The 72,089-nt window shown below is 40.2% G+C and overlaps 1 pseudogene; it reads right to left on the bottom strand.

Moving 5' to 3' along the window:
* Positions 1–30,819: 30,819 nt before the first annotated feature.
* LOC115812292 (uncharacterized) lies at positions 30,820–68,649 on the bottom strand (annotated as a pseudogene).
* Positions 68,650–72,089: the final 3,440 nt, after the last annotated feature.

Genomic DNA, 72,089 nt, shown 5'->3' with positions numbered 1-72,089 from the left:
ACAGTGACAGCGTCTGTAGACATTTCTCTTCCTTAGTGGAGATCAGACTTACACAAAAAAAAACTTTTGAATGAACGACACATGCTGCAACACCCGCTTTTAAAGCCTTGTTTAGGGGGGATTCCCCATAACATTTTATGACGCAACAATTAACGTTACATACAGTAGATTCAATAGGCTTCAGATGACTTATTCATCTGGTCCTAATCGACTTATTTACGTATCCTTGATTATCAGATTTTAATATTATTTTCAGAGTACCCTCTTATGTATTTGAAAATATTAAAAAAAAAACCCCTCCATCTTAGACATCTTCACTGAATGAAGACCTTGAATATGATACTTGAAAAGGACAGTAGTTCTGTTCGTTGCTATAGTTACTAGCATGGGCATCAGTTTGTTTTGAAAAGTTCTGGGGACAACGACGGGTTCGACATGTTCACACCTTTTTTAAGTGGGTCATGAATTTGTCGATGAATTTAAACAGCATCAATTTAAGGATCACTTTTGAAAGCTGTTTGAGCTTTATGTGTGTAACGATGCTGTAATGTTAACCTGCTTAGGGCCCTGTGAAATCCATTTTAGTTTTTCTCAAATTCTGTTTTATTTTTTTCCCAAATTGCGTTTTTCAGATTTATTTTGATCTGTTTCCGGGTTTTTTATCCAGTGATGATATTATTGCTTCAACTGAAACCTGGAGTAAATTGCCCGCTGTTTATTCTTATCTTGTTCTTGAGATGGACTCTAGATTTTTAATGGTCATGGTGGGTATCTTTACGTGTCCAGTCAGTTGTGTGTTGACAAAACTTACAGAATAGCTGTTGGCCATACTCATAGTAGTCGTTGGGGTATTGTTCGGCCCGGTATTTTGTAGTTAACGGTGTGCCTCTTAACTTTTTCAACACGGTTGGCTTACCAGAGGCAATTCATTCTAACATGATCTTTGTCCATCCAGGCTAGCAGGCGAACTCACGTGCTGAACGTGAAAACATGGTTACTAGGCAACATCCTTGCACTTAGGCCAGATTTAGCTATGGCAGAGTCCTACCCATCAAAAAGTCTCTGGCTATACCTAGAGGGTATTTTACACTATCTGGACAATCGCAAAATGTGAAAAAAAAGCAAATTCTGCGCGGTTCCGCGTTGACAAGCTGAATACCGTTTTCAAGACTAGATTCCGTGATTCCGTCGCGTTTTCCGCATCACGGAAATCATAGGACCCTACATAATACATGGGAGGGTAAACACATTTTCGTCGTTTATTCTTGTGTTTTGAAAGTCAAAGTCATGTAAAACAATAAAAAAGTTTATGAAACCCACATAACCGACATGTCAAAGTTAGCATGAAACTTTTTGTATGAAACCCACATAACCGACATATGTCTGTTAAGCACCTATGCATGTTTTCCCAAATACTGAGACCGGGTTTGGACCTACGGATGTCGCTACTCCAAGCCATGTTGCAGCACACTAGAAACAAGTTATGCTGAATTCTGTCGACAATGTAACTGTACGTTCACACTGAGCGCGGCGAGAGCGTCAAAGTGACCGGAAGTCATTCATTTTCAATGAGAGCCAGCAGCTGTGTCCGAAATGGCATACTACATACTACTCGCATACTAATTATGACGTAAAAGTAGTAAGTAGTATGTGTGGCACACCCCCCATTAATAGTAATTTTGTATTCCCATTTGTATTTTTTTTGTATCCCCACCAGGATTTTGTAGACCTTCTCTTTGTTGTTGCATTCTGATATTTTAGTTATTGCCTCTGTTTCATGCTGTGTTCAACTGTTTAAAATACGGACAGTTTGGGTATAAGGGATTGTGAGTAAAGTGAATGAGAAATGTTTCGGTTCTTGAACACATACCCGTTGCTTAGGGTTACACATACCCGTTGCTTAGGGTTACGGACAAGCGCACATGCGCTATACTTACCTGCTGGAGTAGTAGAATCCGTTGGAAAAAACTGTCGAGTGAGTAGAGTGCGGACCGGTGAGAGGAGATTGTTGGAAGAATATCGATTTATTGGACGTTACGGAATAAACGGAAAAACTTACCAAAAAACCAACACTTGTCCCGAGCATCATTTAGTCAAGTGTGTAACAAAAATTGGCGCCCAACGTGGGGCTCAACGCGTCGCCAGAGGAGTGCAGAAGATCGGAAAAGGTTGAACACACAAAATGGAGCTGGAGCGGCTACAGGATCAGCTAACAGAAATATTGTGTCAGCTTACGTTGGAGCAGCTAAAAGAGGTGTGTACTCAAGCTAAGATCTCTGCAGATAAGGGAAGAAGGCACACGTTGATCCGGTTAATTAGTGAATCAGTCGATCAGGCATTAGAAAGTGAGGAGGAGGAGGTTGTTGAGGCATATATTCGAGACTTGCTAGCTGTAGCTAAACGGTTGAGAGAGAGTGAGATGCGCGAGCCGAAGGGGAAGGAGCGAAAAGGCAGTGAGGACGACGAGCTACAGCGTCTACAAAAACAGTATATGGATATGAGGATAAACTTCCAGGCCTCAACCAGAATGCTTGAGGAAGAAATAAGCCTGTTAAGAGAGCAAGTGAGCAGAACAACGGTGAATTCATCACCGGAGCCTCAGCCTATTCACCTTGCCATGCCGTCTCCACTCTCCAGAGCGCCTGAGGTGGTCATCAGACGTGAGTTTCGAATTAACGGTCAGATTGGTGAGCCGGGTCAGAGGGACAAGTTATCATATACTAATCTAATGCACCAAATAGATACGGGAAAACGTAAGGGCCATAGTGAAGTGGAGATAGTAGAAGCTGTAGTGAAAGCTGTTAGTCCTGGGCTCAGTTTACGTGACATGTTGGAAACGAAGAGTAATCTGACACTGGCACACCTGAAGACAATCCTCAAAGCTCACTTTAAAGAAAATAGTGCTACTGATGTGTTCCACAAACTCGTTAATATAACCCAAGATGCAAAAGAATCTCCTCAAAACTTTCTTTTTCGTGCAATTGAACTCAAAGAGAGGCTCATGGCAGCTGCAAATGATGTGGGTGCAGATGTACAGTACAGTCCAGAACTCATTCAAAAGAAATTCCTCAGGTCAGTCAGTACCGGACTGTTGAGTGATCACATAAAGCTTCAGCTGAAGTGTTATCTGGATGATCTAAGGGTGACTGATGAGATCTTGATAGAGAGAATGAATGAGGCTGTAGCGGTTGATGGGGAGAGACAACAGAAATTAAAAAGAAATATGAGTAACAAGCAGGCTAGAGTGAATGAGCTGCAAACAGAGACAACCACCTACCAGACATGTGATGACAAGACAATAGCCCCTGGTCAGTCACCTGGACACAGCGCATCAGTCAACGCCAATATTAAAAGTCAGAAGATAAAAACAGTCAATGGTCAAACAGGCTCTGAACTGATGGAGGTAGTGAAACAACTGAGAGAGGAGGTAGCTGAACTGAAGAAGAGTATGCAATACTCACCCCGACCACCTAACCAGTTCCAACGCCGAGCCAAGAGGGCATGTAGGGGGTGTCAAGAGAGTGGCAATGACGAGCGGTGCGACCACTGCTTCAAATGTGGCCTAACCGGGCATCTCTCTAGAGGCTGCCGAGCTCAAAGGAACACAGCAGGTAAAAGTGATTCTGTCAGTGTTGCTGGCCAAAAAGTTGAACGTACATCTTCTGTTACTCAGGAGCAACTGAGCAGGTCACCAGATACCCAGATCGCCCTCACAGAAAGCATTCATCAATTAGAAGAAAGACTGATAAAGGACAGAGGGGGCCCAGGTGAAAGACTCGCAGGATCTGTGTATATCAGCCACATTTCCCCACGGCACCACTCACAGCTGTTAAGCCTCATCGGAAGCAAGTGCATGGTGAACTGTTCCCTTGATGGCGTAAGGACTCAAGCGTTATGGGACACAGGATCACAAGTCTGCCTCATCAATGAGACCTGGAGGAGGAAGTATATCCCGCAAGCCAAGGTCCGGAGCACTGAAGAGATCCTTGGCCCTGGTGCTCTCATTGGAAAGGCCGTCAACCAGACAGACATTCCCTTCAGAGGCTGGGTGGAGGTGAAGTTCCAGCTGGATCCAGCGCAAGCTCCGCAGCTGGAGCTTCAAGTGCCTGTGCTTGTGACAGGGGAGAAAGGGGTAGCGGAGGAGCCCATCATCGGCTACAATGTAATTGAGCAGCTGTTGAAGAACGGTGTGGAGCATCCATATGAGGTAGTAACACAGGCCGTGAGTACAGCTTTCTCCTTTGACTGCCAGAAAACAGAAATATTGGTGAAAATGATGAGAGCCAGTGACCCCGAATGCAGTGATGGTGTGGTGAGAGTGGGGAGGCAGAGGGAAGTGATCCCAGCTGGCCAGGTGAGAAATGTGAAATGCTCTGTGAGAACCAGTCCTCTGCTGTCCAGTCAAGAAGCTCTCTTCCTTCCAGAGGAACACGCCCCCTGGTCCGAAGGTTTGAGCATGCCAGAAACGATGATAACTCTTAGTAAAGGAACATATTCTCGTTTAACACTGTCTGTCACTAATAACACCTGTCATGATGTCACCCTCAGTCCACGCACAGTGTTGGGGCAGGTCCAGCATGTTAAAGCTGTATATCCAGTGGAGGCCAAGCCAGTTACTCACCTGCCAGTTTCTCCAGCTGCATGCCCAGAGGTCAACAAGACCGATAAGCCTGAGGAGGATGAAAAGACTGCTGATGAAGGGGAACGGTGGGACCCGCCAGTCACACTGGACCATCTTCCCTTGGTTCAACAGAGAAAGGTGAAGCAGGTGCTTAGAGAAGAATGCAAAGCATTTGCCAAAGAGGATGACGACATAGGGTGCATTCCTTCTCTGCAGCTGAAAATTAGACTCACAGACCCAACACCGGTAAGACGCACTTATGTTTCTGTGCCTAAGCCGCTACATAGAGAAGTCAAGCAATATTTAGAAGACTTACTGAATAGGGGCTGGATCAGAAAATCCAGGTCACACTATTCATCCCCCATAGTATGTGTGCGTAAGAAAGATGGAAGCCTGCGTCTCTGTTGTGATTATAGAGAACTTAATCAGAAGTCTCTGCCTGATCGCCATCCCATTCCCCGCATCCAGGACATGCTTGATAGCCTACATGGTAGCGCCTGGTTTTCAGTGTTAGACCAGGGTAAGGCCTACCATCAAGGATTTATGGAAGAGAGTAGTAGACCACTCACCGCCTTTATAACACCTTGGGGCCTGTATGAGTGGATACGCATTCCTTTTGGACTCTCTGCAGCTCCTTCAGAGTTTCAGAGAAGCATGGAGGAATGCCTTGTTGGACTTAGGGATGAAATCTGCCAGCCTTACCTTGATGATAATTTAGTGCATAGTCGAACCTTTGATGATCATCTAAGAGATGTGAGGAAAGTGCTTCAGCGTTACCAGCAACATGGGGTTAAGTTGACTGCAAAGAAATGTGAGCTGTTTAAAAATCAAGTTAGATTTCTGGGAAAAGTGGTGTCAAAAGAAGGTTATTCAATGGATCCAGCAGAAGTAGCACCCGTTCAAGACATGAAGAACAGAAAACCAGCTACAGTGGGTGAGTTGAGGAAAGTGTTGGGGTTCATCTCATACTACAGAGCTTATATTCCAAACTTCTCTTGTATTGCCAAGCCTCTGTATTGTCTATTGTGTTCAAAGAAGTCGATCAGTGATACCCCAAAAGCCAATAGAAAACAGAAGGCTGGAGGTAGAAAGGAAAAACAAAGCCAGCTTCCCTCCCACCAGCACATTACCTGGACAGAAGAACATAGTGCGGTACTTTGTCGGCTGATCGATTGTCTGTCCAGCCCCCCTGTCCTGGGCTACCCAAACTTTGAAGAACCATTCATTCTACATTGTGATGCTTCCCAAGATGGACTGGGAGCAGTGCTCTACCAAAGACAAGAGGGAAAGCTTGTGGTCATTGCCTATGGGTCCTGCACCCTCTCAGTCCCAGAGGAGAATTACCATCTTCACTCTGGTAAGCTAGAGTTTTTAGCAATGAAATGGGCTATCTGTGAGAGGTTTAGAGATTATTTGTATTATGCTCCATCTTTCATAGTATATACAGATAATAACCCCCTCACTTATGTGCTGACAACAGCAAAACTGAATGCAACTATGCTGAGATGGGTGGCTGAACTGGCTGACTTCAGATTTACCATTAAGTACAGGCCAGGGAAGTCAAACTCAGATGCAGATGGGCTATCAAGGATGCCCCTAGACATAGAGAAGTATATGCTTACCTGTTCCCAGCAGATACAGCCTGAAATCTTGTCCAGTGTGTCTAAAGGTTTGTCAGTCTACCAAGATGAGAGGGAGCCATGGCTGTGTCCGGTGATCATTGCAACAGCGATTGCAGAGCAGAGCAACGAGCAGCAGATGAGTACTGTGAACCCAATTTCCCCTCAAGTGCTGAGAGCCGCTCAAGAGGAGAACTCACTGTTGCAGCAGGTGAGGCAGTATGTCACACGACACCAGTGGCCAAGAGTGAAGGATGTTCACAGTGAGTTGGCTGTTTTTGCAAGGGAGAGAACGAGATTGTTGATTGATGCTAATGGTGTGCTCCGGCGACAGACAGCAACACGAACGCAGCTAGTGGTACCGCCAAAATTCCATTCACAGATTCTTAAGGAGTTGCATGAGGAGATGGGACATTTAGGTGTTGAGCGGACGCTCCATCTAGTCCGTGAGCGCTTTTTCTGGCCTCGCATGCAGAGGGATGTAGAGCATCACATAAATAAGGTGTGTAGCTGTGTGAAGCGGAAAAGACCACACAAAACAGTAAGAGCACCTCTTACCAATATTGTGACAACATATCCCTTGGAGATGGTATCAATTGACTTTTTGCACCTTGAAAAGTGTAAAGGAGGTTATGAGTACATTCTCGTGGTCATGGACCATTTCACTCGGTTCGCTCAGGCATATGCATGTACAAACAAAACTGCTAAAACTGCTGCAGAAAAGATATTTGGAGATTTTGTCCTGAAATTTGGCTTTCCAACTAAATTACACCATGACCAGGGAAAAGAATTTGAGAATAGATTGTTTGCTGAGCTCCAAAAATATTGTGACATCCAAGGTTCTCGCACTACTCCCTACCACCCCCAAGGGAACGGGCAAGTGGAACGCTTTAACCGCACCCTGCTGGCCATGCTGCGTAACTTGGATGATGACGCAAAAGCTGATTGGAAAAGCTCTCTGGCCAAAGTAGTGCATGCCTATAACTGCACACGCAATGAATCGACAGGATATGCCCCATATTATCTACTCTTTGGTCGTAACCCCAGGTTGCCCATTGATATCATGTTTGGCCTCAGACCCTGTGACAGCAGTGCATCCCATCAAGAATACGCCAAGAAATGGAAACAGAGGATGGAGGAAGCATACCGGTTAGCGTCCAAGGCAGCGGAGAACAGTGGCAAGAGAGGAAAAGACTGGTATGACCGAAAGACTCTGGGAGCGGAACTGGATCCTGGATGCAGGGTACTGATTAGGAATGTGACAGAGAGAAGTGGACCAGGTAAACTCAGGTCATTCTGGGAGGAGAAAGTACATGTAGTCATAAAAAGAAGACATCCAGACAGTCCAGTTTATGAGGTAAGACAAGAGGATGGCCAAGGCCGCACCAGAGTGCTTCACAGGAATCTGCTGCTCCCCTGTGACTTCCTGCCAGCAGACACATACACTACAAATAAGAAAACAAGTGGCAGAAGACACAAAGAGAAAAAGCCACCAACAGCACAGACCACGGAACCGGAGTCTTCATCTGATGGAGAAGAGGATGAATGGAGATGCATCTCAGGACCCCAAGAACACTCCCCAAGACAAACCAGGAGCAACCTCAGAGCAGAGGCGAGGGAGTTCCAGCCATGGACAGCAACGCCAGTACCTGCGGGAGACAACAGGGAGGAAAGGGAGATCCTGTGGACATCGGATGCAGACATAGATCAACCAGGAGACATGATGGAGACAGAGCAAGAGGATGTGCATGAAATGGCAGTGACACCAGAGCCGTGTGAGGAGATTGAGGATGCTGAGCTCGAGACAGCAAACCATCACGACGAGGAAGACATATCACCACTCTCCCCACTGCCTGCGCGGAAGTATCCTTTAAGAGTTAGAAATGCACCCAAGACATTTACATATAATAGACTGGGGAATCCCACGCTTAACTGAATTGGTTGAGTTTCAGTATGTTAAATAAGAATTGATGAGAGATGGGAGGTTCATGCTGTTTAGTTTAATAGTGCAAATTTATGTTTATGTAAAAGTTCAACAGGTGGTTAAGAGAAAGGTGTTTAAAAGAATTATTTTAAGTTGATATAGGCCTACAAGATAGGAGGGAGTCAGTTCATGCACTTAGAATCACACTGGAAAATTGCCGATGTAGAAATGGTTGTTAGACAACATGCTTATGAAAAAGAAAAGGACTGTGGTAGGACTCATACGACAAGATAGAGGAAGAGGTTGGACTTTGAGTCATTGCAATTAGTGAAAGTGTGAGATCCTGTGTGATTGTATTACAGGTCAAAGGTCACACCTATGCCAGTCAGGAGGAACTCCCCGTGGACACAGCGGAGTAAATAGTTGGCTGTCGTAGTGCACAATGACACCCACTGTTTGACACATGACAATTAAGAAGAGATGTTTGTTATGTGAAATCTGTTATCAGATGTGTCTCTTGAACACTGGACTCTTCTAACCTGTAAGCAATCAAACTGTTAAAATACAGTGAACTGGGACTGGAAATGTCGGGACGACATTTAGTTGTGCAGGGGAGAGTGTGGCACACCCCCCATTAATAGTAATTTTGTATTCCCATTTGTATTTTTTTTGTATCCCCACCAGGATTTTGTAGACCTTCTCTTTGTTGTTGCATTCTGATATTTTAGTTATTGCCTCTGTTTCATGCTGTGTTCAACTGTTTAAAATACGGACAGTTTGGGTATAAGGGATTGTGAGTAAAGTGAATGAGAAATGTTTCGGTTCTTGAACACATACCCGTTGCTTAGGGTTACACATACCCGTTGCTTAGGGTTACGGAGAAGCGCACATGCGCTATACTTACCTGCTGGAGTAGTAGAATCCGTTGGAAAAAACTGTCGAGTGAGTAGAGTGCGGACCGGTGAGAGGAGATTGTTGGAAGAATATCGATTTATTGGACGTTACGGAATAAACGGAAAAACTTACCAAAAAACCAACACTTGTCCCGAGCATCATTTAGTCAAGTGTGTAACATATGCAGTACGTGAAAAATAAAAATTTTGCAGTACACTACAGTTACCCGGATGATGTACTACTCACTTCGCTGACTACTACATCCCATGATGCAGCGCGGTAACCTCTAACTTTCCGAAAATTTTCAAAAAACATGGCGGACAGCGACAATGGCAATGTAGTGTAGTGCACTACACGAAACGTCTCGTAATTGTACCATACTGCATACTAGCGTGTGGAGTAGTGTGCAGTGCGCAGTGTATACTAGGCTAGTATGTAGTATGCAGTACGCTAGTATGCCATTTCGGACACAGCCAGCGTCTTTAAGCGGCGAAGAGCGTCGCGGCAAAGGGCGTCGCGGCGAGGGTGGTTTGGGCGTCAAAATACAGTTGAAGTTCGGTTAACTTTATGGTAATGAGATATGACGCGGTTTGGCGGCAACCAATAGAAACTTGGAAGTGCTCCGCTCTAGAGAATTGTAGAGAACACAACAGTATAAAGTGTTGTTCCCACAAAACTTTGGCTGTGTCCGAAATGGCATACTACCGTACTACATACTACATACTAGCCTAGTATACACTGCATACTGCGCACTACTCCACACACTAGTATACAGTATGGTACACAATTATGACAACTTTCGTGTAGTGTACTACACGTTTGCTATCGGTTGGGCTATCTGTTCTGTTAAAATCGAACAAAACACGACAACCACAAATATGTATCAAAAGTAGCCCTATAAGAAAGCGTATGAAGATTTATTACACCAAAATATGCAGCTGATACATTTATATTCGGAACTGCAGCTGCAGTTGTAGTTGAAGCTGGTTCGGTCGCTGTCCGCCATGTTTTTAAAAATTTTTGACAGTTGGAAATCACCGCGTTGCTTCATGGGATGCAGTAGTCGGCTAAGTGAGCTCGGGATGTATACTAGAAATTTTCGCCAATGTAGTACATCATCCGGGTAACTGTCGTGTACTGCAAAATTTTTATTTTTCACGTACTGCATACTACATACTACTTTTACGTCATAATTAGTATGCGAGTAGTATGTAGTATGCCATTTCGGACACAGCCTTTTGGTCCTAAGCAAAATGGAGGAGAAACTGATTATATCGGTGGTGGGTTTCCCCATGTTGTACTGTAATGTAGGTTATGCACAAACGTTAGTGTTAATTAAAGACCAAGGCTAGTAAACGTGTCCTATAAACTCCATGCTGGAATTTGACCTAGCCTGTCATTAACACAAAAGACACACAACAACAAAAAGCTTTTAAGTAGTGTTTTTCATTAGTTAATTTTGTTACGAAATATGTAATTAGCATTGTTTATTTATTTCTGTCATCGGTCGATTTCGCACCTTCACATTTAAAATATCTCATATGGTTAACTTATAGCCTACTGGTGGTCAGTCAGCACAAAGATACCGCTCGACCTGTTTGTTTGCTTTATGGCCCCTTTAAAAATATTTGCATAACCAAGCTTTCCGAAGGAACTTGTACCCGCCTATTTCATCAACGGCAGAGCGTCCACAGTGTTCAACAGCGTCGTTGGCAGGGAGGTTTGGGCGACTCTTGACGCTCTCGCCGCTCTCAGTGTGAACGTACAGTAACTGTGCATTGCGAGCTTCTTGTTACGAAACACCAACTGAAGAAAACACCATCGGAGGAAACTGACATAAAAAGTCACAGAGTCTCAGAAAAATCAAATAACCTACACTTCGGGGGTAACCAAACGAATCGACCTTTGTATGTTTTCTTTTAAATGGTAATTCGTAATTAATCAAAACTACTTCTGAATAAGTGGGTTTTAAGAACGACATACATAAAAGAGTGCGCAGTAAGTGTTTCGGTTTAGATTTACTGATCAGTAAGCATGTGGGGTCTCTCTCTTAATGACATGATATGTACCAACGATTTTTTTCGTCATTAAGTTCAACTAAAGGCTTTCAAAAAGTGGTGGGGAAATGACGCCTACGGTTACCCTCTGCCCCCTGAGAGTCGAGGAGTCGAATCATCTGTGGTAGACCCTTCAGTCGACTGAGATAATTCAAATCCAGTTTTTTTGTTGTTGTTGTTTTTTTGGGGGGGGGGGGCTGTCAGTGTGTATTACAGTAACAGGATAGAATAAAATAGACAGAAGCTTACAAAAATGCGCAAGACTAAGATTTCAACGAGGAATTATAAATAGGCCTTAGGGGAATCATGAATATATTTTTATATTCTAGCAGGGCTAGCTGTGGCTTGCTAAAGAAATCCACGTGACAACATGCACTGGTGGTTAACTGATGAAAGCAGCTGAAACCTGGTGGGGTGGTTGGTAAACGAGGCTAGCTATAAACATGTATGCAAGAATTCGCTTATCATTCAACAACATAGAACATGGCAATTGGCAAACCACTTGAACTGGTAGGTTTCATAGGGGAATGCCATGAATTCATTTTAAACTGTTTCATTTGTTTATTCATTTACACGTTGTTATAAGAACTTGATTTAAACAGAAACACGTGTGCTGCCTGTCTCATTATTCCGACAAATCCATATGTTAGCCCGACATTATATGTCGGCAATTCAAATAGGCCGCAATTCAAATCATCTGCAGCTACAATTTACAATTTACAATTTGGTATTTGGCAGACACATTTAGCCAAAGCGACTTACAATAAGTGCATCAGTCAGATTCCTAATACCTCATAAGCAGAGATCACAATAAGACTGAGCGTTAATTTACCCCTTCATATTGTGCCCCTGGAATACTTCGACAAACATAGATACAAGACAAGGTTTTTTTTTTTTAATGTAAGGAAAGGGAGGTTAGGCAGTGGGGGACAGGTGGGTTCTGAAGAGGTGGGTTTTCAGTTTCCTGCGGAAGATGGTAAGAGATTCCGCAGTCCTATCTGCAAGAGGGAAGAAGAGGCGTGGTCGGGAGGAGGCAGCTGCTGGGTTCCTGAAGTGACGGGACTATCAGTTGACCAGAGGTTGTAGAGTGGAGGGTTCTAGTAGGGGTATACGGAGTTATTAGGGACTGAAGGTGTAATGGGGCGGAGCCTCTAGTGGCCTGGTAGGCCAGCACCAGTGTCTTGAACTGGATACGGGCAGCTACCGGAAGCCAGTGGAGCGCAGTAAGGAGTGGAGTGACAGAGTGCTTAGGGAGATTGAATACCAGGCGTGCAGCGGCGTTCTGCACGAGCTGGAGCGGCCTGATGGCGCAGGTCGGCAAGCCAGCCAGTAGAACGTTGCAGTAGTCCAGGCGGGACATGACAAGCGCTTGGACCAGGAGCTGGGTCGCCTGTTGTGTGAGGAAGGGGCGGATTCTCCTGATGTTGTATAGGGAGAATCTGCAGGATCGAGTGACTGCCGCAATGTGACCGGAGCAGGTCAGCTGGTTGTCAAGGGTCACGTCAAGGTTTTTGGCTGCTGTGGTGGGGAACACCACAGATCCCTCGATGGTGATTAGACTTGAACCATGCGAGTGCAGATCCCGCGAAGCCCAGCCCAGCAAGGGATGAGAGGAGAATCTGGTGGTTGACTGTGTCAAATGCTGCGAGAGGTCTAGGAGTATGAGGACAGAGCTGAGAGACTTCACTCTGGCCAAGTGGAGCTCCTCCGAGACAGCAAGGAGGGCTGTCTCGGTGGAGTGTCCGGCTTTGAATCCAGTCTTTTATTGATTTTTAAATGCTCAAAAGTATGTTCCCATGACTCTGTTGCATTAGACTATGGCTGTGTCCGAAATGGCATACTAGCGTACTGCATACTGGCCCAGTATACACTGTGTACTGCACACTACTCCACACGCTAGTATACAGTATGGTACGCAATTATGAGAACTTTCGTACAGTGTACATAGAGTCCATCTCGTTTGCTATCGGTTGGGCTATCTGTTCTGTTAAAATCGAACAACACACGACTACCACAAATATCTATCAAAAGTAGCCCTATAAGAAAGCATATGAGGACTTATTACACCAAAATATGCAACTGATACATTTACAGTCGGAACTGTAGCTGCAGTTGAAGTTGAAGCCGCTGTCCGCCATGTTTTTTTCAAATTTTTTGACAGTTGAAAATCACCGCATTGTTTCATGGGATGCAGTACCCAACGACGTGAGCACCGGTTGTATACTATGGGAGGTAAATCCATGCCAAAATTAAAATGAAAATGAAAACGGTAAAATGAAAGTAGGTGTTTAAGCTGTCTGGATAGCTAGGCACAGGGACCTATAGCGAGGCCAGTACACTGACAATTCGCTAACTTAGCTCACTCGCCGTCTCTGAGAATGCATCCGCCATTGTTACCTACCATTGTAGGCTTTCGGGCACTTTCGCGGTCACGTGTCTTCCACTATTACGGTCCGTGTCTTCGGTAACGCCCACTTCTCATCTGAAATCTGTTAAAAGGAAAAGACTAACAAATGAAATGAAATGACAAAAAGATATTTTAATTTTATTTTTGTCAGAAAAGACTCGTGTTTGTCTTGAAAATGAAAATGAAAGTCGAGTTATCTAATTATATATTTCATTTTGGCAGGATATGTGCGCACAGGTTTTGAAAAAGAAAAGTCAAACCGGGGTTTGAACTTTCATTTTACCGTTTTCATTTTTATTTTAATTTTGGCATGGATTACCTCCCATAGTATACTGCAAATTTTCGCCAGAGTACTACATCATCCGGGCAACTGTCGTGTACTGCAATTTTTTTTTTATTTTTTCAGGTACTGCATACTACTTACTACTTTTACGTCAAGATCAGTATGCGAGTAGTATGTAGTATGCCATTTCGGACACAGCCTATGTTAATGTTGTCGAAATCGATGAAACTCATGCAAGTGGATTTTCTGATTGCCAGATAATCTGAAAAAAAGGAACAAGTAGTCGAATCTTCGTGAACAGCCAAATCCGAATTTACTGACAAAATCGGGTACAGCCCTAATAGTTACATAACTGACACTTAGGCTGCATCCAAAACCGCATACTAACGTACTAAATATTACGTCAAAATAGTACGCCACCATTAGTAGTACGTCCAAATACATAGTATGCAGAGTAGTATGTGAATAGTACCCGGATGACATACTACTTCCGTTGGAAAAACGAAGTATGCGAGCACTGGACACTTTTCAATCCCATAAGGCTATATGGAAAAAGGGGGCGATTCTGATGCGATGTTTAAATGTACAGCTGTTTCTGTTTACAGGTAGTCGTCATTAAACCGCGATTATAAAGCTCACGCGCAAAATGTGTCGCATTCTGATTACCTAATTAGTGCGTCCAAATTCTAGCATACTTTCTTGTCTAAAATCTTTTAGTACGTACTGCGCACTACGTACTTCAATGCAAGTTTAGTGTGCAGTACGTTAGTATGCGGTTTTGGACCCAGCCTTTCTCTGACGCTTTAGTTTAGAGCAGGATCGTTGTGTAACAGTTGCGACTTGCGACTTATCTTATTCTTATTATTTATGGATGTCAGTGTTGTCCTGTGGTTGTCCGTTTACTCCGTTGTCTTTTACTTAATATATTAATGTTAATATTTGTAAGTGTATGTCGTGGGGAAGATTGGACGTTGAGAAATAGCCTACTTGCATTGCTGCCTTACATTATGTATTCTAGTTTGCTTATGTGTGGTAGGCCTAAGTTTGAGAATTTTATACCCATTGTGTTATAATGCTTTGTTAAATGATGTATTATACTACTTCATAGTTGTTTGTTTGCGACCGTCATGGCATAATGGAATCTTAATTTAACAATGCTTACATTCATTGATGAAAGGGACTGCTTTTCACTTCTGACATTTGAACAGTATGCGTATACGTGCGAGTAAATGCTGACTTAAGATGTCACCGAAACTCTACGTATCTATATTGTGGTTCGCATTCATTTGTAAGCAGTTTATATGTTACTGTGGTAGACAGTTTCAGTATGTAGCATTATTATTGTTAGCCATTGCTAAATAGATTAAACCAGCAGTTCCCAAACTTTTTAGGTCACGCACCCCTTTCTACATCCTGACCAAGTTGACCCCCCTCCCCTAAAAAAAAGACACAACACAGTGTAACAGTAGCCAGCGAGTAGAGTGCTGCGCAGTGACCCTCCCATCCCCGAGGGTCGCCGGTTCGAGTCCAGTGTCGTACAAAAGGCAGGGCGGGTAACAAAAGCACATTTACAGCTGCATAAAGTTATCAAGTTTAATGTTTAGTCATATGGAAAAGCATGAATAATAATTGGAACATCTATGAAAGAGCTGAGGAGATCAACAATAGAATAGAATAGATCAACATGCATTTATAGATTGCAACAAAGTTGCGCACTAGCCGGAGCGTTTAAAGAATGATTAAGGGTGAGGAACACGTACAGGCCCAAAAGAGGGAAATACATGTGAATGTTTACAGAGCCATTAAAATATTTGCATAGTGTTTAATCACAGTTAAAAAATTATGATTATTTATCACCGTTAGAACACTCATAGACTAACAATTTCGATTCAAAGAGATCGCAACAAACGCGCTCGACATTCAAATGAAACCGATTAACAATGTTTTGAAAAAATAATGCACGGCACAAACCGCAAAATAAAGGATTTTTGAGGGCGAGGAGAGTAGGCCCTAAACAGCAACATAAAATATTTGCATCGAGTTTAATAATAAATAAAATAATTTATCGTTTCTACAAACTGCAACAAAGTCATGCACGACATGAGCCGTGCAACAAAGGAACTACATGAGGGCGGCAAGGAAAATCAGAAACAGATATGTAGTTTTAAGAAAAAGAGGAAAAATAGAGGATTTAAATTTGAAGGGTTGAAAAGTCCATCGAAGTGGATCGGTCAGTGGTCCTGAGGGCGAATTCCCTGGCTAACGGAGAGAGAGAGAAAGAGAGAGAGAGAGAAAGCGGGAGAATGTGTGAGAGAGCACTACAAAGAATAACAATAAGAGTGTGAGAGCTGCGAGAGAGACACAGAGTAGTGAGTATGTAAGCTTCAAGCGTATAATAACCAGTAGCCACAGTAATATAAATGGATAAATGGCAATGCTTACCCATGTTAATGTGAGGGGTGCGCCTGCATCTCTGCACAAAGCTTGGCGATGTTGGGCACAATTGCAGACAGGTCTTTCTCAACAGCATCTAATCTTTGACGCTATTTAGTCTTAATTGATGTCAAAGCAGAGAAACCAGCATCGCACAAGTAAGTTGTTGCGAAGAGCATGACAACTCTCAAGGCTTGAGAGTTGTCATGCTCTCCTCCGCGATCCTCCTTTTCAGTCTCTCTCTCCTCACTCTCCTCCTGTTCCTGCTCAATTTCTCCCTGTCCTATTCCCTCCGTTTCTCTGGTCTCTGATTCCTTCTCACTCTCGATCTTACTATCTCCCCCCTCATTACTGATATCCCAATCCAGCTTAAAAACGTTTTTGCAGGGAAGTTATCCCGATTTTAAGCAGTTGTACATACTTACGCTAATAGTTAGTTAGCCACAGGCTGGGCTAGCAATCGGTAATGACAAGCAACGGCTCGAGAGCTGGATAACAGGCTACGACATTTTGGGTAACAGGCTACGACATTTTTAATGATTAGATTACAGTACATTGAAATTTCATGATTTTTAAAAATGTATGCAAATTAAAAAAACACACACACTTCAAACAGTTTGTTTTAGATTTTTAAATTTCAGACCATTTTTTGTTGTCTTGAGCACCCCCTAGAGGCAGTCCGTGCGCACCACACTTTGGGAAATCCGGGATTAAACCATCAATTTCATCCCGTCTAATGTCATCTAGTCATTTAATAATCTTATTCATTCTAATGGAATGGAATTATTCATTCTAATGTGTTCACACATAGGCCTACATCACCCAATCTTTACCAAAATCATTCGCTGAGGGATTCTGAGGTGAAATCTCGATTGGAAGGGAACAAGAGTTTTTTTTTTCTTTTTGCCAACAGATGGGCGACTTTTTTATTTCTTTAGGCTAGGCTACTTATTTTTTAATTTTTTTCCTGTGTAAGGTCTAATATCTCAAACGGCGAATGTCTCGAATATATCTAGCTAACTGTAACATAATTTTTTCAGCTCCTTGTGCTGCATAAGGTTCCTGACTTTTTCTTTTTGACCGTGTACCCATTGGACTGATGTAATCAGTGTAAAAATAAACAAACTTCTTTATTTCCAAGTGTATTTACAATGATTACTATTTACATTAAGAATACTCTGATCACTGTCTGTACTACATATACTACGTACACTACGCTCAGGAAAACCAGCTCCAAGCAGCTCTCTCTGACCTCTTACCCGCCTCCCTCAACAATCTTTTAAACCGTTAAGTGGCACACGCATACATGTCACAGGCGGTGTCAAATTAAACATAAACAACCCAGCGACAGTCTATGTATAAGAACTGAAACACTAACTCTAAACAATGTAATTTTGGTCCTACACCAATTTAGGAATCAAGTGGGGAAAAACCTTTATTGCTTAATTGCTAAATAGATATTTCAGAATAAATTCTCTGGTAGCAAACACTTGTAAAAAAAAGAAAGTCATCTTATTGTTAAACTTGTAACTGCAAAATAATTTGCCATTGATGTTTTTATATAAGCTGTGCTTATTACAACCTGCTGTTAAACATATAAATTAATTAGAAATTAAAGATTAAATCTCTGTGATCACATACATAGTGGGCAGTGAATTTAACCTCTGCATTTAACCCATCCTTACAAACCAGGAGTGAGCACACGCAACCACTATTTTCCTGTTAGGCAGCCTTTTGGTTGCAAGCCCGCTTCTCCAACCCTTAGGCCACGTGCTACTCAAAATCTAACAAAATGACCTCAATGCCAAACTTGAGCTCCTTTGTGCTAAATAAGAAAAGGAAAAAGGTGGGTGACTGCAGAAGGTAAACAGGTTTTCTCACATTTCTTAAACTCCTCTGTACTCTCATATGAGACTTGCTTGACTTGATGCAGAGTCTCTCCAAGGTTGAGTCCTCTGACCTGTCACTGTGTAGACCCTCATCCTCCTCCATCTTCCCCTCCTCCTTCTCCTCCCGCTCCTTCTCCTCCAATCCTTAATGTACATCACTTTTCTGTACACTACCACACTCAGCACCACAGCACCCCCACTGGACAGGAGGACTACCTTAGAAAGCAGCATGTCTGACCAGTTCAAGCCCAGCAGCATAGCTCCACAGACCACCATTGCCAGACCAGTGAAAAGCAGCAGAAAAGTGAGTGTGTCAGAAAAGAGAAGGATTAAGCTAATTGTACCACAATGACCACGCTGCATAAGCCCTTACCAGCATTATTGTTTTACAGACACTTAAATGTCTGTTATTTTTTTAAAAAAAATGTAAGTATACTTTATTTAAAACAAAAAAGTCTGTGTACCTAAACTAAACTAAAATGAGATGAAATATTTCACTGAAAAGCTCAGTGTATGGAAGAAATAAATATATTTTAGAGTAATCTTTAGTCCTTATCGTGATGAGTTAAGCTAAACCAAGATTCTCTCCACCTTGTCTTGGATCTGCCTGTATTCCAATTTTACTCTACTGGTCTCACATCTGTAGCAACTCCAGCCAAAGAATTGTCCAAGTCAAATGTCCGTCCATCCTAACTCTGCTGATGACACATACACAGCTCTTGATGTCAGGACCAGATGCTCTGAGTACCACACTCTGGCTGTGAGTCTCCATTTACATCTCTGAGCCTCTATCAGACATTTGACTGAACTTTATTTTCCTGTACTATTTCTAACTGTTCTTTGTGTGTCTTTTGTCTTTTAGAGCGTGAAAGACTCATCCAGTGACACATACACAGCTCTTCAGAGAACTGCTCAGGACTCGGAGTATGAGACCATACAGAGGAGAGAGTCACCATAAGACACACTGTGCACTCAAACACACTGGCAGATAAAAGAAAAAGACCATATATAAAAAAATAACATATATTGATGAATAAGTGCTGTTGTAGGAAGTATTCAGACACAGTTTCAGATAAAAAACAGATGATTTCACAACACATATAAGAACAATGTAACACATTAAAGACCAAGTCTCAGACAGTGTCTCAAATTATTGCAAGGGCATCTCAAAATGTTGGCACCCTCTAAAGTACATTATGGGTAGTGCATACTGGAGAGTAAATTTGGTTCAGTGTCTTCATATCAGAAGCAACAATGAGACCAGGCATAAAAACCTGACTGAATAATTTGTTGTGTATAGTCGTGTGACAGCAGACAGAATCCACTGAGTAAATCCACCGATTTGAAATTAATGTGCTTGTGTTATTTTCAGCTGTTTTAATGTTCAGTGCTGCCTGTCTTCACATTTTACTCCACTCCCACTACAGTGTCACAGGGGGTAGTGTATAGACAGGTGAAGGTGTCAGAGCTTCACATTTATCATCAGATGTTTCTGATACATTCAGATCAACAGAGACTGCAGCTGGTTCTCAGTGTTTCCGCTAACTCATGTACTGTATGAAGACATTTAATTCACCACATTTAAAAAGCTGATCAGAAAGTACAGAAGGACTCCTGCAAAATGTGCACAAGTTTAAAACCAAAAAACTTCTCATATAAAAACTAACAAAGGAAACTTCTCTCTGTAACAGCACTGCTCACACTTTTCTCCTCACATTCTTTCACTGTCATTTACAACGTATCATAACTGCTTCACAGTGACATTTCAAACATAAAGAAACATGTATGTAATTTTAAAACACAGTACAGTTTAAACAATTAGACAGTATTTGTTAATAATATTGCAGCATGATTATAGACAAGTAATGTGTATATAATCTTTCAGTATTTTGCGTTTGTGTGGTATGTTATAGATCTGAGGGAGAAAAAAAGGAGACACTGCAGGATTGAAAGATAAAATTCAGATGCTGAAACGACAAAATAATAATGACTATATAATAATGACTAAATGAGTTCTGTTCATTTTTTTTGTAATGTGCTATTTCTTGTGTTGTGTATACGCCTTACTTCACAGTTTTTTTCAGCTCATACATGAAGGAACTTGATTCTTCCTGTGTTAGAGTTTCATATTTATTTATGTCCTTCACACTCAGCAGTTCCACTGTAGAGACAGACAGTTCAACATTCTACAACTCTGCTCATTAAGAAAGTAAGTATATTATGTTTTTAATACAGCTATTCCAGCAAAACGTGTGTTGTTAATAGTGACATATGACAGACAATTTGAAGACAGGACAGTGAGTTCTTCCATGTACTTTGTGTTTTATGGCAGAATCTATTATGTCTTCTGTTTTCCCATGTATAGTAATCTTTTATGTATGCTGTGTATGCTTGTTAGTAGTTGATTTAAGAACTGTATGTGATTCTCTCTGTTTGGCGCACTGTGTTGTTGTGGACCACTACAGGCTTCTCCCTTTGTGAATCATGTTAATAATTTAATTTTATAGCTCAAACACCTTACATTTTCCAAAATGTAATGTTCAGTATAGTGTTTTTTGTCTAATTTTATTTCTTGTAGTGGGAGAACTTCCTTTCCCTTATGTTAAAATAAGTGATTAGCTTAATCTGTGCAGCTATGGTTTTTAAGCTACTGATACAGATGAGTTTTATCTTGCCAAAATACAAAAATAAAATAAATTTTTAAAAAAATGACACTGACAGATACAAAACATTAAAAGACATTAAAACAATTTAAAACACAGTCTCAGTAATGAACAGAAAACTAAGACAAAATTGTCAGAACTATTTTCATGTAGATGTAGAATATCAGACTGAACAGGCCTCATATAAGGTAAATCAACCTGATCACTGAAATGTTGGTGCTACTGGATGTAGCATCTCAAAACTGTGAGAACTTGATTGTTGGTTTTCTTTTTGTTGTTGAATGACTGTTCTTCTGTCTTTTTGCAAATGCAGTATATTCACATAAATAGAGACTTTTCACAACAAATTATCCACACACTCTAAACTGCACTTTAATAAACCAGAGAGAATGATGGATGTGTTCATCATCAGAGATTAAAAATGGATCTTACTGAGTTTCTGAAGGTTTAGATGTTCTTTAGTCTGGTCTGTGATAACTAACCTTAAACAGACAACCATAACAGTTAAAACACATGACTCCCTCTAAAGAGATTTATCTGTTTTCATACCAGTAACTGGCCAATGAGGTCCTCAGTTCATACTGCGAGTATTTAGAAGGCTCTAATTTATTAACATACTGTTACACAGTAGTGATAGTGGTTTATTCAAAATAGGGTTGACCAATACAACAAGTCTACAAGCCAGTTTGAAATGATGGAGAAAACATTTTCTCTAGGTAGAGTTGAGCAAACTAGATCACTGATGTTACAATACCTACACAGTTACATACCATGACAGTTATCTCTTACAAAACCAACAAACACATTTTTACACTAATGTGTCCGTGACATGTGAAGAAACAAATGTGTGTGATACTGTTCACTGTGCAACAGTCACTGTGACATCACTTTATAAAATCATATGTCCTGTATCTGTGACTGCAGGATAACACAGCCATGATAATGAGAACATCAGTCATATTTGCAGCTATAACTGTCATCTGTTTGACAGGTAAACTTCCCATCACTCAAATGGCTCTTCTGTGAGTGTTTCTGTAGTTGATAAATTAATTGACTGAATGATTGAGTGAGTGAGTGACTGACTGCTGGATTGATTTATCCTTGGATGGATAGATGTATAGATTGACTGATTGATTGAATGAGTTAATGAGCGAGTGCGTGAGTAAGTAAGCTGTCTTACCAAGTGAAGTTTGTCTTGACATGCTCCAGTTACTCCTGAAAACAACAAGTTATTAAGTGTCCCGTGCTGTGGTATTTTGACGTTCTTTCAGTATAACCTTTGTACTGTCATGAACATGTATGATACACTAACAGAGGCCATATGTCATTCTTCTTTTCTGCTCACAGAATGTTCAGTTTCCATTCACACTTCCATCAACAGTCAACACATCCATCAACAGTCACAAACACACTGAACACACCCTGATAGTGTCAACACAGTAAAGTGCTGTTGTCTCACTTTGACCTCATGTTTTATAAAGTCTTCATCATGTGTGACTGTGTTCCAGGTGTTGTGGGTCAGAGTGTGACTCTCTCTCAGAAAAACATCTGTGCTCTGAAAGGGACAGACATGGACATTCCCTGCAGTTACACAGAGTATGGTCACACAGTCCAAAGTAAAGAGTGGTACAGGACTCAGACCTCTGGAGGGGACACTGTTAATGAGAAACTGGACCCAGACATCAATGACCGCGTGGAATATGTGAGCAGTTATTGGTACGACTGTCAACTCAGAATCAAACAAGTGAGACTGAGTGACTCTGGAGTTTATAATTTTAGATTTAAAACAGAAAGTAGTGATTGGATATCTGACTCATCTGGGGTTACTCTCTCTGTGACAGGTAATGAATATCTATTCATGCCAAATAGACTGTATTAAAAGTTTTAAATTCACTCAGGATAATTAAAAAAAGCCTAAGTACACAGTTAACCGAAGAATATGATGTTTATTTCTTACTCTATTCAGATGTATTTGTATCAGAAAGAGAAGAGAAAGAATGGGTGATACTGACCTGTAACACCACCTGCTCACTAGACTCCAGTTTAAAATATAACTGGTACAAGAATGGCAAACTTCGGTGGGAGAGATCCACTGCCTCCTTCTCCTTAAACACAGGGTGGAGTTGGTATGCTGGCATATACTCCTGTTCTTTTAGTAACCATGACAACATCCGATCCCCTACAGTGTGTAAGTATGGATTTTGTTCCTGTACACTACACTGCCACGACAGAATAAACAAGTGTTAGGAATTTATCAAAACAATGAGACTGTTAATGCTAGGGTTGTTCCTGACTCAGAATTTTGTCGGTCAAATCGGATTTGTCTGTTCAATATGAATATTCGACTATTCGTTCCTTTTTTTCATATAGACTATCTGGCAATCAGAGAATCCATTGGCATGAGTTTCAGTGATGATTCCGACCACATTAACATAGTCAAATGCGACAGAGTCATGGGGACATATTTTTGAGCATTTAAAATCAATAAAAGACAGCTGCATATGATGCAATATTTGAATTGTGGCCTATTTGAATTGCTGACATACAATGTGGGGCTACCATATGGATTTGTCGGGATAATAAGGCAGGCAGCACACATGCGTTTCTGTTTAAATCAAGCTCTTGTAACCTTTTTTTTTCAATTTCACTTTAAACAAAACATTAAAAACATCATGTAGTCTAAATGAATAAACAAATTAAACAGTTTAAAACAAATTCACTACATTCACTTCTCGTCTTCAACAGGATAGGCTTATTAGACTACTGTATTTCTCTTTGAACATAATGCGTAAATCTTAAGTGTAAACGAATAAATAAACAATTGAACACTTCATTTAAGATGAAAAAACAAACGTTTGTCTTCAGTCTCTTTTTCGATGGCCGCCTAGCTATGCAACTTTCAAGTGGTTTGCCATATTTGGTGTTCTTGCATACAGAGTTTGCATTTAACTTTGTTAGGGCTGTCCTTCAAAAGTTTGAAACTTTTTCTGAGACGTTGTGATAGCTAGCCTCGTATACGAACTACTCCTCCTCAGGTTTCAGCTTCTCTCATCAACCACCAGCACATGTCGTCACATGGCGCGCCAGCTAGCCCTGCTAGAATATAAACATATATTTATGATTCCCCATATTTATAATTCCTCACTGAAATGTTATCCCTGTGCATTTTTGTAAGCTTCTATCTGTTTCATCCTGTTATTGCAATGCACACTGACTGACAACAACAACAAAAAAAAAAATCTGCTTGACTTGAAGAATCTCAGTCGACTGACGGGCCTCTGACTGATGATTCCACTGGTCGACTTTCAGAGGGCAGCCCTAGTTAATGCAGCAGAATATGATGTAATACTTTATTTCAGAACAAAGTGAAACATGAGCATTATCTCTATTCATACAGTACATTTAATTCTTTATTCATGAGTACCTGACCGCCATTTATAAATTTTGTAAGCACATGCAATTGAGCAAATGAAAGATTTGAATGATAGTAAAATATCAATAGATATTTCAGCCTTATTTTGTAAATTACATGAAACAGATTGGATATGGTAATAATTTATGATATAATAATGCAATAATTGCAATAATTTATAGTTTACTTGTAATATATTAAGAGATTTGTCTATATCAGAGAATTTCAACTGAGTGGAAAACCAAAATAACTCTCAAACTAATGAAGCTGTGGTTGTGTTTAGGTGTTGGAAATGGGTGCTGGAGTGTGACTTACAGAGAGAAGAATATTTGTGCTTTGAGAGGTTCATCAGTGGAGTTGCCCTGCTCTTACACATACCCAGCTGGGCACACAGTGACTAAAACTCTGTGGTTTAATACAGATCAGTCTGGGGTAGAGCCCACAGACCTGAGTCTGGATAAAGACTATGAGGGTCGTATGGAGTTCAGAGGGGACAATAAGAGTGACTGCACTCTGAGAATAAGAGATCTGAGACAGAGTGATGCACAAAATTATAAATTCACATTTCTGACCAACCAGGAAAGAGGAAAATATTCAGGTCAACCTGGTGTGACTTTGTCCATTACAGGTAATTCTCTATCAAAGACTCAACAAATATATTGTGCATTTGGAGACTTTTTCAGACAGACATTCTCTTTTCTTCATCATGTTTCATTATTCAGATCTGAAGGTGAAGATCCAAACTGATTCTAATCTACAGTCAGCAACACTGACCTGTGAAACATCCTGCTCTCTGAGTAACAACCCCACATTCATCTGGTACAAGAATGGACAGCCTGTATCTAACATACACACCCAGAGAATGTACCAGTCCTACAGCTACACTGTGAATGCTGACAGTTACTACTGTGCAGTTAAAGGATTTGAGGGCCTACGTTCTCCTGCAGTTTGTAAGATGAAATTTCATTGCCCGCATTTTATAAAAGTTGATTAATAGTTTAATGCCTTTCAATTACATGTAAAATTATGTTATATCCATCTTATACATTTTGTGCAAAAATGCATGAGACTGAAATCATTTTACATATAAGAATGAGAAATAACTAACATGGACAAGTTTTAAAACAAATGCATCTTTGAAAATAAAAAGCATTCCATCATTTATGCTGAGGAAAGAAAAAAAAAATTTCTTTTCCAAATAAAGTCGAATTACGTTAAAACGTCAACATGAAATGAGGGACTTAAAAATCTATTTTAAAAACCTGTTAGTGGAGTTGACACACATTTTACTATTATTTTTTTTTTTTTAAATATCAGTTAGATTTGTGCAAAATGATTTAATTTCAAATGACTCATTTGGCAAAGTAGCACTATATAATGTCTTTATTCAAATATTCAGTTATTTATTTGTTTGTTGCTTGTTTGTTTATTGTTTGTCAGTTTTTTAAACGAATCTTATAGATTTTTGATCTTAGTTGGAGAAAAACAGAGATGAACAAAAACGTTCATGCAGTGGTCTGGTTCAGAGTAAAGTGTTTCTCACAACATGGGAATTGATGTTTTTTGTGATGGCTGATCTAGCTAAGAGAAACACTGAGATTAAAACTCACAACCTCTTCATGAAACATCAAGCATTTCTGCTTTTTCACAGATGCTCCAAAGAATACCACAGTATCAGTTAGTCCCTCTGGTGAAATAGTGGAGGGCAGTTCAGTGACTCTGAGCTGTGGCAGTGATGCCAACCCAGCAGTTCACACATACACCTGGTATAAGATCAGAGATAATGAAACATCTGAAGGTGGCAATGAGAAGAACTTTAACTTCACTCTGACACATGAGACCAGTGGACATTACTACTGTAAAACACAGAATCAGATTGGTAATCAGAACTCTACTGTTATTTCACTTCATATGACAGGTATGGTTTCATTCTCCTACTTTGGCAATAATTACTTTAAAATTTACTTGATAAGAATAGTTTTAAGTTGTGGAATTGTTGTTTTTTCACTGGTGAGACACAGAGTATATGTAAGGATTTGTCCAATATCAATATCTCTCCAGGATCAGAGGAAAACAGAACTGTTCTGTATGCTACCATTGGAGTCTCAGTAGTTGTGATTCTTACAGTATTTATCACTGGCTCTATATGGAGGAGGTGAACAGCTCATTTTATTTCATCTCTCTTTAATTTTTTCTCTCTAAGTCTATACTTTATTCCTTCACATCATGACCTAAAGAGTGAACTGAAAATGAAATGTATGTGATGTGATTAAACGAAGTCTCTCTTTCATTATCACAACAGGAAAGAAACTTCAGCTCAACCCACAACACAAAGATCCAGAGGATGACCAGACAGGTGATAAAACTGGGACTTATGGTGACAGTCACTGTTATATTTCTCTACTGAAACAATATATTTACTGTTACTGTGTTTAGGTATTTCAAGTGTCATCTTGTGTTTGTCTCACCCAGACTGTCCATCCTAACTCTGCTGATGACACATACACAGCTCTTGATGTCAGGTCCAGATGCTCTGAGTACCACACTCTAGCTGTGAGTCTCCATTTACATCTCTGAGTCTCAGTCAGACATTTTATTTCACATTTTTCCTTGAGGGACTGAACTTTATTTTCCTTTACTATTTCTAACTGTTCTTTGTGTTTCTTTTGTCTTTTAGAGCTGTGAAAGGACTCATCCAGTGACACATACACAGCTCTTCAGAGAACTGCTCAGACTCGGAGTATGAGACCATACAGAGGAGAGAGTCACCATAAGACACACTGTGCTTCAACAATGTCTGCCTTGTGCCATTTTTAGTTTTTAGATTAGTAGATTGCCTTTAATAAAAAAGGGTAGCTCAAGCATTTTCTGCTTTGCTTCTCAAAGTTAGAAATGAGGAATTATTCTAAGTATACTTAACCACAGTGTTAAAATTGAATTGATTCTTTAAAAATAGTGAGTTTTGCCATTACTAAACATCACGGGTCAGAAGTAGTTGTAAGGAGCTTCTTTGGGTCATGAACATCTTTAGATTAGCTCTATTTAGATTTAGATTTAGATTGTTTTTAATCAATGCACTTTTTTTTAGCACAATTGTATTTTCATATGAACACAATGAACGATACGTCCTGGAAAATTTGTCGGGTGAACATTCCATCCCTAAAACTTCAGTTATCTCATACACTGTTGGATATGCAGCTGCATATATTAGGCTTTGATGTTGATGAATAAACACTGTCGAGTGGAAGTATTTGTTATGTTTCTCCTTTAGAGAATCAGAAAATCTAACGAGGTACTGTTTATGCTAAAGAATAGACGACTATTTCGCAATACGGCTAAAAATCAATATGACACATTAATGAGCAGGTCTCAGACTGCGGCATAATTGATTGCACTGCATCTTAAATGTTGGTACTCTCTAAAGAACATCATGGGAATTTGGTTCAGCGTCTCCATATCAGTAGCAACAATGAGACCAGGCATAAAAACCTGACTGAATAATTCGTTGTGTGTAGTCGTTTGACAGCAGACAGAATCCACTGAGTAAATCCACTGATTTGAAATTAATGTGCTTGTGTTATTTTCAGCTGTTTTAATGTTCAGTGCTGCCTGTCTTCACATTTTACCCCACTCCCACTACAGTGTCACAGAGGGTAGTGTATGGATAGGTGAAGGTGTCATAGCTTTGCATTTATCCTCAGACGTTTCTGATACATTCAGATCAACAGAGGTATTTAAAGGACTTTGGTTATGACTGGTTCTTATATAATAATCTAATTGTATTTATTATATTCTCCATGAGAATGATCCTGAAAGAACCCCTTTAAAAAACACAACATCTCATTATGCTAATAAACAGATACATGATGATGGAAAGAGAGTGAACAACATAGAGTTTTACAGACAGAGTGAGTCTATACATGATGGAATTATTCTCCAGTGTGACCTCCCTGATCTGCTGTTGTGTCTTCATGATGATGATGTCCAATGTCCTCAAAGTTCCTTAGTGCTTAAGGCTTAAGGGAGTGGAGAGCACCTCAGCATTTCAATGCTACATAATCACCAGTAGGGGGAGTGTTGGACATCGCAAATGATATGTGTCAGCCAAGCACAAAGCCCCCTCTTATTCTGGGGAGATTTTATCTAAACACTACTGTTCTTGGCTTAAATAATCTTATTTTATGTGTCTAACTTTTTACTTCTCTAAGCGTTTTCATAGAAGAGCACATCACCAAGCATTTAGATAGTCAACTGAATGAGTTCAGAGTAGGTTTATATTTTATTATAAATCAATATAACAGTCTGAGGAGTTTTATATTATGACCTGGAAAAGGATACTGTGAAAATAAGTCATAGTTCATGCAGCGTGATTGATTCTTGCAAGCTTATATGATGCTATAAGGTTTTTGTCCATGGCACTGAATCCTTTCTGTGGTGGTGATGGTGGTATGTATGTGTGTGTGAGTGTGTGTGTGTGTGTGTGTGTGTGGTGGGGGGGGGGCAGGTCTCATTGGAGTGATGGAGAGAGACTGCAGGTGGTCCTCAGTTCCACTAACTCATGTACTGTATGAAGACATTAAATTCACCACATTTAAAAGACTGATCAGAAAATACAGAGGCACTTATGCAAAATGTGAAAATTTCGACACATATACAACCAAAAAACATCAAAAGTATAAAACTAAAAAAAGGGAACTTCTCTCTTTAACAACACTGTTCACACTTTTCTCCTCACATCATTTTACTGTCGTGTCTAAAAAAAAAACTTGTAAATACAACATATCATAACTGCTTCACAGTGACATTTCAAACATAAAGCAACACATATATCATTTTGAACAATACTTGCTACTAATATTCCAGCATGCACACAATAAGTATGTGATGTGTATAAATCTTTCAGTATGTGGTATGTTATAGATGTGAGGGAAAAAAGAGGGGACCCTGTAGGATTGAAAGCACAGATAAAATTCAGACACTGCAATGACTAAATGATAATGACTATATGAGTTCTGATCTTTTCTGAGTAAAACGTTAATTCTTGTGTTGTGTAATCGCCTTACTTCACAGTTCCTTTCAGTTCAGACATAAAGGAACTTGATTCTTCCTGTGTTAGAATTTCATAATTATTAATGTTCTTCACACTCAACAGTTCCACTGTAGAGACAGACAGTTCAACATGCCACAACTCTGCTCATCAAAGAGTAAGTATATTATGTTTTTAATACAGCTATTCCAACAAAACGTGTGTGGTTAACAGGACAGTGAGTTCTTCCACGTATTCTTGTTTTCTGGTAGAATATTTTTCCATCTATAATATCTTATATCAATCTCTTTGGTGGATTGGGTTGTTGTAGGCCACTACAGGCTTCTCAATTTGTGTGTCATGTTTAAAATTGAATCGTAACAGTAAAAAATGGTATAAAATGAAAGTATTTAAGTTAAAGGAAGGAATTTAGGAACTTAATGACAAAGTGAATTGGTTATATCTCTGAGATGCAGATGTAAAGAGTATTGGAATAAATAGAAGAACATTATTATTAATGAAAACATTTTTTGTCAGTAATTTTGATAAATAATAATTTGTTCTTATTTGTGAGTTAGAATCTCAAACATTTTATAATTTAAATTTTACAAGTAACATTTAAGTGTAGTGTTCAGTATAGTATTCTCTCTTTCTCTCTCTCTCGCCCTCTCCCTCTTATTTATGAGTGTGAAATTTTGTGGTGGTGGATTTGGTGATAGTGGCAAAACATCGGAAAAAGAAATAATATTAAAGAAAGTCTCAGTTTCTCTCAGTTTTCTGTTTTTTACTATCAGAACTATTTTCATGTAGATGTAGAATATCAGACTAAACAGGTCTCATGTGAACTGAATGGACCTGATCTCTGAAATGTTGGTGCTACAGGATCTACCATCTCAAAACTGTCAGAACTTTCTTATTGTTATTTCTTTTTACTGTAAAATGACTATTACTCTGTCTTATTTAAAGGAAGCTTATTTATATACTCAGAGGTGTTTCACAACACAGAAAATTATTCACCTAAAGCAAAGCAAATGATTGATGTGTTTGTCATCTGTGAGTGAAAACAAATTTTACTGAGTCTCAGAAGGTGTTGATCTTATTTAGTCCATTCTATAATAACTAACCATAAACAGAAAACCAAAAGAATAAAAACGCATCCCTCTAAAGAGATTTTTCTGTTTTCACATCAGTAACTGACCAGTGAGGTCCTCAGTTCATACAGTGAGTATATAGAAGGCTCTAATTCATTAACATACTGTTACACTGAAATGATAGTGATATGTACAAAACAGCATTGACCAACAAAACAAGTCCACAAGCCAGTTTGAATCAGGGGAGAAAATATTTACAATTACAATTTGGTATTTGGCAGACACTTTTAGCCAAAGCGACTTACAATAAGTGCATCAGTCAGATTCCTAATACCTCATAAGCAGAGATCACAATAAGACTGAGCGTTAATTTACCCCTTCGTATTGTGCCCCTGGAATACTTTGACAGTGAGTGACAAACATAGATGCAAGACAAGGTTTTTTTTTTTGTTTGTTTTTTTAATGTAAAGAAAGGGAGGTTAGGCAGTGGGGGACAGGTGGGTTCTGAAGAGGTGGGTTTTCAGTTTCCTGTGGAAGATGGTAAGAGATTCCGCAGTCCTAACTGCATGAGGGAGGTCGTTCCACCACTGCGGGGCAATGGCGGAGGAGAGGTGTGGTCGGGAGGAGTGGCTGCCGGGTTCCCGAAGTGAGGGGACCGTCAGTTGACCAGAGGTCATAGAGCGGAGGGTTCTAGTAGGGGTATACAGAGTTATTAGGGACTGAAGGTACGATGGGGCAGAGCCTCTTGTGGCCTGGTAGGCCAGCACCAGTGTCTTGAACTGGATGCGGGCATTACCGGAAGCCAGTGGGGCGCAGTAAGGAGTGGAGTGACATGAGAGTGCTTAGGGAGGTTGAAGACCAGGCGTGCAGCGGCGTTCTGCACGAGCTGGAGTGGCCTGATGGTGCAAGTCAGCAAGCCAGCCAGTAGAACGATGCAGGAGTCCAGGTGGGAGATGACAAGCGCTTGGACCAGGAGCTGGGTCGCCTGTTGTGTGAGGAAGGGGCGGATTCTCCTGATGTTGTATAGGGAGAATCTGCAGGATCGAGTGACTGCTGCGATGTGACTGGAGTAGGTCAGCTGGTTGTCTAGGGTCACGCCAAAGTTTTTGGCTGCTGTGGTGGGGAACACCACAGATCCCTCGATGGTGATTGCAGTGTTGATCGTTGGGGAGTTCTTAGCGGGAAAAAACAGAAGCTCCGTTTTCTCCAGGTTGAGTTTGAGGTGGTTAGCGGACATCCAGGAGGCAATGTCAGCTAAGCAGGCTGCAATGCGAGGCTGAACCTGAGAGTCAGAGGAGGGGAAGGAGAAGAACAGCTGTGTGTCATCAGGGTAGCAGTGGTAAGAGAGACCATGGGGCGGAGATAACTTGACTGAGTGATCTGGTGTAGAGAGAGAAGAGGAGTGAACCAAGTACAGAACCTTGTGGGACTCCAGTGTGGAAAGGGCGGGGGGGAGGAGACCGATTCCCTCCAAGAGACCTGGTAGGAACGGTCAGACAGATAGAACTTGAACCATGCGAGTGCAGATCCGCGAAGCCCAGCCAGCAAGGGATGAGAGAGGAGAATCCGGTGGCTGACCGTGTCAAATGCTGCGGAGAGGTCTAGGAGTATGAGGACAGAGCTGAGAGACTTCGCTCTGGCCAAGTGGAGCTCCTCCGAGACAGCAAGGAGGGCCGTCTTGGTGGAGTGTCCGGCTTTGAATCCAGATTGATTCTGATCCAGGAGATTGTTCTGGAGAAGATATGGAGAGAGTTGGATATAGACTGCACGTTCCACGGTTTTGGAGAGAAACGGTAGGAGAGAGACTGGACAGTAGCTACTGACATCAGCTGGGTCTAGAGTGGGCTTCTTAAGCAGTGGCTTGACCCATGCCCTCTTCAGGGCAGAAGGAACTGTGCCAGTAGATAGGGAGCTGTTGATCAAGGACGAGATGACCTGAAAGAGAGGGGAGGGGATGGGATCTAGAGGACAGGTAGTAGGACGATGGGAGTTTATAAATAGGAGAGCTTCAGAGTCAGATAGAGGGGAGAAGGAGGAAAAGATAGTTGGGGGGGGGGCGGAGGGTGCAGGATCCGAGGTGGGAGGGGATGGGGGGAAGGAGTCGCAGATGTCTTTGATCTTCTTCTCGAAGAAGGAGACAAAGTCATCAGCAGATAGGGATGAAGGAGGAGGAGGAGGAGGAGAAGAGTTTGCGGGTATTAGAAGAGGCAGAGTTGATCCTGGAGTGGAAGAAGGCAGATCTGGCAGAGGACAGGGTAGAGGAGAAAGAAGAAAGAAGAGAGTGGTAGTGGGATAAGTCGTTGGGGGATCTTGATTTCCGCCATCTCCGTTCAGCCACGCGAAGTTTGGCTCTGTCAGCACGAATACTATCGGTCAGCCAGGGACTGGGAGCAGAGAGGCGAGCTGGTTTGGTGACGGGGGGGGGGCAGAGGGTGTCCAGGGAGGAGGCCAGTGCAGAAAGGACCGTAGAGGATTTCTCCTGCACAGGAAGAAGTGAGAAGGCTTCCGCAGATGGGAGAGAGGAGCAGACCATGGAAGAGAAGGCACTAGAGGAGAGGGTGCGAAGGTTGTGCCTAGCTGAGACTGGCAGCGTGGGAGCAGAGGATTTCAGGGAGGGTGAGATCGAGATAGAGAAAGAGAAAGACATGAAGAAGTGATCTGAGGCATGGAGCAGTGTGACTGTGAGATCAGGAACATGGCAGCCTCTTGTGAAGACAAGGTCCAGCTGGTTGCCACCCTTGTGCGTTGCAGGGGATTCCACGAGGGTAAAGTCAAAGGACTGAAGGAGGGAGAGTAGGCCATCAGACTGACTAGAATTCAGAGGAAGGTTGAAGTCCTCTAGCAGCAATATTTATTCTAGGGAGTGTTTTGAGCAAAATAGGTAATATATAGTTTATTAGCTCGTACTATTTGATATGTACCTGTATGTAAGAGATCGCCCTCAACAGCCAGGGGTTTACTGATGCAAAAAAAACCCCCAAAACAACATATTTTCACAGTATTGTGTTAATATGAAATATGAGGAAAAAGATTCTTTATAATAATATTCACTGTGTAACAGTCACTGTGACATTACTTTATGAAATCACATGTCCCGTATCTGTCACTGCAGGATAATACAGCCATGAAAAACACGTCATATTTGCAACTGTAATTTTCAATCTGATTGAGTGAGTGAGTGAATGAGTGGGTGAGTGAGTGAGTGAGTGAGTGCGTGAATTTTATATGTTTTCAGGAATTTACTCCTCAATACATACAACCAGTTAGTAACAGTGCCATGCTGTGGTATTTTGATATTTCTTTCAGTATTACCTATGTACTATCAGAACATGTATGATACAGTAACAGTGACCATATGAAGTGTTTTATCAATGTCATTCTTCTTTTGCACTCTCAATATGTTCAGTTTCCATTCACACTTCATCCATCAACAGTCACAAACACACTGAACACACCCTGATAGTGTCAACACAGTAAAGTGCTGTTGTCTCACTTTGACCTCATGTTTTATGAAGACCTCATCATGTGTGACTGTGTTCCAGGTGTTGTGGGTCAGAGTGTGACTCTCTCTCAGAAAAACATCTGTGCTCTGAAAGGGACAGATGTGGACATTCCCTGCAGATACACAGAGTATTGTCACACAGTCCAAAGTAAAGCGTGGTATAGGACTCAGACCTCTGGAGGGGACACGGAGAAATTGGGCCCAGAGAAACTCACTAACTAAAACCTCTTTTTAAAATGCACCTTATTTAGAAAACATATTCCGCCTTTAGAAAGAGAAAATCTTCTGTTTTGCCTCTCTTTCACTTTAACATTCTTGTCTTTCTCTTCACTTTTGAGAATAGTGACAAGTGTTGACTGTGTCAAACATCCCGTCTTACTGGAGGAGAAATGTAGTAATAACAAAAGCTTTCTCTGAGTTGGCCACATGGTTTCCAGCTCAGTAGCTCATGTATTTGAATGTGTCCAGTGATGGAGTTGCTGCCTATGTGTGAGAGCCCATTAAGGTCTGTTTCAACTCATGCTGATGTGCGGTGATGTGGTGATGTGCAACTGCAGTGTGACTCTCCCCTTCATTTTGTTTCAAAATTAAAATCTGTTTCAAAATTAAACAGATCTGTGAAGAAAACTTGGCTAAAATTCCTCCACAGCATTGACAGTTACTGATGTTGTATTTTAAGAGGAGTTTACTTGCAGTCATTGAAACTAAAGGGTGTAAAACCACTTATTAACCGTGACAGAGCAAATTTTTTCCACATCAGGGGTATGATTGCTGAAAAAGCAAAATAAATAAAAAAAGAAAATAGGAAAAGGAAAAAAAATATATGCATCAAGAAGAACTGTGGCTGTTTAGAGAGCTAATTATTAAAACAGAAGCTGATTCTTCCTGTCTGGCACTTTGGTCTTTTAATACATTCTTCACAGTCCCTGTGCCAGAATAGAGACAGTCAGTGCAACATCTCACAGTTTTGTTCCTCCAACTAAGTGCATTCTGATTTTTAATGTTCCAAATTATTTTAAGACATGAGTGTTCTGTTCTCACTAACAGTGTTGCGCTTCAATGTTGGCTATATAATCCATGAAAATGCTGCATATCTTGTGAGTTTCACAGAGTTGGATGTTGAATGAAAGTGACATTTGAAATTAAAGAGTAATGAATTCCACAAAAATATACTTCATGCAGGTTAGACAGGTTATTTTGATGTAGGTCCTCTGCTTATTATAACAAATCATTGGGTTATCATCTCTGAAATGATGTACATTTTCTGGACTTCAGAAAATTCACACGTCCAAATTTAGTAACATTTCAGTAAACACGATCAGTTATATGTGCCATTATGGCAGAATCTTCAACTTCTCTTCTACTTCTGTGTCTTACTTCTCCACTCCACACTCTTTCACCATCATTTCCTAAAATTCATAAATACAAAAACTACACATATTCAATATACAAGACAAAATTAAAAACACAAAAATGACCAACACGTTATGAGGTTTTTCTCAGTAAAATGTGAATGTGTTGTGCATCAGGTCTATTGTGAAATAAAGCCATTCAATATTATAAAATCAAAGGTGACTAAAATGCATAATGTGTCTCAATGGGAGTGAGTAAATTACAATACCATACAGATTTTTAAAATGTTTTGAATGAAACAGAATGTGATTCATATTTCCAACATGCTCTCTCTCTCTCTCTCTCTAACTCTCTCTGTCTCTCTCAAATCTCAAATAACTTTGCACTTCTTGGTTTAGGGCTTTATTTACATTGCTCATGTTGAACTGTTTCGGTGCAAAGATGGACAGTTCAACACCTCACAAATCTGCTCCTCAAAAATTAGGGAGATCATGCTATTTGATTTTAAAACAGCTGAAACACAAGTGTACTGTTTTGATAAATGAAATGATATACCTAACGAAGTACAATCATTCCTCTTTGAGATAAACATGCTGTTGAACAATGTCAGAGAATGGGAGGTGAAGTTACTCTTCACCACATCACAATTGAACTGGACAAAGACTTTTACTTTTCTTTGAGCATGTATGACATAGCTTCGAGATGCAGGAATAGGGTGAAATAACAATATGATCTCCTCAGGATGACAGAATTTTTTTTTTACATTTTGTGTCAATTATAATAATGTTTATTGTCTATCAGTCAAAGTGACATCACTTTATGAAATCACATGTCCTGTATCTGTGACTGCAGGATAACACAGCCATGATAATGAGAACACCAGTCATATTTGCAGCTGTAACCGCCATCTGTTTGACAGGTAAACTTCCCTTCACATACCTGGCTGTTCTGTGAGTGTATGGCTGATTGAGTGAGTTAGTTGTCTTACCAAATGATGTTTGTCTCAAAATACCCTTATTCATAACTATTTATTTAACAAAACGGAACTTGCAAAAATAATAATCTGCAGCATACAAAATGACGACTGTCACTTGCACACTCAATAACACGCAGATGTAGAACCGTTTCCATATCTCTGCAGGCATTAAATATCTTTAAACAGACTCACACTGGGGACTGCCAGTTATTTAGTATGCGCATGTGCAGAGCGGAACTCTCTGTCTGCTGTCTGTCAAGTGTTCAGGTTCACCACCGTAAAAAGTTCACACCTGGTAGTTGTAACTGCCCGATTCTCCTCGCTCCCAGATTTTCCCCAGAATTACGAAATCAAGAGGTCCAGTTTGCAACACGCAATAATAGTTTCCTGCACTACCCAATTTCCATGGTGTTTTACGACATTACATCATATTTCTGCATCTCCTGCCTGATTTAAAATTTTATTAGGTCATATTTCATAACTATGCTATTGTTTATCTATGCTATACTAATATGCTAAGCCTACAGACAATAAACTATGCCTAAACTAAACTATGCAATGCTAATATGCTAAGCCATAAGAGAATCTGGAAAAAAAAACAACACAGCGCTTCAATAACATTATCAGTATATGCTAACACTCCATCTCTCAATGAAAATAATACCTTGTTCTTTGTGCTTGTAAAATGTTTACGTATGAGCAGTACAGATCTGGCACTGCTGGATCATGTCATATAGTGTGCGCATGTGACCGGTCTGGTCTGACACTGTTAGAACTCTGCATTGTGTTGTATATTATTTATAATAAGACGACCATCTCTGGTTGGCCAACCAAGGGGCAGGATTTATTCTGTCCTTTTTTACAGCGTCCAGCCGACTGTGTGACACACAAAAACAGCAGTACAAAAACTTTGAAGCAATCGCCTACATGCATGTGTCTCTCTCCTCATTACTGCGTCCAGTCGACTGAGGGGAAACCCGCGAATTTCCCTTTAGATGCTAAGAGCTAGTATTAAAGTTAAATGAGAATGAGAGATTATAACAAAATATACACTATGCTTATGCAAAACAAGATTAATCACACAAAACAAATTTACACGACAAAATAACAAAAAAGGGGGCGCTTACATACCTGAGTGACACACAAAAACAGCAGTACAAAAACTTGAAGCGATCGTCTACATGCATGTGTCTCTAACAGAGGAGCGAAACAGAAAATTAGACCGCATGGTAGACCAAACACGCGTTCCGCTGGCCTAGCCCGAGACCGGCAACTAGCATTCTATGCAAAAGTACTGTACACGATAAATAATAAAGATAATGCACATGCACACGAAATAAATAATACATCAACAAAAAAACAGCATCTGTGACCTGTTCAGGGTAAGATTCTCACCTCCATTTAGCATTTCTACCCCCGCTTTACCATACTATCAGCATGAGTATCAGTGTAAACCTACCTCTCCTCATTACAGCGTCCAGTCGACTGAGGAAAAACCCGCGAATTTACAAAGTAACGTCACAAGATGTCAGAGGTCACACAACAAAATTACAATAAATAAAATAAAAGCTCCCCAAAAGAAAAACATATACATAAGCACGCGTATACAGAAAAACAACAACGTGCATACAGAAACTGAAAATGGATTACTGGTGAAATAAAAACGTATTATATTTACACATCGGCTACACGCACGCTTCAGATACTGCACATGCATATTGCAGTTTGGACTTCCGGACTTTCGTACTTCTGGCAAAATCGGGCAGCTCTCAAAATCAACTGCGCATGTGTGTTGCAGATCGGACTTCCGGATTTCGTAATTCTGGGGAAAATCTGGGACCGAGGAAAATCGGGCAGTTACAGTGGTACAAATCGTGCAGGAATAAGTTTCCGGTTATGTCAGTATGTGCATGTGCAGAACGGATTGTGCCTCCGGGTACGGATCGTGGATTTACAGACCCAATCTCTCCTTAGTGACAGTGTGGGTAGTCATATTAAAGATAGACAATTAAGGTGAACAGGTGTGTGTCGCATCACAGCTGGTTCTGTAATCATGTATTTTAACATTGCTGGAACACTGTATTAACCAATTAGCACCTAGGACCGGAACTATCAGTTTTATAAGTTAAATTTAAATATTCAGCATGAAAAACATTCTTCTGAAAAGGTGTGTGTAATGCAGGAAAGGACATTTTAATAATCCAGTAACTGTAATGTCATTACTGAATTTTGAACAGTAATGCTTTACTTTACTTCATCATGGAGGAAAGTAATATAATTACAGTAACACGTTACTTTGTAACTTGTTACCCCCAACACTGATAAGCAGTGTCATTCTTCTTTTACATTTACAGCATGTTCAGTCTCCATTCACACTTAGTCCATCAACAGTCACAAACACACTGAACACACCCTGATAGTGTCAACACAGTAAAGTCCTGTTGTCTCAGTTTGACCTCATGTTTTATAAAGTCCTCATCATGTGTTACTGTGTTGCAGGTGTTGTGGGTCAGAGTGTGACTCTCTCTCAGAAAAACATCTGTGCTCTGAAAGGGACAGACATGGACATTCCCTGCAGTTACACAGAGTATGGTCACACAGTCCAAAGTAAAGAGTGGTACAGGACTCAGACCTCTGGAGGGGACACTGTTAATGAGAAACTGGACCCAGAGATCAATGACCGTGTGGAATATGTGAACAATTATTGGTACAACTGTCAACTCAGAATCAAACAAGTGAGACTGAGTGACTCTGGAGTTTATAACTTCAGATTTAAAACAGAAAGTAGTGATTGGATATCTGACTCATCTGGAGTTACTCTCTCTGTGACAGGTAATGAATATCTATTCATACAAAGTAGACTGCACTTAAAGTATTAATTTCTTTCAAGATTATAGATTTTTAAAAAGCTAATTAGACAGTTAACTGAAAATGCTGCTGTTGTTTTTTTCTTACTCTCTTCAGATTTGTTGGTGACGGTGGAGAAAGAGAGGGCAAGGGTGAAACTGACCTGTAGCACCACCTGCTCAGTAGACTCCAGTGGATATTATTCCTGGTACAAAAATGACGGATACTGGTTGTGGACAAACTCTGCTTCCACAGAGGGGAGTTCATTTGATGGCAGATACTCCTGTTCTCTTAGTAAGCATCACAACATCCGGTCCCCTACAGTGTGTAAGTATGGATTTTGTTCATGTACATGCCGTGCTAATGGTATAGAGAAATTCTGGCTAATGGTTCACTGGTAATATTAGACTGAATACTAATATCACTTAGCCATGACCATAACCTGATTTGAGAATGTGAACTGCAGTTATTCTGAAAATCTCTGTTCATAGCTCAGTGCTCTGAACATTAAACCTAGAAACTGCTCAAAATAACTCATTAGCCTTCATATGTAGTAAATAATAGCATTAGTGTAGCAGGTACAATAATACTCTCCAAATTCAAGACTCCCAGATTACTAAATTCCTGGATCATCACATTCAGTAACTAGGAAATAATTTAATCGCATACTGTAAGAACGGAAACGTGAATGTAAATGTTTATCATTATAATCAAATTCAAATGGTCCAGAATGAAGCTAATGCTGAATAATCAGGATTTAGGTGGAATCAACACACACATGCAACAGTATCTAAACTACAAACAGAGGACTAGTTAACTAGAGACAATGACAGTAATATCCTTGCAACCTTAAGCATACCAGAGTGAAACAACTACACGTGTATAAATTGATCCTCAAGAAGAGGCATGCTTAACCAAAAGAAGCTATCTGAGTGATGTTGTGGTGGAATTACTAACACTAATGGTAGTGAGGGAAGGAGAAGAAAGGGAGAAGAAGGGCAGGCCAAGCCATGTTCAGGTGTGAGAGACTGGAGTTACAGAGGTTGATTGTAGGAGACCACAAGCGATACTTCTTGGTTGTACCAGAAGAGTCTTTTAATGTCGTGGATGTTCTGAAGTGTTGAGACTGGGCCGATTCTTCGCGGAGATGAGCAGGACGGAACAGATTTACACACGGAATTGAGCTGAGCTTCCTGGAGCTGAAGCTAAAATTCTTAGCTTGATCACTGGACTGAGTTGCCAGAAAACAGCAGGGGGTCTTATTTTTATTTGATTTGGAAATGGGGGGGCAGTGGGGATTGGGGCTGGCAGTGTGCTTTTGGGGGTGTCTCTGCCTAAAGGGAGGAGACACACCTTGGAATTTGGGAAGTGTTAATCTGAGCTCAGTTTAAATAATTAACATAAATTTTCCAGTTAAGGGTTAGTAAAATTATATAAGCCTGTTTGTATCCACGGCATTTTATGCTTCCGAACGAGATCAAATAGGATTACTCTTACATCATGAACAATGTAGTTTCACTCACAGCTTGAGAATTAGCTGTTGGTTAATCAAACAGTGGTTATTTAAAAGCCCTGTTGTCACGCCCTGGTCCCTCTGTCTCCTCTGTGTCCCTTTTTTCGTTTGTTCTCCCTCTAGTGTTGGGTCTGGTTTCTGTGTTCACTGTTTTCTCCTGTCCCCCTGCCCCCCTGTCAGTTTTTGGTTCAGCCCTGTTTAGTCCTAGTTCAATCATTGTTCTCACCTGTGTTTAGTTTGTTTTACCTCATTAAGCCTTGTTAGTTTGATAAGTACTCCTTGGTTTCCCCTGTTTCTTTGTTTTGGCATTGTTTGGAGTTTTCATCTGTGTCACGTTTATTTTCTTGGTTTGCCACGGTCTTATTCTTGTACTATAATTATGTAAGTCTTTGAAACTCTTATGTTTACTTTAAATAAACATAACGCTGATCTGCATATGCATCCAGCCTCTTTTAAGAAACGTGACACCTATAGCATGGTGTATTGTTCATTACAGGTTCGATACGTGTGATTACTTCATAGTGTTGTACAGGTTTTGTTCTGTATAGTAAGTGAATGAGTGAAAGAATGCAGATTGCACTTGTGACATGTCCGAATTCCACTTCCAAGGGAAACTAACACGATCTGGAACTGAGGTGATCTGGACTTCTTTAGGGTTGGTTTTATCAACTTGCGACCAAATGGTGCTGGGGTTACTGCACTACGGCGTTGAGCCTGGTGCCTGCTCAGTGTTAAGGCGAGAAGCTTTTGCTTTGTTGTGGATTGGTCCTGAACATCAGGAGGCTTGGGCCATAAAAAGGGTCAAAAGAACAGAGTAGGAGAGCGAGAGACGGTCAGAAAGGGGGAGAAACGGGGGACATGTCTGTACAATGTTTAACATCAGAATGAGTGAAACTAGTCAGTTTATTAGCTGATATATTGCAATGTAAAAAGTCTCTCCTCCAACTGTCATCTGATACACACCACACTGCCACTGTCACACCGCCACAGTTAAGCTGTTTATGCAACAGAACATGATTCTAATAATTCTTTTTTTTTTTAAAGCAGGAGTATTATTTCTATTCATACAGTACATCTAATTTTTCATTCATGAAACTCATGTTACTAATTTTGTGTTTAAGCACATACCATTTAATATTAATTTAAAGTCTGACTGATAGTAAAGCTGCTTTTGCAGATATATCAGCTGTATTTTGTAAATTATGAGACCAAAGTGATATAATAATAATTTAAATAATACAAAGTATTTTGATACTATATCATAATAATTTACTGTATGAAGAGACTGATCTGTCAGACACTTAAGACTAAATGAAAGAAAACTCAGAAACCAAAGTAACTCTCAAACTAATGGTGCTGTGGTTGTGTTTAGGTGTTGGAAAGGGGTGCTGGAGTGTGACTTACAGAGAGAAGAATATTTGTGCTTTGAGAGGTTCATCAGTGGAGTTGCCCTGTTCTTACACATACCCAACCTGGCACACAGTGATTAAAACTCTGTGGTTTAATACAGATCAGTCTGGGCTAGAGCCTACAGACCTGAGTCTGGATAAAGACTATGAGGGTCGTATGGAGTTCAGAGGGGACACTAAGAGTGACTGCACTCTGAGAATAAGAGATCTGAGACAGAGTGATGCACAAAATTATAAATTCACATTTCTGACCAACCAGGAAGGAGGAAAATATTCAGGTGCTCATGGAGTCACTGTTTCCATCACAGGTGATTCTCTATCAAAGACTCAACAAATATATTGTGCATTTGGAGACTTTTTCAGACAGACAGTTTCTTTTCTTCATCATGTTTCATTATTCAGATCTGAAGGTGGAGATCCAAACTGATTCTAATCTACAGTCAGCAACACTGACCTGTGAAACATCCTGCTCTCTGAGTAACAACCCCACATTCATCTGGTACAAGAATGGACAGCCTGTATCTAACATACACACCCAGAGAATGTACCAGTCCTACAGCTACACTGTGAATGCTGACAGTTACTACTGTGCAGTTAAAGGATTTGAGAGCCTACGTTCTCCTGCAGTTTGTAAGATTTAATTTCCTGAAGTTTCCTGAAATTTCCTCAAAAACTGATAAATAGTTTAACTTCTTTCAGAGACATTTAGAATCACATATGCTATTTCTTGAAGCATCTTGTACATTTTGTATGAAAATCAATTCTGTCATTTTCCATATAAAAAAGAGAAATAACTAACATATATAAAACAAAAAACAAAAACAAACAATATTCTATCATTTCTGTTCAGGAAGCCAAATACACATTTTCCTCCTCAAAATAAAAGATAATTATTTAAAATGTGTTCCAGTGACTGAGAGACTGCCTCTTAAAAGTTCTACAAAAGTCTCGAAAAGTCTTCTACAAAAGAAGTTGACACACACTTTCTTATTATTTCAGTAAAAATGAGTGGATGATCAGGCATTTTCACTGATGCATTTAGCATAGTAACAGTGCATATTTGCTTATTTAATCAATATTATTTTTTTATTTGTTTGTTTCACTGTTGTTTGAAATTATTTATTTCAAATGGTTTAGCATTTTCCAAAATCATTTCAAAGTACTGACAAAACACTGAGAGAAAGGAAAATACTCAGTGCAGTAGTCTGATGTAGAGTAAAGGGTTTCTGTGCTACAAAGATGTACTGATATATATATTTATTTTGTGTTTCAGGTTTACCAAATCAGAACTGCTGGGATATAACATATGCACAACAACACATCTGCAGATTAACAGGTTCACCAGTTGACATCCAGAGTTACTTTCATTACCCTGATGGTCACACAGTCACAAAAACCACATGGTTCATCAAAAAACACACGGAATCTAATGAATTGAGTCAAGATGAGGAAAAAGACCGCATGAAGTTGATTTGTCTTAATCATTCATGTTTACTAAGCATTACAGAGCTTAGAAAGACCGACTCAGCAGAATATCTCTTCAGATTTGACACATCCTCCACATTGTATGTCAGCTCATCTGGAGTCACCTTAACTGTTACAGGTATGAGGAGCCCTGTTAGAAACCAATCAGAATCCATTGTCCCATGGCCCCTCCCCTCTTCATTCCGATCTGAAAGCAGGAATGGTGTCAGCAATATCTCATGTACTCCACATTGCCCCCTGTTTGTCAATGATAAATCTGCATTGTTGAAACCAGATCTTCAGTACAATCTGATTGAAAAGCATGGGGGTTTGGTACAGGGAGAAGGGATAGGGTTTACACTCTTATTACTAAGATGATTAATTCAATATTATTTTAAGGAAAGGTCATTTCGAAGTACTGATTTCTGTGTGTCATCTTTAAGACCTGCAGGTGACAGTGAGTCCTGACACGGTGACAGAGGGACAGAGAGTAACACTGACCTGTAGCACCACCTGCACTCTGAGTAATAACCCTACATACATCTGGTATAAGAATGGAAAACCTTTATCATCTGTTGATTCTGTATCCATACACTCAGTGTTGTTGAACATTGAGGACAGATACAGCTGTGTTGTAAGAGATCATGAGGATCACCCATCAGCTGCAGTGTGTGAGTGTGGATTTTCACATGTATTTTATTAACTTCTGCTCTCATGAAAAATCACACTTAACAACAGAAGGGTTTATTAAAAAAATGGACCAGGCTACAAGTAATGTAATGGCACATAAAGGCCCACGATGTTTTCTTTGCATTTGACTGCAATTGTGCACACACTTCACTGATTCTGGGAGTTACTGTGTGACAATGCCTGGAACATGGCCAGCCATATGTTTTGTGAAGGCAGTTCCAGCTGATAGTAATGCTGATTGAGATTCTATTGAGATTCAAACTTGCAAGTTCTTCAAGAAACATATTAAACTCTTAATTGTTGTTGCTGTTTCCACACAGATTCTCCAAAGAATACCACAGTATCAGTCAGTCCTTCTGGTGAAATAGTGAAGGGCAGTTCAGTGACTCTGAGCTGTAGCAGTGATGCCAACCCACCAGTTCACACATACACCTGGTATAAGATCAGAGATAACGAGACATCTGAAGTTGGCAATGAGAGGAACTTTAACTTTATTATGACACATGAGACCAGTGGACATTACTACTGTAAAACACAGAATCAGATTGGTAATCAGAACTCCACTGTTGTTTCAGTTAATATGACAGGTATGTTTTGGTTTCATTTTCCTATTGACTTATTTTAGACATTAATTACTCTGGTTTTAATCAATATGAATAGTCTTTAGTCATTTAATTGTTGTGTTGCCACTGGTGAGATACAGAGTATATGTAAGGATTTATGGAATATTAATCTCTCTACAGAATCAGAGGAAAACAGAACTGTTCTATATGCTGTCATTGGAGTCCCAGTAGCTGTGATTCTTACTGGATTAACCAGCCTCTTTCTATGGAGGAGGTGAACAGCTCGTTTTGTCTTTTGCCAAGAGAGATTTTTTCAAAAAGACAGAGACTTTCTCTGTTTTATTTGAATTCTTCATAATTTGTCCACATCTCCCTTTACATAGTGCAAGAGTTTTGAATATACAGCATAAGTACCAACATAAGTAGTTCAGAGAAAACTGTCTTTCATTGTGACAACAGGAAGAGGAAATCCAGCTCAACTAAACACACTGGAAAGCCAAAGGGTGACAGACAGGTGAGAAATCTACAGAAAAGCTGAGGTATTTTTTGCCAATGCACCAGTTTTATCCCTTTATGCTCTCTCTCTCTGTCTCTCTCTCTCTCTCTCTCTCTCTCCAAGGCTGACTCTGGTCCAGTGTATGATAACGTCTCAGCCATGGCCATGGCCTCTGATCACACACAGAGAGAGAACACTGATGACCAGGGTGATGTTCACTATGTCAGTGTTCAGTTCAGTCACCGTAAGAGAGAAGAAGTGCCTCTGTACCCCACAGCTCAACATCCACAGCCTCACAAACAGGAAGAGGATGTGCAGTATGCTACTGTGAATTTCAGCAGAGTCGGTCAGAAAATTGTGTTACTGCAATATTAGACATGTCTGGTCTCATAGATTTCAGATTCCTCTCATATTAAATATGTTTGCTGTAAATATCTGTTCATTGTAATAGTCACATTTATTAATGTTCAGTCACCCACAGGAATATTAGACAGGCTCTGTTCAGAGTCTCTGTAGTAATCATTACTGATACACAACAGTGCCCTTTAACTATTGATATATGCTCAGTGTTTTTCATTATTACATGACTGATAAACAAACAAAATGAATAATAATCCAGTATACTCACAATTCAACAATCAACTGAAGTGTTTCTTTTTCTCTTTGTTACCTTCAGATCTGTGAGAGCAGAGTCAACTGAGGATTCATCTCTGATCTACAGTCAGATCAACAAACACAAACCACGAATATGATCAGCTGATCAGCACTCACTACCAGCTCAGGTAGTTCATGGTAACACTGAAAAATGTTTCACTGAACCTGAATAAAAACTTCAGGACACTCCCCACTATGGGGATACAGTCAAAGGTGAAAGGGCTGAAAAGGCTGTTTGCTATCGTAATTGTTATAATAACTATTATGGCTATGACTACTACTGTCTATTATTAATGTCGTTGCTTCTGGATATTAAATACACCATTTTCCTGTCTAATTTGAAGTGGTTGTGTGTTGTGTTGCATTTGGGGCTTGGCTTTGTGTTTGACTTTTTTGGAATTTGCTTATTTTATATTTGTTAAATTAAACAAATCACCACTGGTCTGTAACATACTATAAGTGTATTACAAGCATCTTATTTTTCCTCCTTTATCCACTGGTCTTCTCTTTGTCTCATTTTGTTTGCTGGTTATTTTTTGATATTCTGATGTTATTGAGGGTAAATATATGACTCAAAGCCACATGGGGTCAAAACACTCACTCTCTGTACTCATTTTATTGCCTAATAAAAAGGCAGTTTACGCCAATTTACCAGTTATATTAATACACTGGAGTGTGTGGATGTACTGAGATAGATATGCATTGGTTATCCACCTCCTTAATTTCTCTTATATTTTTCTCCCTCTGAAATGAAGGACTGGGTAAATGTAGTTTTTTGTATTTTTTTTTTTTTGTGTGTGTGTTTTTTCTTCCCCCGGCAAAATTAAATACTAGACTCTGTCACAACAGAGTTACTTTGACCTTTGATGTTTTGGGAGATTTCAGATGAATCATCTCAGTTTTTAACACTCTGTTTCTTTAGCTCTGACAATTTTTTCTAACTGTAGTCAGAGGTAGCGGAGTACAGCTGCAAAACTGTGGTGATAACTTATAGCTTTTCATTGTTTATCTTACAAAGTTTGTAACTTCTGTTTCATGTTACTCCAAACAGTACACTACACCAACAAGAAAAAACACAGGTGCTTATCTCATGTTTGCTGAACAACCTGCCATAATTGAAGGAACCATGAATTCTTCTCTGCATCAGAAAGTTCTTGAGGAGAATGACTGGTAATCTGTCCGTGAGCTGAAGCTGAAGTGTAGTTGGGTCACACAGCAGGGCCAGATGTCGATTGCTTTGACTCGGGGTGCAGTGACAATTTCTAGGGGGCATCATTATGTGATTGCTTAAGATGAGGTATTGCAGTTTTGGCACCGTTTCTACTCTCTGGTAGTGGTCTTCTTGCCCTAGTGGTGAGACGAGGGATTTTTATTATAATTACGTGATTGCGTAAGCGATCACAGAATGCTCTTCAACTCTAGTGGTGGAAACGAGATATTGCACTCTTCTTTGAAAATGACATGGACGAGGTATTGAACTTTTCGCTTGCTTTCTCACCGCTTCTACTCTCGCAGTTTTCAACGATATCGATTCCATTGCCCTGGTAAGAAGTCCGTCCTAATGCAATAGTAAAGTGCTTGTATACAGCTTTTTTTTTAAATTGCCGTTTTTAATCACTTATTTTCCCTTTGAGAATGTAACTGGGGGATACTAGGACCCAGCGGAAAAACATGATGCAGCACATCGTTTAGCTCCTGTTGTAATGACTGGTTGACGTGCATGTTTGCTATTTTGTAGAAACTGAGGCAAGCAGCGACCCAAGGTGATGTAATGCACTGTTAAACTGATGTAATGGAACTCTCTTAACAAAATTGTTTGTTTTTTAGTCATGTGGTTGCGCCATTAATTACTTCTTCTTAAGTTTTATTATTATTCCGGGCGATTTTGGCACCCTTTCTACTCCCGCGGTTTTGACGATATCGGTCCCGTTTCAGCTAACAAGCCAGTCGTAACTCTTAGTAGTGTGCTTGTATACAGCTAGCTGATCAGTCCTCTAGTTTTTTTTAATCGCCGGAGAAACATGATACAACACATTGTGTAGCTCTCGTTGTAATGACTGGCTGACATGCGTGTTTGGTATTTTGTAAGAACATTGTGTGAGGGCATCAGCAACCTGAGGTGATGTAATGTACTGTTAAACCAGTGTAATGGAAGTCTTGTTGGAGAAATAAAATGTTTTTGTTTTATGAAAAACATTATAATAGTTATGTAGCCATTTTTTGTGATTTAATTAACAAACATTTTGTTTTACGAATTCATAACTATATAGTCATTTATATCAAAGTAAATGTGTGAAGGTCTTTTATAAAGATGTGATCTGTGAATGGAGGAATAGAAAAGGTTAGGGATGTCCCGATCAATTTTTTTCCCCCGATCCCGATCCCAGTCATTTAATATTGATTATCTGCTGATACCATGTCCCGATCCGGGACGAACTGTTCCTTAATTTTTTTTTTTTGTTACTTTTTTATTTTACACGAGAGCGATTAATTTTCCACAGCAGACATATAGGTATTATAAAGCAAGCCAAAAAAGAAAAAATCTAAGAAACAAATGAAATTCATCTTCTTGCAGACATAGTGTTTTGTGATAAAACATATGCATCAACAAAAATTGTGGCTTCTGTTGCACCTTTAGAGAGACACTCAAGAGGCAGCTCCTTTCCAGGCAACTTTTTAAATAAAGGCTTGGTTTGACATCAACAAGTTTCTTTTTGTAATGCATTTTCTCCTTGTTTTCTCATTCCTTGAGGTTTACAAAGGATCCTGGTTACTAACTAATGTCGTCACACAAAACATAAATATTTTAAAGTGACCATACGTTACTTGACAACATTGGTAAAGCTTTCTGTTCAAATATATAAAATACTAAGAAATGAAACAAACATTCTACTAACGTTTTCTTTTTAGGCGACGGTTTATATTTCTTCTAAGTTTGTAATGCACATTTTTTTTGAAGGGCACAGCACTTTGTTGAGAGCTGTCATAAGGGAAGTTAATGCTTCCTGTGTGAGGGTTTGGCAATAAAATAATAATGTATACTTCATGCAGTAAAACAGGATATTTTGGTGTTGAAACTCTGCTTATTCATCCAGTCATGGAGTTATCTTCTCTGAAATGATGAACAGAGAATGGCTTGTGCACTGTGTGTTTGTACCTCATATTAACACTATACTGTTCACAGTCCTGACTATGGCCCTGTTTACACTGTGCATTAAGATCCGATTTTGGTGATCCGATCACAAGTGGACAGCTCAAAAGTACAGGTGTAAACGCATCCAGTGTGCATTGAGGTCGCCATCCAATCACTAAGACCACATTTGAGGTGGTCTGGACCGCATATGACCACATTCTTATAGCAGTGTAAACGCGAATGCGAGCTCGACCACATGAACAAACTGCCTACTGAACTGACGTCCTCTGCTTACGCGGAAGTACGAACTCATTCGCATATGTACACATTTGCTCGGCAACGGTGTCATATTAAATTGCGACATCAGGCAACAACAACAGGCAAAATGGATATTGTTTTGATTTCTTCTTCTTTCTTCTTTTTCTTTTAATCGCTGACAGACTAGGTACGGGGAGTGCATTGATGCCTCCTGCCGATTGAAAACACAACGTTTAACGCGGAAAAAGCTTAATGTGGCTTAATGTTCCAAACCTGCGATAGTTTAACACCCACCCTGGACTTGACGAAATTCACACATCTAAATTTAATCACACTTCAGAAAGGAGGGTCAGTTAAATGTTACCATTACAGCAGCATCAACTTAAAGGCTTGACTGTGTTAGCAAGAAGCAGACAGCTATGTTTTCTTGTTCTCTTGACTTGTAACGTTAATTGTGCATACCAACTGCAAGCCTAAGAATATCTGTGTGCTTGATTAAATGACTGTAATGATTTAATTTTTTAAAAAAAATGCAAATTGACCAAATGTGACAAATGCATTTGACTAAAACTAGACTAAAATAATTATCAAATGACTAAAATCTGACAAAAACGAATATATATTACTAGTCAAAAGACTGAAAACTAAGACTAAATCAAAATCACCTGCCAAATTAACACTGCATGCAGCCTGTAGAAAAGGCTACTGCGCGTGCACATTGAGAGTGCATGAGTAGCTCAGTATAGGTGTTACATGGTCACAGCACCGCTAGCTGAGCTAGCATAGCTGCCTAAAAATGCATGACTGAAGTTAAAAATGAGTGAACAAACAGCGCTAGGAGACAAAATACAGACACCAGCAGCCTCGCAGTCTACGTCACTGGATTTAATTGGTAAGAACGTGGATCATTCTCACTTACATGGAGGTGGTTTGGCTTTAGTTGCTTGAATGTTGCTCAAAAGATGGCAGTCTGCAAACTATGGTCAGAAATTAAGGGAAGCGCCTATTTAAAACGCTATCATTATGATAGTTTTGTTGGTCTTTGTGCAATTTTTTACAGAGTAAATCCTCCAGGGCCACTTTAAAATGATTTACTCATACTTGCAACTGTTTGATCTCAGTAAACACTTGCACTGGTGATTTCAATGTTTTGGTATGTTTTTACATGAATGCTTCAGTTTTGAGTAAATAAATAAGACCTGTTTTCCTTAAATATATTCTTTCCATTAATATCATTAGTAAGCAACAATTAATATCCTATTACAAGAGCGAGCTAGGACAATATAAGACTTTTACGAACACAGTTTTGAAGGATGAGAAATATCTACCTATCATTATGGACAAAATCCCAGAAAATATCGAAATACCATTTTTTGTCAGTATGGCGCACCCCTTTTCAAGATATTGAAAAAAACTGCACAGTTAACTGAAGAATCTGTTGTTTATTTCCTACTCTATTCAGATTTGTTGGTGACAGCAAGGAGGGAGGGGAAATTTGTGAAACTGACCTGTAGCACCACCTGCTCACTTGACACTATCTTATAAATGGTATAAGAATGACAGACATTGGTCAACTATGACCTCCTTCCAAATAAACACTGAGAATAGTTTCTATGACGACAGATATGCATGTTCTCTTAGGAACCATGACGACATCCAATCCCCAGTGTGTAAGTTTAATTTTGTTCCTGCATATCAGTGTCACAATAGAATAAAAATATATCAGGAATTCCTCAAACAATTAGACTGTTTATGCAACAGAAACTGATTTCAATACTTTCCTCCAGAAGAAAGTGAACCATGAACATTATTTATATTCATACAATACATTTAATTTCTTATTCATGAGCACCTGACATTCATTTATTTTTGCAAGCACATAAAATTTAAGGTCTGAATGATAGTAAAAAATTTTTTAGATATTTCAGCCTTATTTTGTAGACTATACTAAACAGAATCGATAAGTAATAATGTAATGTAATAATTGCAATAATTCATAATTTATTTTTAATATATGAAGTGATTCATCTATCTCAGAGAATTTAGATGGAACCAAAGTAACTCTCAAACTAATGGTGCTGTGGTTGTGTTTAGGTGTTGGAAAGGGGTGCTGGAGTGTGACTTACAGAGAGAAGAATATTTGTGCTTTGAGAGGTTCATCAGTAGACTTGCCCTGCTCTTACACATATCCAGCTGGGCACACAGTGACTAAAACTCTGTGGTTTAATACAGATCAGTCTGGGGTAGAGCCCACAGACCTGAGTCTGGATAAAGACTATGAGGGTCGTATGGAGTTCAGAGGGGACACTAAGAGTGACTGCACTTTGAGAACAAGAGATCTGAGACAGAGTGATGCACAAAATTATAAATTAAATTCAGATTTCTGACCAACCAGGAAGGAGGAAAATATTCAGGTGCTCATGGAGTCACTGTTTCCATCACAGGTGATTCTCTATCAAAGACTCAACAAATATATTGTGCATTTGGAGACTTTTTCAGACAGACAGTTTCTTTATCTCATCATGTTTCATTATTCAGATCTGAAGGTGAAGATCCAAACTGATTCTAATCTACAGTCAGCAACACTGACCTGTGAAACATCCTGCTCTCTGAGTAACAACCCCACATTCATCTGGTACAAGAATGGACAGCCTGTATCTAACATACACAACCAGAGAATGTACCAGTCCTACAGTTACACTGTGAATGCTGACAGCTACTCCTGTGCAGTTAAAGGATTTGGTGGCCTAGCTTCTACTGCAGTTTGTAAGATGAAATTTCATTTTCAGCAGTTTGAATAACAGTTCAACATTTTTAAAACAAATGACATTCCATCAGTTGTGCTTTTGTAACATAAAAATGTATTTTCTTTCCCAAAATAAAGTCAAATTATTTTAAGATTTCTACATGAGAGTGACAGACCTCTCTTAAAAATCAGTTAAAAATCGTTAGAAGAATTGACACACCATTTACTGTTATTTTTTTTTAAATATCAGATTTGTGCAAAATGATTTAACTGTAACTGAACCGTTTGGCATAGTAAGAATGTATAATGTCTTTATTGAAATATTCAGTTATTTTTTGCATGTTGCTGTTTGTTGTTTGTCTGTCTTTAAAAAAAATCTCATAAATTTTAGATGTTAGTAGGAGAAACACTTAGAGAAAGAAGTGTTCATGCAGTGGTCTGGTTCAGAGTAAAGTGTTTCTCCCACCATGGGCAGTGGTTTTTTTGAGATGGCTGATCTAGCTAAGAGAAACACTGAGATTAAAACTCACACCCTTTTCCAGAAATATATTAATATTCAATGTTTCTGCTTTTTCACAGACACTCCAAAGAATATCACAGTATCAGTCCCTCTGGTAAAATAGTGGAGGGCAGTTCAGTGACTCTGAGCTGTGGCAGTGATGCCAACCCAGCAGTTCACACATACACCTGGTATAAGAGCAGAGATAATGAGGCATCTGAAGTTGGCAATAAGAAGAACTTTAACTTCACTCTGACACATGAGACCAGTGGACATTACTACTGTAAAACACAGAATCAGATTGGTAATCAGAACTCCACTGTTATTTCACTTCATATGACAAGTATGTTTTATTACATTTTCCAGTAGACTTATTCAGACAGTGATAAAACTACTCATATCGATTAAAACGATTTTAAAGTATTTGATTGTTGATTTGCCACTGATGCGACATAGTGTATATTTAAGAATTTATACAATATAAATCAGTGTTGTAGTACTCGAGATCGGTCTTGCTCTCGAGACCACTTCTTGAGGGTCTCGGTTTCGTCTCGGAATCCACCGCATTTTTTTTTATCGGTCTTATCTCGGTCTCAGACATAGAGGATTCGGGATTTTATTTCAAGACAGGTCAACACACAACTGCTGGGATAACCGTTAGCTTGAAGTTAGACCGTTAGCTTGAAGTTAGCCTGACATTCACCACATAGCTAGATCTTTATCTCATTAAAAGTTATATAAACTACTTACACATTATGTTATCCTGCCTTGTATTCAGTTGCGAAATTATAAAATAATTGTTCGAACATGACAGTAAATGCAAATAAATAACAATTTAAGGCACGTTATTGCATCCGAGTGATTATTCCACCGTTCGTCTTGCACGGAAATGGCGCTTCGAAATAAAAGCCCCTCGAAAGTTCATGCAGACTGAAGGGTAATTTATGTGCTCCAAGTAGAATATCGGTGACGTAGAAGGCCAGGCGTGGTCAACAAATTTTGAATATTTCTATTTTATGTTCAGTTTCTCTTCAAACAGTAGTAAATAATTATTGATGACTGCTCTTCTGAATAATAACAATAACTTTTGAAAACACATTTTGGGGCCTTTCTGTTCTGTTCTGTTCAAAGGTGCGGTCTAGTTCAAAACAAACTGACGCCCATGCTAGTAACTATAGTAACGAACAGAACTACTGTCCTTTTCAAGTATCATATTCAAGGTTTTCATTCAGTGAAGATGTCTAAGATGGAGGCTTTTTTTTTTTTTTTTTTTAATATTTTCAAATACATAAGAGGGTACCCTGAAAATAATATTAAAATCTGATAATCAAGGATACGTAAATAAGTCGATTAGGACCAGATGAAAAAGTCATCTGAAGCCTATTGAATCTACTGTATGTAATGTTAATTGTTGCGTCATAAAATGTTATGGGGAATCCCCCCTAAACAAGGCTTTAAAAGCGGGTGTTGCAGCATGTGTCGTTCATTCAAAAGTTTTTTTTGTGTAAGTCTGATCTCCACCAAGGAAGAGAAATGTCTACAGACGCTGTCACTGTAGAGATCGGTGAGGACGGCTATCAGAAGAAAAGCCCGTGGGTTATCCACCCACATAGCCCACTCCGGTATGACCCTTCTCCCAAACCTAAGATTTAGTCTACTGGAAATGTCACCATGATTGTTGTTATTATATTTGACCTGTTAGGTGGAAATTAGTTAGGCCTGATTTTCCAACAAGTATGTTAAATATTTAAGGTTTTGACCAAGTTTATCGATAACTTACTTATTTGTTTTTTGCCCTGTTATTAATCGCGCTATTTACCACTGAGCAAGATCAATCATGGAAAAATATGTTGTTTTTCTATGGAGCCCGAGCACTGCAAAGAGTAAAAATGCTGGTTAGATGAAATTTGTATCCGGCTAGTAAGAAAGGTTGGCTTTGTTCGTCATGTCGTGGAAACATTTAGGCTAACTACGAGTGAAAATGAATGAATGACTCATTCATTTTATCTGTTTTGATAAGATTTTAACAATATATCTTTCTTTTGACTTCTGCAGAAAATGTTGGTTGATGATTATGATTATCATGACTGCATTTAACGTGGTTGTAATTCCCCTGGGTGTGAGTTTTTTCACTGAGGAGGATCAAACTAACGTTGCGTGGATTACCTTGAACACGATAATCGACCTCATATTTGTCGTTGATATTTGCCTGAATTTCTGCATCGGCTACGAAAGCGATGATAATGCGGTAAGTTTTGCAGTTGAAAGTGTATATCTGGATTTTCTTAAATGTTTCTACATGCTATCATGTATTGCCGTTATAAAGAAACTTCGGTAGCCTATTTTGAAAAATATTTTAAGGGAACAAAAACTCACCCTTTGTTAACAGAACATTTTACTGTTTTTTTTTTTTTCAATTGACTAGACTGTCGTCCTGGACCCGAAGAAAATCAGAAAAAGTTATCTTTCGTCTTGGTTTGTTCCGGACTTGATTGCAGCATTTCCATTTGATTACTGTCTTCTAATCGCTGAAGTATGTAGTATCTTGGATGAAATTTTGTTCTGTCAGGGGAACAGTAAGGAACAACTAGTATTTGGAGTGCATTTCAACTATTAGAATTTTAATATTCTTTAATATTGTGTCATATATATGTGTATGTATATGCAGTTGTGAGATATACATATATACGTATATATAATAATTGAACCACCATGGGTCACCTCAGGCTGCAGGTATGATCGAGACATCTGCCGAGGACTTAGCTGGTGTTCGGGTGCTGCGCCTGGTTAAGATAGCCAGGATGTTCAGTCTGCTCCGCCTGCTGAGGTTTGCTAGGCTCCTCAGATATGTCCACGACTATGAGGAGGTAAGTGCCGCTAGATTTTCCAGTAGCGATTCTGCAGACTCAGTTCATTATGCTGTCACATTGTATTTGTATGTAACAGCCAGTGGCTGAGTTTGAATGTTTTTGGGGTTTTTTCCCTCTTCCTTAGGTACATGGATGGAGCGTTTTCAATATTATGTGGTTCCTGAAAGTCCTCCATACACTTGTGACTATCATCCTGGTTAGCCACTGGAACGCCTGTTTCCAGTTTCTGGTGCCGGCGATTATGGATTTCCCAGAAAACTGCTGGGTTACCTTGGATGGACTTGTCGTACGTCTAGCTGTTATTGTTCTTTTTTTGTTTGTTATATTTTAAATGATGTGTATTTTTTGTTACTATTGTGTTATTGTTGTTATTTTGTATTTTACTTTCACTGATGATGTATAATGCATTAGCTCTAGAAAACTAATATAACCATGTTACTGTCTTTTTTCTATCACCAGGATAAACCTATCTCTGAGCAGTACACAAAAGCCATGTTCAGAGCCATGTCTCACATGTGGACTTTGAATTATGGAAGTGTTGGTGCTCCAAAAGGTATGAGAAATCAGAAATAGGCAATAGAATTGTACCATACCGTCTTAGAAATAGTCATGGAATGGCATATTTACATTTGTCATTATCTGCTATGAAGTTTACTTGGAAGAAATGGGTAGACTATGGCTGATAGTACGACTGCTTTAACCACTATAACTGAATTTAGAACAAATGCTCTTGTGCTGCTCTTTGGTAGTCCATGGAATAGTGGCGATAAGTGAATGTGGACCAGAGGAAGCCCAATGAAATCTTGTTGTCAGTTTGCCCTAACATATCAATTTTTTTCCCCTCAGATTTTTCAGATGTGTGGGTCATCAACATTAGCGTCATGTTCGGGGTTTCGATGTATGCCCATGTCATTGGCAAAACTGCCATCCTAGTCACCAGCTTAATCTCGAGCCAGCGCCTCTTTGAGAATAAGGTAAATTTACATTTTTACGTAGGATCATGGATGTGAAAGTGATTTTGAAGTAATGAAGGAAACTTTACCCAGTATTCAAACAGAGTCTGTTCCAAACTTGACTCCTGTCTCCCCTTCTCTTTACTTCAATCAGAGTAATTGTATTAAGGATTACATGAGGCACCATCATCTCCCAGCTGAGCTACGTCGTCGAACCTTCAACCACTTGGAGAAACGTTTCCGTGGGTCGTGGTTTGATGAGCACGAGATCCTCATGGAGCTTTCGGACTCACTTAAGAGGGTAAAGCTTTAGTAAATAATGATCCACACAGTTGTTTAGCGTAGTGAAGTGAGGTTTCTTGGATCAACAGACAGAAAGATAAGATAAGATAGACAGAAAGATAGAGCTGGACGGATTGAACTGGATGAGCTATTACAGGGAGAAACCAAATATGCACAGGACCCGGTAGAGTTGAGAACTGTGCTGAGAGTCACCAGATAAGACAGCTATGATATCTGAAGAAAATACTCTGAAAATTCAGCATTTTTTCTGAGATATTCAAACTGTTATTTGTTTGCATTTTTTAACAGGAAATCTTACAACATAATAGGAAACAGCTGGTGTCGAATGTCTTTGGAAACATAGACCCTCAGTCCATGGCGAAGCTGCTAGAAGCTCTGGAGTTTGAGGTTTATCAGAAAGGAGACCTGATTGTCGGTCAAGGCGACCTTCAAGACCGCATGTTTTTCATTTCCAAAGGCGCTGTAGTAGTGGAGTCTCCTGAAACCTCTCTTGAACTAAGAGAAGGGGCAATCATTGGAGGTGAGCAACACATTCTTAACACAGAACACAGTACTTGATATTGGTGTGTAACTAAGTTGTGGGATCGTTCTAGCGAGGAATGCTTGCTTGTTAATGTCATGTGTTTTACTTTACTGTTTTCAGTGCTGTGGGCATTTGCTTATGCTGAATATATCCACATGCATCCATACCTCATATTTTTTCATTTTTGGTTAGGGCTGTGAATATTCATGGTGTTTGCCTTTTCAGTTGTCTTCCTGTTCATTTAGTGATGTTTTAGTGAGAACCATTCGTTTACCATCCATTCCCTTACCTTTAATATTGACCCACTGACTGGTCTTTCTCTCCAGAGATGTGCCTTGTTCCCAGCACAAAGCACAAGGATAACGTGAGAGCTCTGACATCCTGCAAGCTTTATAGCCTGTCTTACAAGGACTGTGGAGCTGTCCTGGACCATTTTCCACAGATGGAATCCAGTGTCTGTGATGGGACCAGAAGAGAGCACGTTGAGTCCTCTACTCCTTCTGCCAGCAGCCAATGTAAGTCCAACAGAAGCTACACAATTTCTCTTTTTGACCATGACCATTTCACCTCATCTGATTTTTATTAAGAGCACTTTAATAGAGCGTGTGTTGCTTCTGCGTCTCGTTTCTTTGACTTCATAATAAATGTAGTAATGCTATTGTTTTCTGTTAGCATTACCTGAATCAATTCTCATTTGAAAGTACAGTGAGCATTAGCTTCCAATTTTGTCAGTTCTGTGTGCTTTATCAGATGTTCTCTTGTCTCTATGATTTTCAGGCATCTCCAATACAGGGAATGAGGATGGAAAAGATGAAGAGGCTGCCAAATGTAGCATAATCTGTTTTCCAAAGGTAAACAGAATCCATCCTCTGGGGCCTTGAGAAATAACATCTGTGAAGCGTCTGCATGTCAAGGCCAGAAAGACCTGCTCATTACAAGCCCTTGTCAACATGGCTTGTATTCTTGGGAACAACAGCTATCTCAAAGAAATTGCAGTTTTGATCAATAAAGAGTCACCATTTATGATATCACAATCATTTGTTCTTGTCTGTTGTGTGCAGTTCATTCCAGAGATATATTGTGCTAGACCTCATACCATCTGTAGGTTAATGTCCCCATTACTTTTTTAGATCAGTGGATCTCATCTTCAGTCCTGGGACTTTGTGAACAGGACTATTTTCCGTTACATCTTAAAGGCTTGTCAATGAGCTGAAGGGGAATAACCTGGAACAGAAAAAGGGACAGAGTCAGATTAATGTGTATTAGTGCTGTATTCTCAACACTACAGAAACCATTACAGTATTGAACTAAAACACAAGAGAAAGAAATCAAGTAAATTGTGTTAGGTAACCTGGAATTGGTCTAGGACCGTGATAATAATTGTAACAGCAAAAAGCTTCATGTCAGCCAGGTCTGCATGGTTCTCTCCCACTGAGCAGAGAATATCCATTTTAAAGGAAATATACTGATCAAAACACAGATGAAACTGAAGCCAGATATCTCACATTTGCAAATATCTCTAGCACCATCAGATGCTAGACCAGTAGGGTCAAACTGGACTACTGGACTTGTGTAACCCACTAGATGAACAAGTATTTGTTTACAATATTATTTAGAAATATAGTTCATTAATATTTCTTTTGGTGTTTTCTACTGAACAGTGTTGCTGAAATTAATTGTTGCCATACTATTGGCTAATACCGGCGGTGATTTTAAGTACCGCATGTATTGACAAAGTAGGGGAGAAGGCATTCACGACATGGAGATTGGAAAATCTGACAAATTACTGTTTAATACACAGTTAATTGTCATTTTGCCTATGAAATACTTTGAAACTAGTTTTGAAACAATGTAAATGACACTGACACTGATGTTGTCTCGTGAGTTATATTAACTTAATTATGAGTCATGTTAATTCATCTTTATTAAGCCAATTCATGTCGACTATGTTCTGTGTTACTGTATTAGCTCTTTTTTAAAATCTGACCAGTGGTGTATTTAAACTTAATTGTTAAGTGTTTCATCGATGTTGAATGTTCATCAATCTTAGAGGGAGAAGTTAAGTAATGGCAGATGCTGGCACACTTTGGCTGCCTGTCTCTGAAACCTAAGCTTTTTGCTGTTTAATCGACATAATCAAACCTGGTACATTTCTTCGATTTCCCTCTATCCTGGACAAACACTTTTAAACAGTTTTAAACACTTTTATTGGAATGGCATCTCCAGATTTGTTAATTATTTCTACCTTCCAAGAAGCTCCCTCTCCTACACGCTCCAGGACCCCTGGCCTGATTCACGCCCTGACTTTGTTGTCCTGCTACCGGAGCGGTCTTTGTCTGCTACATCGCTAGGTACCATGAGCCCGTCTGCTTATCCTGCCGGGATCTACTTGTTCTGTCCTGCTGGGCTCTGGAAGGTTTTGTCTTCTAGCCACCACCGCACTAGGCTTACCTCCACTCTCTGAGCAGGTTTGTAAGGCTAACAGGCTGGAAGCCCCTCCAGGCTACTTCTACTCACTGGACCACTGCTGCCTGTGACTGTTACACTGTGGATTATCCCGTGGACACTCCTGGGGTGCACGTTGTTTCCCTTTTCCTGGATCTCCGGCCACCTGAAAATGGCTTTGCTTAACATTTGTTTACTCAACAAAAAAGCCTTATTTTAGCCCTTTCATGCATGGTGTCCACATTTGAGGACAGTTAATTTAACTACAGTTTGGGTTATTTTATCATGATGGGGTTCTCCAAACCAATTGGGGGCAGTACAATTAGATCCATAGCAACATTGTAACAGTGCTTACTATCTTGTATTCCAACAATTTTTTTGATTGCTGACACCCTCAAGCCAAGATGGCTGACAGTACTAGCCATGCACAAAATGCTTCAGGCATATCTGTCAAAAACGTCTAGTCAAAGAGGTCAACTCAGGTGAAAAAATATTAGTGTGCACAGGAAACTGTGATGAGCGTGTCTGTGTTGTGTAAACCTAAATTTAGTCTTTATACCTCAAAAACCAACTGTCCACGTATGTGGACGTCATGCAACAGCAGAGTAAAAAGGGGTAAAAAGCCACAGCTGACAATAAGGAATATCATGTCTTTTTATGTACATAAGGCCAATTATCAAAAAACAACAAAACACAGATTTTAGAAACAACAGAGAGGGAAAAATTCAAAGTGATATTAATAATCGTGGTTAAATGTATGCGGAAACCTTGCAACAATGTAGTAAATATGAGAACACATCTTTACACATACATACAGAAACAAATTGTATTTTACCTTCCAAACAGGGACTGTGTAGGTCAAAGATACAGCAGAGAGAAGTTGAGAATATCCCAGAGGGAAGTGGCAGTGACAGCAGTGATAAGGATTACAAGCCAGCAGAGTCCAGCTCTGATTCAGAGAGTGATCCAGAGAGTGCACCACAGAGACAGCCAGAGACACATAGAAAGAATAAAACAGAGAGTGAGATGGCAGAAGAACATAGAAGAGGCAAAAGCAGAGTATGGGCTTGTAGAGACAATAGCTATCAAGGGGTCCTCCCAGCTTTTTCAGGAAAGTTTGAGGTTATTGCACAGGGTGAAGAGCCAATAGAGTTATTCTCCAGCCTTTTTCCCAACTGTCTCATAGACAAGATAGTGTTTCAGTCAAACATGTATGCACTCCAAAAAGGACAAGGGAACTTGAACCTCACTTCATCAGAGTTGAAAGTATTCCTAGGCATCAATTTGACATCAGTTATATAAGGTATCCAAGAACAAGGATGTACTCGTCGTCAAATCCAGGTCTCCGCCAGCCCTGCATTGCAGATGCTATGTCTGTCAATCGATTTGACAAGATCAAGTGATACTTGCACTTTGTGGATAACAGTACCCCTGCTTATGGAGACAAGTTCTTCAAAGTGAGGCCTGTGTTGAGTGTTCTGCAGACCACATTCCTTGCTTCAGTGCAGCCAGAGGAGTGCCGTGCTGTGGATGAACAAATCATCCCTTTCAAAGGTAAGCACTCCAGCAAGCAGTACACACCCAAAAAACCAAAGCCTTGGGGTTTTAATGTATGGGTCAGAGATGGTACCTCTGGCTTTATGAACAGCTTCGAGCTGTACCAGGGCGCCAGTGGTGGAAGAGGTGATGTAGGGGAGTTGGGCATGGCAGCAGAGGTTGTTGTTCGTCTGTGCAGTGACATACACAACAATGGACACAAGGTGTTCTTTGACTACTACTGCTCCATACCTTTACTTGAGATGTTGCGTGAGTATGGTATTGAGTCAACAGGTACCTGCCGCATCAACCGCCCAAAGGGAGCTGAAGCCAAACTCATGACACTCACTGATCTGATCTCCGATCAGTACTGGGTCCATGCAAAAACGCAGCAGGGGGAGGCCATGTCAGACCCAGACTCCCAAGAAGAAGAAACCAGGTGAATAGTGCCCATGCAGCGAGGTTATGCATTGGGCAGCAACTGGCCAAGAAGTGCAATCACCAAGAACGCCATGAGATGCCGGTTTGAAATGTGTCAGAAGAAGACCAGATTCATCTGTGTCCAGTGTCAGGTCGCCCTCTGTCTTGACTGCTTTGAGGGCTTTCACACAAAATAAGAATATTTAACCTCAATTATAAAATGCTTCTCACTATCTAAACCAATTATAGCCACAGATCTCACATACATTTGCCTACAACTATAAAGGAATCAGTTTGTTATTTGTACTGCCTTAAAAGTGTAATTAGTTTTTCTCATCAGCAGTGGATGTGTTCTCATATTTACTACACTGTTGCAAGTTTCCACATACATTTAAATCACAATTGTTATATCACTTTGAGTTTTTCTTCTCTGGTGTTTCTAAAATATTTTTTCAAGGCATTTTCAACTGATCAGTATTGGCTGTAGTTGAGCATGACCCTAAGCCTGATCCTTTTTGTTTTACGTCAGCTGTCCACACAGGTGTCGTGAACGGAGAGCAAAATTTGTGGCAGGACCAGCTAAAATGTCGGCATCTTAGAAATATTTAATATTGGGAAACGAAAGCAGTCCCATAGCCACTTGTAATGGTTGTGTACTGTGAGCATTTCATGAGGAGCTTGCCGTTCAATAGGCTACTACGGCTTGATAAAGCGGCACCTAAAAAAATAAACACTCAGCGGAATTACAGTGAGTTCACTCAGGTAACATCAGGCAAAGGCTGCTCCGAAGCAACACACATTGGAGGATATACATTTAAAAGGAGAGGGAAATTTCCTTGAGACAGCGACAAGGCCAGAAAAGATTACCAGAGGGTAACTAATCGCTTGGATGACCAGCCATCGCTGTGGTAGCGAATACAGAGATGCAGGTTCACATGTCGGCAAACTGAGGCGAGCGTTCCAGGCAAATGGCTTTTCCTCTCAACTTTAAAATTTGAAACATTTTTTAGGTGGGGCATGCTCTGACGACATTAATCCTCAAGGCTACGAACAATAACCAAGGTATCACTTCAAAACCGAGACACCCAATGCTTTAGCTGTATGGGATGTATGCGTGGTTAGCCTGTCACGCTAGTGGAGTGTGCAGGACCCAAGTGCAAGACACGATGATGGAAGTGACAAAACGGAGGACCTTTACTTACAAAATGAAGATTAAAAATAAATGTGCAAAACAGGAACAAAACCGATAACAAAAAAGGTGCAGCAAAACAGCGTCATACAAAACACAAAACGATAGACAAGAGACAGGGGAAACACAAGGGGCTTAAATACAAGAGGAAAAACTAAACAGGGCAAACATGATTGGACGAAATTAACAAGGAGTGGAACGAGGTTAATAAATACAACAAACAGGAACAGGTTGAGGGGCAGAGACAGTCACAGAACAGGAGCACAAAAGACAGATCAAAAACAAGAATCCAAATTAAGGTGCAGGGCTGTGACATAGCCTAAACTAAGACCACAGAGAGCAATACAGTAGCTTAACTAACGCTAAGGATTGACAACGATAGCATACAAAAAGAGGCTTTCAGAAAAAAGTATCAATGAAATTGACAGTTAACCACTTGAAATTATTTAAAGAAGATAAATAAAAATCGAACACGTACGTATATTTTCTGGTATAAACTCCCATCTGGGCACACATACTCCCTTAGTCCAGGTGTCCATGTTTATGCGCCGAGAACTACCTCCTTAGACCGTTTGTGTGTGTTCACAGACGTTCGCAGTGAACTCAAAGGAAACGAAAAACTGTTTGAAAAATGTTCGCGAATGTTTGATTTCTTGCTAATTCTTTGCCCTACTGAGCTTACAACAAGCTTTACTTTGTTATTTTGTAAAATTAAAAAAAAAAAAGAAAGGAAAAAAAAGAAAAATTAAGGAACAGCTTGGATGCAGGCATTTCTTAATGCATTTACTAGTTGTTAAGCATATACATTGAATTGATTTTAATACCGCTAACGTACTTGAAATGTGCACTGTGCAACTGTATTATGTAGGAAAATACAAGTATCGGATCGGGACTCAGTATTGGCAGATACTCAATAATTAATGAATAATAAATGGTAAGAAAAGGATGAGAAAAACGTAAAATATCCTTCAGAAATCTCAAAGCTATCTCTCCCTCTGATCCATTAGCTTGTCTTGACAGTAAAATGTCTGCCTTCCCTCCCCTGCTGTCTGGTAATCCCTCTGATCTGGTTAACTATTATAATGACATGCTCTCCTCCTGTCTTGATCAGATCTGGCTACCATTAAAACCAAAACCATTTCATTCACACATTCAGCTCCCTGGCACACCTGAACTCCACCAAATGAAGACTTTGCAGCTTGAAAGACTCTGCAAGAAAACTGGTCTAACAGTGCTATCTTCAAGCTTACTCAGTCTACCTTCAAACAATACAAAGACACTCTCAAGACAGCTGGGTCCACATACTGTTCAGACCTACTAAACTCTGGCTTCACTAACTCAAGGTTCTCTTCTCCCAATGAACAAACTATCTCAAACCTAAGGACACCACCTCCAAATCCTTCACAGTGCAACTCTTTCCTTCATTTTTTCAAACAAAAATTTACACCATCTACAGCAAGTCTGACCTCCTCCCCTGCCCTCTTCAGCTCCCAACCTGTTGCCCCCAATTTGCCACTCAGCCCCTGTCTTAGTTCTCCCGTGTCTCCTACAGAACTGGCCAACATTATGGCAGGAATTGAGAAGCTCCGCCTGTGTTCTGGATCCCATCCCATCAAATCTCATCAAGGATTGCTTCCCAGTCATCTCCTCACTCATCACCAAAATTGTAAACTCCTCCCTCAGTTCTGATTCAGTCCCCCTGTTCTCACCACCCCCATCCTCAAAAAACCCGGACTCAACCCTGACATCTTGAGCAATTTCGGCCCATTCTCCAATCTCCCCTCTCTATCAAAAATACTGCAACCGTGTTTGTCCGGCCCCACCAAATCCATCACCACTGTAAACTCACTTCCAGATCTGATTGACTGCATCAGTGATATCAAATCATGGAGTGCAAGCTAACTTCCTACACGCTAAAATTGTGATAAATCAGACGTACAATTTGGTATTTAGCAGATGCTTTTAGCCAAAGCGACTTACATAAGTGCAGCAGTCAGGTCCTATTACCTTCATAAACAGAGACCACAATAAGGCTGTGCATTAATTTACCCTTCGTATTACGCTCCTGGAAATTCTTTGACAGTAAATTACAAACACAAGACAAGGTTAGTATTTTTTTTTTTTTTTCTTATGGAGAAGAAGGTGGAGAAGAGCTTGTGGATGTTAGAGTTAATCCTGGAGTGGAAGAAAGGAAGATTTGGCAGAGGATAGGGTAGAGGAGAAAGAAGAAAGAAGAGAGAGGTAGTGGGATAGGATCATCTGGGGATTTCGATTTCGCTATCTTCCGTTCAGCTGTGCGAAGTTGGCTCTGTCAGCACGAATACTATCGGTCAGCCAGGGGACTGGGAGCAGAGAGGCGAGCCGTTTTTTTCTCCTCCATGGGAAGAAGTGAGAAGGCTTCCGCAGATGAGGAGAGAGGAGCAGACCATAGAAGAGAAGGCACTAGAGGAGAGGGTGCGAAGGTATGCCTAGCTGAGACTGGCAGCGTGGGAGCAGAGGATTTCAGGGAGGGTGAGATTCGAGAGAGAGAAGGACATGAAGAAGTGATCTGAGGCGTGGAGCAGTGTGACTGTGAGATCAGAACATGGCAGTCTCTTAGTGAAGACAAGGTACAGCTGGTTGCCACCCTTGTGTGTTGCAGGGGACTCCGCAAGGGTAAAGTCAAAGGACTGAAGGAGGGAGAGTAGGCCATCAGACTGAGTAGAATTCATGGAAGGTTGAAGTCTCCTGGCAGCAGGATGAGAGTGCCGTCCTCAGGGAAGGAGCTGAGGAGGATGTCCAATTCGTCCAGGAATGACTGCAGTGGACCTGGAGGGCGGTAGAGAACAGTCATGTGCAGTTTACAAGGGGAAGAAACAGAAACAGAAACAGAAACAGCGTGAAATTCAAAAGATGTGGGGGAGATAGAAGGGGAGAGAGGTTACTCGGAAGCTCCATGAGGGGGGAGATCAGGAAGCCAGTTCCTCCACCCCTCCCTGAGGGTCTGAGGGTGTGAGAGAAGGAAAAAACCAGTGAGGGCAGCGGGAGTGGCTGTGTTCTCCGCATGATCCAAGTCTCAGTGAGGGCTAGAAAGTGCAGGGACAGCATAGAGGCTTGAGCAGAGATGAAGTCAGCCTTCTGTACCGCCGATTGGCAGTTCCAGAGGCCACCTGAAATGATAACAGTAGTGTCAGCAGAGCGCGACGGATGGATGAGATTAGACAGGTTACGTCCGCGAGGATGCAGCGGCCGCCACCTGCAAAGATTGCGAGAGGAAACTCGAACAGGAATAGGGAGATGACACATGATTAGTGCGAGTGTGAGAGAGACAAAGATAATTGGAACAAAGGGCATGGTAGCGCAGTACAATTTCCAACTGTCACTTTTTTAAACATTTAGAGAGAAATTAATGTCAAATATTGTAGCACCTTCTCCAAGCACTAATGAATCTGCATTAAAGCAAAATTATAAAATAATATATTATCTAAATATAAAATGGTAAATGTAAATGTCAAACAAATACAAATGTCAAATATAAATGTAAATGTTAAATGTTAAACCTAAATGTACAAGTTACATATAAATGTAGAAGATTAAGCGTAAAGGTAAATATAAATGTTAAATCTAAAATGTAGGACTTGAAAACTAAGTATATAGCAAATATGCTAATTAACCCACGCCCCAAATGTGTGACCTCAGTTTTTTTTCATGGAGAACAGTGGTCCTCAGCCATATCTGGCCAAAGCTGGTGACACCAGAAACAGCAGCTTACTCAGATGCCTCAAAATGGCCAGTCTGGGCAAATTATTCAAGTAATTGAAAGAGCAGTTGTAGCTGGGATTAGAGCTGCTCTGCAGGCCCGACCTGACACTGGATTACCAGGTACGGCGACTTTGGTCACCAGACACAGCCACTGTATTGCTGCCATTGGTAAGTTATTGAAAAAATGAGTTTTAAAAGTGTGTCTTAAAGTTAATGTAGCATAGTACATGTGCAGTTGTAGCTACCATTAGCTAGCTAGTGCATTTCTTTGACCATCCATGTACAAAGCAGATAAACCAATTTATGGAATTCAAGGTTGTGAATGACTTTATAATTTGGCCTATGACATTCGGTCAGATAGTTAGGACAAATAGTCTGGCTGCAGGTCGCCAAAAGGCAGACCTAGTCTCCTGCTTGTATGCTGTGCTGGCGGGAAACTGGAAGGCTGTAGCTGAAGAGCAGCAAAATTATCACGTTTATTTGTTGTTATATAGCAATGTTAGCTTCTGGTCTTCCACAGAGTACCTATTCGATTAGATATAATGCAGATCAAAAGTGAAATTAAAAGTCTTCTATCTCAGGGTTTTCAGTGAGCTGTGTCACCATTAACATGAACTAACTATACAGTTTAATTAATTGTAATTTTTTTTTCAAACTGTGATGGTTAAAAATCTTTAGATAGAAACACTAGATAACCAAACCCCTTAATATACCCCTTGAAAAATGACTTACTTTGACCTTAATATTCCTTGTATAGAAATTTAAGTAGTTTTTTAAGTAGAAAAGTGCAGCGATTCTCGACGATTAAGAGTTAAAAAGTACTAAAATTTTTACCTCATTTTAAATTTGCTCCTTAATTTTGATTAAGTAATGGGTGATTTAAAGAACTGTTTTAAGGTCCTTAAATGCTTATAACATCATTTGTCATGGCTTCGATCGTGTTCTCATTTTGCTTTTTGTTTTTTTCCCTTCTGTTTCTAGTATTTCCTTGTGTCTCCTTGCTCCCCTTGTTGTTTTTCTGTGTGAGTGTGTGTGTGTGTGTGTCAGCGTGTGGGGGTGGCACTCCCGATTAATTGATCAGCCATCGCACCTGAACTTTATTAACTCTGCTGCATTTATACCCTGGTTGTCCATCCACTCACCGTCAGTTTGTTGTCTCCTACATACATCTCTTGTCTCCTGTCCTAACCATTTCCATGAAGTTCACATTTTAATATCGCTGCCAGAATTTCTTGTTCAAGTTCAGAAGAAGTTGGTTTTCAAAGAGTCCAGGCTGGCTCTTTTGGGAGAGAAAAATCTGTTCCTGCTGTACCGAATAGTCTTTCCGCAGGCTGCTGAGGCAGGCAAGGGTGTGTTTACCTTCAAAGATAAATTGCACACTGCAGGACTGACTTGAGAACATCCATGGTAGTGGCTGTGCTGGCCAAGTAATCCATCTAGCTGTCTGGTACTCTCTTGAATGTTGCCCTTCATGACACTGAAGTAGTCCTCCTCCTCTGATGAGCTTGAGTTGTTACCTGGGAGCTGCACTAGCTCCTGTTCCAAGTGGGTCTTGATGTAGTCCAGGCCTACACACAACAATTACCATTAATACCAAATAGAGGAGACATAATTCATCTAATTACCTAAATGAGAAACATGAATGATATTGACACCACTGTACTTTCACAACAACAATAAAGTATGTGTTTCAGTAACCAGATATGACCATAATGGGTAGCAACTCTAATTTTGCTCCTCAGTGACATGAGAAAAACAGATGGGGGAGGTGGAGACTGCATATAATTTCATCAGATAATACACTGCTGTACACTGTGCAATACATTTAGTTTTTGCATCAAATGTAAGATTTTATTATGATCAGGAGCTGTTCTTTGCAAGGCTTTATTAGAGAACACCCACTACCTTTCCTGTACAACAGCATTTATAATTTATAAAAAGATGGCAATTTGAGGAACAATTTAAAATGATTTAACCCAGTTTCAGCATGTCTTCATTGCTTGTCCAGGATGTACGAAACTTTGGAAGAAGAATTGCTGCGGCAATGAGTTCAGGGTCAGCAAGCATGGGTCCAAACCGCTGCTGTATTCCTCCTTGAAGTGCATTGATCAGTGGCTGGCAGAACTCAGAGGAGAGCCGTAGGTGGTCAAGCTTCACAGTCAGGAGGGTTATGGTGGGCACCAGCCATGCCATATGGACGTCTGCCTCTGTCTGCATTATGTTAAGCGCCTTGGAGATCGGGCTCATGGTCACAACATATTCAGTCAGGAAAGCAAGCTCGGCAGGATTTAACCTGTTACACAGTCAAACAGTCATAAATTATCTCAGTTATCCATGTAATGTATGTTAGTATGGAACTATTTCATAAGTTAATATGAATGGTGTTTTTTAGCTTGGTCATTGAATAGCTGAGAAAGAAGGATTGAATATTAAATGAGTAGATTTAGGTTACTACCAACTGTACCAAAAAATACATGCAAGGAGACTTCATTCTATTGTCTAGCCAGAAACCACCATCCCCACCAACACCACAAATGGCTTGTTATTAAATTTTTTTTTCATAATGTTTATGCATGATAATGTGTTTTCCAGTATAAAATATTTAAAACATGAAATGCTAGTTTATAATAAGAGCTTTAGAAATATAATAGCCCGTGGTAACTGAATTTAGGTTTGCATCGTTAACCAGCTACAATCATTATTGATAATAAATTCATCACAGCTGAGCATGTGCTCTCAGCCACACAGGTTAACAATAATCCTAGCACTGGTGTGTGTGTGTGTGTGTGTGTGTGTGTGTGCGCGCATGTTAGTAAAACTAGCCAGCTAATGGCCACAGGATGCAGATTTTACCTAACTTTATCATGGTACTAATCAACATGTTAATTTACAATTCACCAGCAAATGAGCCTGATCACAAACATTTGTATAAAACTTACAAATTAGAGTTATATTTTGATCAGAGTATTTTCATAGTTTGATTTCATTACTGAAGAGTTTGTGTAGGTTAAATTTTTCATGGATTTTCAACAGCACTAGTATCAATAATGGTCACATCTGGATCACTGAAAAAAAAAAAAAATCAAAATTTACAATTATGTGCCATTTACATGGAGACTTTAAGTGCAATGGAAACCGCTCTGATGGCCCCTTCTCCATTGTCTTTGATGATCCTCAATATACGTTCCACCGCCAGAAACAGGAGTTCCACCTGGTGTCGTTGGGGCGGATGAGCTGGAGCTTACACTCTCTTTCAGTTACCTCTGCAGCTATCGTGGATCGACCACATCTTGTTCCACAGTGCCCAGCACTTGGCAAAACGCTGCACGTGAAAACCTTTTGTAGGTCTCATTTGAGTTTGCTTTTGTGGCATCCACTGTTGAGATCAGGTATAAGCACATGGCAAGCACAGCGATGATGCTTTGGCAACTGATATTCTGAACAATCATCTTCTTCATCCGTGAGAGATGCTATCTCAACAGCCTCTATCTCCGCTCCCAGATCTTCATCTTCCTCATCGTCATTCACTTCCACTACCTTTTGCCCTTCAGCTGAACTTCCTTCTCTAGATGTGTCCATATTGTTGTTTTCGTCAAGGCCATAAACCCTGAAGGCCTTGATGAAATTGGAGCCATTGTCACTGGTGGTTCTTACAATTTTCTCCCGGATGTTGTACTCAGTATGTATATCATTGAGGACACCAGCTAATACATCAAATGTGTGGGAACCTTTAAGCTGCCTGCAAGCAAGAGCTACCGAACATCTCCCAAGACTGTCAGGATCTATCCAGTGGGCAGTCACTCCAATAAAGCTCTGCTAATTACTACGATGTTAATCCTGTCATTCTATAATACCAACTAATTTTAAACCTTAACTCTGAAGGAGCACAGGGCTAAAGAGCCCCTAGCCACACAAGCAACATAACCACCGCTGTTCCCGGGATCTAGCATCCAAGCAAACACCCAGGACCAAGACTACATTGTGTTAGCAATATGCATGTGTTACTTGCCAGTTAACGCTAGATTATAATAATTTAATCGTGTTTACTTGTTGCTAGTGCTGCATTTGAACAAGAGGCTAGCTAAGGTTACATAAGACTTCACTAACCTAAATTAATTTAACATGCAAAAGTCAGGTAGCGTTAAGCAACTTAACTTACCTCAATATGTTTCTTCAAATTTGACAGCGAATTTTTGAAAGCTAGTATCTCGTGTTTTCGAGGGAGACAAAGATGGCACCGGAATCTCCATGAATTATTTTTAGAGCCGGTTATCCCAAACAACTCTTTTAAATAAGGCCATGGGTGGCGCATGTCTAATGGCTGAATCTCCGTGGTGGCCTCTCTCGAATCCATTTTGGATGTTCTATCACCGGTTAGTGCTGCTGCTGATGCTGCTGCTGCTGCGGGCGCGCCCTGCTCTTGTTGAAGGAGGGTCTGACATTACCTGTCCGCTTTGATTGGTTCAGTGGACCAATTCCCCCTCTCGCCATTGATTATTTTAAAACTAACAAACAAAAAAACGCAATGTGACTGTAACGTGTAACGCAACACATTGTAGAAATGTAGTGGAGTAGAAAGTATAGATATTTGCTGTAAAATGTAGTGGAGTAAAAGTCAAAAGTACCCACAACTAAATCTAAGTAAAGTACAGATACATGAAAAATGTACTTAAGTACAGTAACGAAGTACTTGTACTTCGTTACATTCCACCACTGCTTATCATCACCTGTTTTCCACTGTTGGCTGCTAGCCTGCTAAAGCTAGCTAACTAGCTCCTTGCTACCTCACTGCATTAATGAGTTGATAGCTAAAGTTATCGTCCTTTTGCCTGTCACTATGTCCTGCTCTCTTTGCCTTGCTCTTGCAGAGAAGCTGTCTCTTCTAGAGAGACGTGTCCATCAGCTAGAAGAAGGTAGCATAAGTCTTAGTTTTGTGACTGTAAATTCGACAGGCACCCCAGACAGCATTAGCTTAGCCTCTGGGCCAATTAGCAGGCCACTCTCGTATTTTTCTAGAGTGACCATACGTCCTCTTTTTCCTGGACATGTCCTCTTTTTCGGCCCTAAAAAATGCGTCCGGCTGGGATTTCTAAATCGCCAAAATGTCCAGGATTTGGCTTTCCACTGTTGCCATTCATTGTGTGTGCTTTTGCATTGCTTTGACCTTTTTCTTTAGGTCCCGCCCTCTTGCACGCCTCCAATGGACGGTCATGTACACTATCATGCCATAAACACTGGTTAAACTGTATCTCATTCATTACCTTTAACACTGCAACAACAGCCAAGAGACCTTAAGAAAGCTGTAATGCCACCAGAACTTGAATGGAAAGAAATAAGGCGACATAGATCAATGTTTGAGTCAGGTATGACACATGTCACTAGAGCGGGCCAGGTCGCAGGTGATTAGAGAACCTGCAAAGGTAAAGCCCTTGGAAGCTGCAGACTTCTTCCCTCTGTAATCCTCCTAGTCCTCACTTCACTTTAGTTGCATGACACAACTCAGACTCCAGTTATCCCTCTGACAGCAGCAGTTTGGCTTTTCCCATTAGTGTACCTTCACACCCACTCAGGTCACTTTGGTCTAGAGTCAAACAGACCATATCTCGCAACAAAAAAAAAAAAAAAAAAAGAAAAGAAAAGCAACAACCTAGTTCCAATTCAACTGACCTCCTCCTCCAATATGATCT

This window comes from Chanos chanos, chromosome 5, assembly GCF_902362185.1.
Source record: "Chanos chanos chromosome 5, fChaCha1.1, whole genome shotgun sequence".
Taxonomy (NCBI): domain Eukaryota; kingdom Metazoa; phylum Chordata; class Actinopteri; order Gonorynchiformes; family Chanidae; genus Chanos; species Chanos chanos.
The sequence above is the reverse complement of the archived record's forward strand: the minus strand, read 5'-3'. Positions and strand labels throughout refer to the sequence as shown.